Genomic DNA, 72,089 nt, shown 5'->3' with positions numbered 1-72,089 from the left:
CTTATATTGTAAACAATATATACTAGTAATGTGAATATCTGTGCAGACATGTTGACATTGATTGTATGGTAAAGTCTAATTAAATGTAGTCAAATACTGCATAAGTACGAATCAACGTGTGAGTGACACGATTAACCTGCAGTCATATGAAGTCTAAAAAATAAAATATAAATCCATTAAAGTGATATTATGGGCATCTAACAGTTTAAAGGTGTCTATCGCAACCGTTGTTTTGTGTTTTCACTTCATATACACTTATATTTGTTAATGCAGCATCAACATACTAAACAATATCATGGAAAGAGAAAAATAATGCATTTGAATATAAACCGTACTTTCGTTTGACAACTGATCATGCATGTACGATGTGAACCTAAATCTAGATTTAGTGCAGATTCTTTCATACGACACAAAGATACATTTTGTTTACGGATCATTTCGGCTTAGAGGACTGGATGATTCATATAAAATGTCGGATATAAAATATATTTTTGATAAACAACAAGTAGTAAGATGAGTTGTAGATAATTGGTCAGTAACCACATGTTAACTAACTCTTTTGACCTGTTAATTCTTTTCAGCTCAATTCAACAGTGAAAAAGGCTCATAATATCACTTTAAACTAAAACTTGCCTTAAAAGATATTGTGGGCTCTTACAGGTGTCTATCGAAACCGTAGTTTATTTTTGGTGTTTTCAATTCAAATATACACTTATATTTGTTAATGCAGCATCAAACTTCTTATACAATATCCCGGACAGAGAAAAATAATGCATTTGAATATCAACCGTACTTTCGTTTTGACAACTGACGACAGAAATGATTCGATTTACGATGTGAATCAAAATGTAGTTTTGGTGCAGATTCGTTCATACGGAAAAAATACACTATTTTGTTTTACGGATCATTCCGGCTTAGAGGACTCACCAACCATGTAAAATATCGAACATAATATATATTTTTTTAATAAACTAATTATAGCAAGATGGGTTACAGATAATAAGTTAGTAACCACATTTTAACTAACTCTTTTGACCTGTTAATTCTTTTTAGCTCAATTCAACAGTGAAAAATGCCCATAATATCACTTTAAGAAAGCTAACACAAAACAAAAATAGCAATACTGCTTGAGCAAAAGACACGAAGAATACAAAACTAAGCAAACACTTATTGCCGTCGTGGCGTTGTTGATATGCTTTCCGCCTAGTGATGGGAGCGAACGCGATTAGGAGCGTTACTTCGACCTCCCTCATCTACACCAAGTACTGTTTCATGTTCCAGGCAACAGACTCCAGAGAATTTCAATTAGTCTTAGGCTCTTGATGCGATCAACCTTAAAAATAATGGTTAGAAATAATAGGGATCACCATGATGGCATTTCTCTTAAAAGTGCAGACTATCGATGTTTTATTGATGTTTTTATTTTTGCATGTTTTTGTTTATTATCTCTATTTTTTGTGGGTGTGGGGGGAGTTGGGGGTACATTATAGAAGGACTAAAGCAGATCTTAAAGTTATGCCCGTTCTCTCTTGAAGAGAAACATATTTTTATACATTCTTAAGAAAAATAGTACCTCAGAAGTTGTCTAGTTGAAATGGATAAATAAGATAATGCTAGCGTTGTGTTTAACGTTTTAATGGCGTCTTTTCTCCAAGCATATCAATAATAATATAAAAACAACAATAACAAAATTGACGTACATGCATATTACGTTATGCGGCGACGTCACACGACGTCGCATCAAATTCCTAACATTATTCGGGTCGTAAAATGTCTCTATAACGCTCAAAATCAACAAATATTTCGTTAAGTATTATGTAAAATAAAGTTAACACCTTAACAATTCGTGTTCCTTATAGCAATATCCAAAATTTCAACGCAAGATGTGGTATGATAACATAGATTTTTGTAGATACAAAATGCTCGTTTTCATTTATTTGTGGCCACAATTAATTCCCGCGAATATATCTATTCATACGACACTCGAACACCATTTTAGTGTTCATGTGTCGTATGAATAGATATGTAAAACAATTATAAAAACGAACATTTTTATATCTACAAACATCTATTTTATCAGACCACATCTGACGTTGAAATTTCGACAATTGCCATAAGGAACACTGATTTTCAATTGGTTAAGTTTATTTTACGAACAATTGTACGAAATTTTCGTTGATTTTGAATAGTAATGTTACTTTAACTAGCACTAACAACAATGGATGATTATTTAAATAAAATAATAATATATACTGATACTTTTGAAAGTCCAAATGTCAATAACACGGGAAAGAGTTCCAAACATAAATGATATAAGGATTTTTTTGAACCCCGAAGTAATTATATATCGCATTAATATATGTATAACGCATTGTTGTAATGCTATTTTATCTATTTAAATGTGATAAATCACATCAAAATTAATTGTTGAACAGTGATCATTGAGTTAAAGTGTGTTTATATTTATAAAATTGATACCTAGAAATGACAGTTAGTATCATTATACTTATTTTGTGGATTTAAAATAAAAATATCATTGTGTGCAAGCCTTGATGTTAGTCAGCGTGGTGTAGTCGATATCTAGTCCGCCTAGCGAATGTGGGAGCGTTTAAAAAACACAACGTACTTATTATTGTCTCAGGCAACGGACTCGAGAGAGTTTAAAGCTTTCGTTGCAATAGAACTACAATGAATAAGATTTAATCAAGATAAATCATGACACAGATAAAATTTGAAAATAGTTAAAAAACTGCCGAAAGGCGCAAAATCCGATAACACAGTGAAAACAATTTTTGTTTTTATAGAATTTCAAAGTCAACAATTTTTGTTACGATTCTATCTTTTCTCAGAGACATTTACGGTTACCCATGGAGGGGAATTTGATTCACTTTGTATCAGCAAGCAACTAACAAGTTTAAAGAAAGACCTTTTCAGCTTTATCGAGTTTGGATCGCGAGTTTGTTTTAAAGTCACAAAACTCGTATTAAAAGTTATACAAATTAACTTGTTATAAAATAAGAATAGGGACTCAATAAAAACATAAATAAATTAATGTTAATCTTTAATACATTAATGTTAATATAACCGCATATTTACATTCTATTCAGTTATTTATTTAGATTAAATGAAACGTTATGAAATAGGATTTGCATTCGGCAAAATATTTGATAAATCAACACAGATTGGATGTTCGTGTCCATGAATATAACGTCGCTCTACAAACAAGTTTACAAATACTTAAACATTCTGTTAATCCTTGTTGAACTTTTGACCAGAAACCGACAAAAGACATAGCAACATCAAAAAATTAATACTGCTTCAATGATAACATTAAAAGCTTTCCTTTTACACGTAATTTAATGTATACCCCAAATAATTTAACTGACTTAATCCTGAATTACATGTGCGGAAATGGAAATGGGCTAGGTTATGTACCGAAAACAAATTATGGTGTCTAACCGCAAGTTAGGAGTTTTTGTGTGTGTGAAAAGGATTCTAAATTGAATGCATCCCTATAGGGACACTCGGGGGAATTGAAATGATGACCAACAATCGCAATAATGAGAGGAACGAAATAACAAAACACTTGTCGCTGCACTAAGGACGTTCACATTGATTTACAATTTTGCTCTTTGTATTTTTCTTGTGTGTAATGGTCGTCACATTCATCTATCTGCACACAGCTATTAATTCAATTTCAAAACCATGTTTTATCTATGTGCACGGAATGTCTCAATGGCCGTTTGAAACTAAAATATCACATTCAACAAATTTTACATACTTGTGTTGACATTTAATCATATTCAGTGAAGTGTGCGTTTTTGAAAACAGTTCGTATATTTGACATATAAATCTGAAAACTTACATAAGATTTAAATAAAAACGTTTTAATATCTTGATGCAATCAAAATACAATTTAAAAGACCATTATAAAGTACAATATATATAATGTATCTCTAAATAAACACTTTATCAACATGTGCATCTATATGTATCAGTTAGCATATTCGTATGTGTTCATTTTTCCTTCTATGATAACACTTTATTGAACCCTTTACTCATAGGTCATGTTAACCAGAACATGAGTATAAAATACAACATGGAGCGAATATTAATACATTATTCAAGACGTGTTAAGATTTTTGAAAAACATAGATTGTGGATTAAGATAAAGTAGTTTGACTATCCTGGATACTTTTCTTACCTTAACAATGATGTATTAAATAGTTTGACAGAAAACTTTTAAATCACAATTTTTCGTAAAGTATTTGTTTATTAAATTAAACATGTGCCATTTTACACTAAAACATCGAATTCTTGGCGCGATTAAAGTTTACTACGACCTACAAGACCTCTTGCCTAATAAACAATGCACAATGTACAATGATAAAAATGTATGTCACTAACCTTAAACATTTTTAATATTATATCTAGATTTTTGTTTAATACCATTTTTGTTGTGTTGTAACATTTGTTTTGGCAAATTCGACCCCATACTTTATCAGTTATATATTTAAGACGTATGTTCCAATTTCAATCGACAGGAAGACTCCTAGGAATGTAAGGCTACAAACATCATGTATTTGTGTAGCGAGAATTAAAAGTCATATTGATTTGGTTATAGTTTCTTGAGAATTGAAGGCTCGGCATTCTTTTAAATTAGGGTTACTGTATACCGTCAGGTACAGATGATTTGTCAACTGCAAGTTACTTAAGTATATCATGGACATAAGAAGGTATGATTGATAAAGTCTCTAGCGAATTACAAATTGGTGCAAAAGTGAAAACATGAATGTGATTCTGTATAAATGTTCTTCATACTTTTTCTCACATGAAAAACATAGGAACTATTTCTTATATTCACAGACCCCTTTTTCTAGTACAATAAATTGAGCGTTTGCTATTTCGACTTGCATACCATTACATGTGTTAGGTAACAACCTTACTATTAATATATAGATTATTTCAATACGCTCGAACGCAACAATGCGAATAAACGAAAGTTAAGAATTACAATATACTTGATTAATATGCCATTGAAAGAACGCAACGTAAAGGATCTATATGCTTTATATGCAGGGAAAAGAAAGCTTATCAATGAACTAAAACCTGTCAGCAAAATTCACTTAGCTAGCATTATTGTCAAAATATTAAGATATTTATTTTTGTCAGTCCTCGTATGTTGGTTGTCGATTTCGTTTTGAGAATTGAAATAGTTTTCGTTCCTGGCGACATAAATAAACTGATTAATTCTTCCAGACGTCTATTTTATTAAAACAATTTACAGACGTATTGTTGTATATCTGAATCAATCTGCTTACAGTCTTTTGGCTTATCAACGTGATACTGATGTATTTATATGGGATTGTATAGACATTGTATCATCCAATTCAATTTATGCTACTTTTATTCAGGACATAGTTCACTTTTAATAAATGCCGACATATAAGAAAATATTGTAAAAACAACCTCACTCCAGCATTAGTTGGCGAAAATATGAAAAACTAAAAGGCTATACAACTTCCATTTCCCATTAATGCTTTTATATACTGAACCAATAAATAGTCCTCATCCCTGACCCCTCTTAAGCAACAAAGTGGACACATATCTTTATTTGAAATTTTTCTGAGCAAGACTTCCCTTTCAATTGTGCATGTGTATTTGTTCCGAAAGAAATTATCATCGTATCTTGGTGACGTTAGAACACATTCAAATTGCGTGTTACATTTTCTAGTTACATGAATTGTTTAATGTATAATAACGCCCTGCTTGTACAGTGACATTGGTAACTCATTATTGGCAGCTGCGCAATAGTATAGTTTGAGCATAAATAATCACAGTGATTATTTAATAATAATTATAATTCTGGCACATGTGTGAACATTCACGTAAGTACCTGTATTTGTTTCTTTTAAAATTGATTACGGTTATAACGACTATTAAATGCTAATTACAAACTCACAGTATATCTATGACTTCGAAGTTATTTATGATCTTGGAATTTGTTTTATCTGGATTGAGTCATCTTAATTTATCAAAATTAACAAAATAAATCTAAATCGGTATTTAAATTGGACACATGAAATATAATTACAGCGTTTGCTGTTGTCAGATAAATAGATTGCAAGGATATAAATATTGTATGGCTGCTTTGAAGGTATACGCCAATTGATATTTAACCCCAATTTGTACCATTTGTGTCTTTGCTTCTCTTTGGATTGTTTGCAAATAGATTACACTAGCTCTATAGAAATCTATTGCTGGTGCAGTTCACATGGCCAAATATTCATTTATTGGCAAATATACCATACAATTTGTGGAAAACCGATATCGCCTATGAATTTTTGAATATCATGCGTTGTATCGCATGTTTAACAACAAGCAAAGGAATTATAAACTACACACTGCATTGAATGCAAAGTTACACATACAGAATATATATTAATTTAATGCTCTATAACGAGTGTTTAGCAACAAGTAAAGGATATGTATAAATACCATGCGTTATAATACATGTTGATCAACAAGTAAAGACCACATACACTTATACCGTAATTATTCTAAGTTCGGACTAAATTTTCGGTCGCAAAATAATAACTTTATGTGATCTTACATTTTGACATAAATTTTTCGTCAATAATTACTGACTGTAAATTTTCGGACAGTTCTCTTTACAACGCGATTTTACTAGAATTATGTTCTGTTGCGAGTATCTGTTGAAACTTGATCATGCATTGTTATAAAACCTGGCAAACGAATTTGTTAAGGACTACGATTGAAAATCGTGATTCTCGGTGAATCTATTTATAATGTTTAACTAATAGAACGCACTTCCATTTAAAACAGTTACTAAACTCCTACGCTTGAATCTTAAATTAACATTTTTAATGACTTTGTTCGGAAATGCATTTGCTTTATTGAAATGGGTGAGGTGTCTAACTGGAAATAAATTATAGTGTTAAGCTTCTTGTGTGAGAAGATATTTTGTGAAATAGATGCTAAATGAACTGCATTCCTACGGGAACACTCTGATATATTAAAATGCTGATGACATTTAGAGGAATGAAATCACAAAACACTTGTCACAGCATTGAGGATTAATGTAAACTTGATGTTTTATGTTTTCACCATTTTCCAATGCGAATGGAATAATTAGATAGCGGGTTTTCAGTTAAAAACAATCCAATTTTTATATTGTATGTTCATATGACCATAGATACATTTTCACCAAAGTGTTTGAGATATGTGCATGCTTTAAATAAATAAATAAATAAATAATACAAATAAATAATACAAATAAATAAATACACATACGAATAGTATAAAAGCTCCATATTTACAAAAAAGCTAAAACTTTCAAAAAATGTCTCAGTTAGGTATCATGTCATGTGGTAATATAAAAAATAAACATAAACATCTGATATTCCAGAAAATTTAAATTGCATTTTGATTCATTGAGGACACATTTTGATTAAGAAAAAAACATACCATAACTTTACTGTTTATTTCTATCTTCAAAACTCGTGACATTAAAAAAACAAAAACAAAAATACAAACAGATGTCAGTTAACCAGAAAAAACAACACCAATATATTTTATGTTTAATTATGGGTTGTACACACAGGAATAAAGTGTACTAGTCATTGTTGGTCTACATTAAAAAGACTATCGTAGATTAACACGAACATTTTGTCTGGTAATGTTTCTGAAGTTTTATTAATTGTGGTATCGATAAGTTATTGCATGTATGTCTGCTAACATAAATTAACTTCCATTACATTGAACGTATCCACAAATACTACCATTTGTACAAAGTGACTGGCGTGATAAATCGTCTCATACACATAGACAACTGGCGTGTTAAGAATATTATTTGAATGAAATTGTATGATCCATTTTGCTTAATGGTACTTTCTAGGAATCGTTATCATGTGTGAACGCAATCCATTATCAATTTATCGTGATCTCCAGTCAAATAAGTTAATTTATGACGTCTCTTAGTATACCACTTATAAATTTCTAATACAATTGGCTGTAACGCTATTATATTGCCCTCTCTGAATACAGTACATGTAAATAAACAAAATAAAATGATAGCTTGTAATCATGGAATAATTGAAAGAAGGTTTTCGTACGATTACTGACATTGACGCAAAGTGATTATATACTGTAATAAAAACGTTTTATTGTGGTTAAGTGACACGAATAGGTTCTTTGCTATAACAATAATTATAACTTTGGTCTTCTTTACGCGATTATTTCTCTCAGTAGAATTTATTTCCGTTACCGTACTAAGCATTCACGTTTGTTAAGTCTCAGGAAATGAAGTTGGATGTACTACTTACGAATATAAAAGTTGTTGGCATTAACTTTGATGTCTCAGGCGTGAACCCCGTTGTTTCATGTATTGTATCAATATATCGACAGTTTCATTGTATACATTCTCGTCAAATACACCACATGCCCAACTGATTTCTGATTTTATTCCGATTTCAAGTCAAATACCACCTAAATAGACACATTTAACTATTAATTATCCGCGCGGTTAACGGTACGTTGCATTAATACCATATGTGCATTGTTAAAATCATCGAAAACTGCATGATCTTTTTTAAAGATCTCTTCAGATTTCTTGCCGACAAAATCAGTTTTTTTTGTGTTCATCAAACATAAGGTTCGTGAATCTATCTTATCGAGTAATCTTGTAAGTAATCGTGTTATTCTTTTACATTATGAATTTGAGGTCATCGACGGTACGAAATTATTCCCGTCTCCTGATTACTGGTCTGGAAACAAAGTACCAACACTCATTGACCCAATATGTAATCATGTTACAGTGCACATAATGGTAAATGGTAGAGTTCCTACATGACGAAATTCAAGAGAAATTATCAGGATTGACATTTTGTTACAATCAGCTTGTATTTAACTTACGGCAAGTAGCCATTTTCCTTTTCAGTTCAGGACATCAACTTTAACACATCACAGCATAATGATAAAGGCTACAGTCACTGTTTTGGTGCGGAAAATGCAAAAGCATTCATTGTAAAGAGGCGCGTGTGAGCTCACACAAGAAATAAAAACCGAGCACACCTTTGTATAATACACACTTGAACAAGGTTCTTAAACGAGATTTAATTGTTATTTGTATACATACAAACAAAAAAACATTCTTATGCGGCAACATGTCAATTGCAGTAATTGGCAAAAAATTGAGTGTCCGTAAAGATAACAAACAACACGTATATATAGCTTAACGAATTAATAAATATTGTCGACTTGTATAGATCAATTAATTAATTAATATGCACTGAACCAACTAAACATCTTAATCTTCAATCTCGATCTTATAAGTAACACGGCATCCATTGTTGTTATCAATTTGTTGAAGCAAGAATTCTATGACACTTGGATCATCTTTGAAAGGAGTTTATGATTGCGAGTAATGGTTCCATATCTGATGTCTCTGTTTGTGTTCATAATAACGACATCAACTAATTGTTTCATTTTGCCTAGAGCAAGTCGGTATGTACATATTTGGAAAGTTATATCAGCGTGGCCTCGCATCATGGATTATATTTCAGTCTAATTCCATTAAGGAATGTAAACAAAACGTTTTTCTGGCGTTTTAGGAACATGTTTTAAATTAAATTCGATGTATGCTGGTATACCGTTTCAATTTAAACATGTTAACGTTAATTATTCCATTTATTACCTCTTATGGTATAACTTATTCTAATACAAAGAATTCGTTTGCAAAATTATACCAATACACCTATGGCACATTACTTTTTTGAAAACTGTTAATTTGACCCCGATGATATTACATTATTTTTTCTTCACTCCAATTGCTTTGAACTGATGGAATTTTTATACGGATTCTATTTTCAGCGTATCAAATGTTAAGTTTCTTAAGAAAACCATGCATATCCAACGTTATTATTCTTTCTGAGAAGACACATTGTAACACGAAACCATCGTATGAATGTTGTGACTGATTTGTCACAGAAGTTAATACAATCGTCGAACAAGGCATCTCAAGGCAGGGTCTATACTGAGATATTTGGTTTGTATTTTGTTGTTTTTCACTTGCCAACGATGGATTTTCTTCCAATTGTCACAACACATGATGCAAACAATTGCTTGTCATTGGAAAGAGCATACCATCACAAGACCCAGTTTAATGTTCGACTCTGATACTCAAGAAAGGGAATTCCTGACAAGGCAGACACATATCAGTTGCTCATCGTGTAGTATATAATGTGATTTAGTTATAGAAAGAAACAAAACATTATGACATACGGGATAAAACATGGCAGAATGTTACGTCTATATGTATATCAAATAAAAGCGTTTCATTTCATGTCTTAAAATTAATGACCAATATAACATACATCACAATAGTAAAACATACCAAAGTATGTATGCCATTTGCAACACATGCAGATTTTATTTGAAAAGTTATATTGGAAGAAGTTTTATATTTGTTACAAACTGTTCTATATCATCTCGGCAATAAACCTTTCTAACACATGGACATAATACTGCATTTAAAATGCGAATTTTATTTTAATTATCCTGACAAAGCCACGATATTTCACCCCGTGTCATTGAAAACTGGGGCTAACAAATTAGGCGGCCAGCGAAGCTTCAGACTAGCGTGTTCAATCGTGCATTCTGATCTGGAGCTACGCTGTTTGTTATATGGTTTGATGGTCTCGTACGCAGACAGGCTAGTCTGAAGCTACGCTGGTCGCAAATATTATTACCCATTTTCGCATGACGCGGTTCATTTGATGCGCAGTCACCAGTCAATCGTCTTCTCAACATTGAATTTACTGGCTGCTTTGTCTATATGTCCACATGTCCACATGCTCCTCTATCAAAATAATAAAAAAACTACAAGTAGCTAGAAAGAATGGTTTTCATGTGAAATCAAACTTTCGCTTCAAAAATGCTGAAATCATTTTTCATTACGACACGAAATAAGTAAAAAAACTGCGTGTTAAGTAATAATCTATTATCCATTATGATACGTTTTATAGAAGAAATATGTCTGCCTTCCAAATTCAAAATCATGACGAATAGAATATTTTGACGTAGCGTCAGCTCAAATTGTTATTTAAACCGGTTAAATTCACGTTTTGTCGTTTTTGAAGCAATGTCATTCTAAATGGTGATGTTTATATTTTACAAATATTTTTATTCTATATAAATTCCAGTGCATATAGTATTCTGCAATATATTCAAAAGGTATGAGATGTGTTAAATAGTATGCTGAAGTCTGGTTTGGATAAAGAATTAAACACGTTATGGTTTAGGGTTTTTGTGTATGAGTTCGCAATTAGAAGAAAAGTGATTTCTCTATGAAAACGTACAGTCAGCCAGGTAGCATAATAACGCTATTGTGCACGGAAAATCTTCGGAATGTCAAATATGTAGAAAATAATGAACCTAAGTTAACGTCAGCATCTACAACACGCTAATAATACTCTTAAGTAGAAGAAGTCTAAAGTAGATATGTTACAGTAAATGTGTGATATACGCGAACATACGTCGTTTATGTGTATTCCCAGTTACGCGGTAGATTGTTAAAATGTTTCGTTCTTAGTGACATTTATAGCGAAGCGTGTTTATACCACACCGCTATTTTAGGCAATGTTATGCTTAGGCTGCACACCACACTTTTTAGCCACCAACGCGAATTGGCCCCGGTCAAATTTTTAAATAAAGAGAACATTGCTCAAGTAAGCACCATTTCGAGTGTCTAAATAATAATGAATGTCAGGTTTGAGTTGTGGTGATTTTTCTTGGATGTTTGTAAGTTACCAAAACATTGGTATTGTAACTGTAGCTGCATACAGGAAGTAGAATTAATGCAAATCGAAAACAGGTGTAATGCTGGCTCCGGTCAGTATTTCTGTTGGAAATTTGAAAGGGCGTACGGACATTGAACTATTACAAAAAATCTAATCCTTTGACCCCCAATTTTCTCCATTGCTGTTTAGTACTTGGTAAGTTACCGATGTAAAAACATGGTTTCCAGGCACCTTGCTTTTGCAGGAAAGTGGCAGTTTGTTGTTGAAACTGGCTTCAAAAGGCTCGGAAACACACAGAATTCTGATATTTTTATTTGAAATAATCAGTACTAAAACATTTTGCCCCAACTCATTTGATTTGAATGTGATTGATTTTTCAGAAGGCACAACCTCAACCATTCTGCAAATGTGCTTGGTTTATTTTCAGATTTGCGAGGTGACCAGTTTCCAGACATCGGTTCGCTCCTGCTTGTGTACGAGATTGGCCGAGACTAAAAAACTGTAGTGTGCCACCTTAAGGTAAAACGACAAATTACCAAAATGATCAAACACCCATGAAACATGCTTTTGCTTAATTATCTATCCCTAAGGTTTTGTTTTTTAACAGAGTGTTTGCCCATAACACCTTTGTATGACCAATACTGTTCGTAAATCAAGGGAGGTAATTCGGAATCATGTTTACTGGTTTCTGCAATTCTCAAACTGTTCTGTATAGAGAATGTTCAATTTGTAGCCGGGATGGAGCATTTACTACTCTGTGGTGAAGAAGGGCTTTTTTTCAAATAATGTCAAAAATTGTAGCAAACAATATAAGAATCCAATCAAAACAATGATTCAAAATGGCCGTTTGGGCAGAATTTAGTACTGTTAAGGACCTATGGCCGGGTAACAATCTTGTTAATATTGTTTCCATGTTAGCATTGTGCATGCTTTCGCATTGAAATCAGTGTGGAATGTCGTTTATTTCAGGTTTAACATTTTAGTCGTTTGCTTGTAAGGCAAGATTGTCCCTGGAGAAGAACTAAAGTACGTAAACAGCCTTGTCAGCAAAAAGACACGCTGTTGCAGTTACTGAAGGTACAGCGACATCTTCACTGGGGTTAGGTAAATGTTGGCATGTTTGTCGGAATGTGTTTCGTGGTCTATACCGAAATGTCCTGCGTGCTTTGTTTAATCTATAACTGCGCCATAACTTACTTTTGGCCATTGTGCGCAATTCAACTGATGTTATTTATAAGCAAATAAAACGTTATTGTGAAGAAGTGACTCTTGTAAGTGCCTCACATTATTGTATGCCTTTTAACAATGATCTGAGCTTACTTGAAGTTTTCCTTTTTCTGTTTCCAAGAAATATGGATTAATATTTATCTCAGATGTCAATTTTTAGCCAGTCATTAGTGTCATATCAGGGGTATTTCCTCAATATGTCAGCCCCAGTTATTTATGCTATGATTGGGTTATCTCCCTTGCATGGGCATGTTTAAGGGATTACTACACAGGGGCCTTCAATGTTGTGTTTTTACAACAGATTAAAGGTACAAATGCTCAACTTGCCTTTCAAGATCATGCTTAGCATGCAATTTATTTATATTTTTATTCTTTTAAGCAAAAACATGTGCATTTGTTGTGAGAGCTGTAAAAAGCTACGCTAAGCAACGCAAAGTATTTATTGGCCCAAAACTGTGTGTTTTTGTGTTGCTTCTTTCAGAAAGTTATGATTTGAAGGCTGACCAAGTCACCTGCACTACCATTTGTCATCTCAATGTGATTAAGACTTCATTTAATTGTTGCAATATGTTTCTGTGATGTAGCTTTTCACTACCATGACTTCTACAATGACCCTGAAAATGGCATAGAAAAAAAGGGAAAACAGGGGTCGGATTAAATGCTTTATAAATATCAAACAAGCCTTCAGACTTGGTAAAGAATGTATTATATATACTTGTTTTTGTCCAAATATCAAGAAAACAAGTCCATATTCTGCAGTTCTAAGACTTGACTAGCCCTTAAGGCTGCACACCACACTTTTTAGCAACCAACGCGAATTGGCCCCGGTCAAATTTTTAAATAAAGAGAACATTGCTCAAGTAAGCACCATTTTGAGTGTCTAAATAATAATGAATTTCAGGTTTGAGTTGTGGTGATTTTTCTTGGATGTTTGTAAGTTACCAAAATATTGGTATTGTAACTGTAGCTGCATACAGGAAGTAGAATTAATGCAATTCGAAAACAGGTGTAATGCTGGCTCCGGTCAGTATTTCTGTTGGAAATTTGAAAGGGCGTACGGACATTGAACTATTACAAAAAATCTAATCCTTTGACCCCCAATTTTCTCCATTGCTGTTTAGTACTTGGTAAGTTACCAATGTAAAAACATGGTTTCCAGGCACCTTGCTTCTGCAGGAAAGTGGCAGTTTGTTGTTGAAACTGGCTTAAAAAGGCTCGGAAACACACAGAATTCTGATATTTTGATTTGAAATAATCAATACTAAAACATTTTGCCCCAACTCATTTGATTTGAATGTGATTGAATTTTCAGAAGGCACAACCTCAACCATTCTGCAAATGTGCCTGGTCTATTTTCAGATTTTCGAGGTGACCAGTTTCCAGACATCGGTTCGCTCCTGCTTGTGTACGAGATTGGCCGAGACTAAAAAAACTGTAGTGTGCCACCTTAAGGGAAATGTTATTATCAGCAGCTCTATCTTTCATAGGTACAATTTCCCCGCCTGAGGATATGCGCAGCTATGATTAACGTACACCGCTGAGAATGTTTGTGATCGATTGTGCAGACATCATAAATTGATATACAGTTCCATAGTCGCGTATTGGGACATGAAATTAACTAATCAGCACGAAGAATAATACATATTTAAATGTTTAAGAGTAACTATGGGGGCATTATGTCAAACTAGTTTGGTTAACTCAATACACTTACAGTGTTACAGTGTTTAACATATTATCGTTTATACTTCAGCAACACAATGGTAATATCAACATAACGTTTTGTTCGACGGTTCAAAAAGCAAATTGAAAATGAGCTTTATTTTATACGCGTGGTATGCTTACTTATTTACTCCATCTATTGCTAAAACGTGTACGAAACAATATTGAATAGACATTTTGTTAATTCATTAATTTTGATTGATAAGTGTACTTTAAGAATGTGTTTCGGTATACAATTTTTTTAATATACTAGCTTATCTAGGGGACAAGGGAAAAAAGGGTATACTTTACTTTTCTAGGGGACAAGAGGAAAAAGGGTATACATGAGTAAAAGAAAATGATTCACTTTGTATCAGCAAGCAATTGAAACATTAAAAGCAAGATTATTTAGCCGAACTATGTATGTGTCGCAAATTTGTGTGAACACAACTAATAACAACATATATTTTAAGTAATAAAAAAACCCTAATTTCTTGTTATTGTTACAATTATGGCTCCATTATTCGTAATATGTATATTATTAATATTAGTGTATATATAACTGAAAAATATATGTAATGCATTTGAACCTATAAATACTAAGTTATCAACTACAAAATTCATATAGTTGAATATGTTATCCACTGAAAACAGATGGTATTATTTCCGTTTTGCTGCATATGTCGTCTGTCAACAAATGCTTTTGAAACTACGTACATGTGTAACAATCTCTAAATTATTGGGTTGAATTGCAAAGCAGACGCTGTCTAAGAGAAGACACTACTTCAACGTTAAAGCCTTTTCCAGTGTAATACACACTTTCCTTTAACTATTCTATTTAAAAGCTTTACTTTTACAGATAAACCAATAACTTCCCTAAATGACCGGACTGTCTTTGTCCTGAAATAGCATTTGCGGTAATGGAAATATTTAAGGTTTATATTATTGTAGTGCAAACAAATTATTGTGTTTAACTTCGTCTAGCTAAACGATATATTCGTGAATACGATGCTAAATGGAGTGCATCCCAGTTATAACACTCTGATAATTTAAATGGTGAACAACAAACGCCGTCATTAGAGAAACGAAATAACATAACACTTTTCTCAGCACTAAGGATTCGTCCAATTTAAAGTTTTAATATGAACTTTTGCCATTTGCATGTTCATTGTTTGTTAGGATTGAAATCGTTATATTTCGGTACATTTACATATTCGTATTTAATCACATTCAACAAAATATTCGATTTCGGAAACCATTTGTATGTTTTTAATACATCAATATGAACATGCTCAGACTCATACAATATCCCAGCTCAAAGAACTAATCGGAAGCAAAAATGAATATATAAAGACCATTCTTATGTTGAACATGTAACAAATCTAACTATACACACTCCATCAACTCTTATATGTTCACGAACCATACTCAGTAAGCATGTGCATAGCTATGTTTGCTTATTTCTGTAAGGAGGAAAACCTTATTTAACACCGTGCTCAGATTCAAAGTTAAAATAGTATTGAGCTGAAATGATCTCAGAGCAAATACCAGCACATTAATTAAGACGTAATTTTTCCATTTAAATATGTTTATACGGAAAACGCCATGAGAGAAAACTGTTTACTCAGTAGTAGTTTGTGAAGTGCGGAGACTGTGTGACAACTTACACGTAACACTAAATTGTTAAATAATTCGAGAGAATGTAACAACATCTAGTATTTATTTAAATTCATTTATCGTCATTCATTGTTTTTTTTCATTTGTGTCCATTCATTTTAAAACATGCGATACTGATGAAATTATAAGATATCACAAACAACGCTTACCCCCCTGGTACTAAAATTTAACAACCGTACTGAAATAGTTCTACACACGGAGCAAACTATACTTGAAATAAGTAGATAACTCGGAATAAACGTATGCGACTAAAATGTATGTAAAGCCCCTAGGGTTTCTGATTTGTTTCCACCACAAATGTCGTTTTTTTCACGTGATACGTATACACATGTCAATAAAACCTCATTACCATCAAAATCACTTTAAATTTATGTCATTGTCAGATAATACATAAAGTATACGTATAAAAGCGCTATCAATGTGCGTCATATGACATTGCCTACCATTCATAAACGGTGCTACAGGCCAGCATGCTTTATTCAATCAGTGTGATCGAACCATTGTAATATGTAAATAAATGTATAAATATATAAATATATATAATTATCTGGGTTGGGAGGCTTTGCACTATACTCTCTTATTGCACTCCTGTAAATAAGCACATATCTAAGATTTTTTTAATTATGGTCTTATCTGGTTTGGCCTTAAAAGTAAAAGTCCCTGGCCGAAAATAGAAATCGCTGACCTGTCAGCCCTGTTTCTTAATGAATAATCTATAGTCCAGTCAATCTAGCCCCAAAACAGGCTTAACCTCAAACAAATTGCAACAGAAAGTATGATGACTGATTTTCATACTTCAACCCTCACTCTTAAACATATCAAAAGTCTAGAAGAATCTAATGAGGGAAAAACTAAAAAAAAAATCCGTTGTAGTTAGTGTCTGTTCGGGAGAAAAAAAAAAAAAAATACTCAATCACATAGTTGATGATTGTGTTTGGTCTGTTTTTATGTTTTCAAATCTGCAATTGAAGGTGTCCTATGTTTTGAATTAATAAACTAAACAATAATTATGCGTTTATAAGTTTAATAAGCAAACTTAAAATTGTCAAATTATTAGTTATTGACCAAACAATAGTTAATAAGTGGGTGGGGTATTTCAGTATCTACAAATTAGACAATGCCCGGTGAACGTAAAAAGAAATGTCTTTTTTTATTAAATAAGTTTTATTTATCCAAATGATTCGCTACGGTGTGGACAAGAAATCGTATGCTTTTACTATATTTTGCTTATTATGCCCCCCCCCCCCTTCGAAGAAGAGAGGGTATATTGTTTTGCACATGTCGGTCGGTCTGTCGGTCCGTCTGTCGGTCCGTCCACCAAATGATTTCCGGATGATAACTCAAGAACGCTTAGGCCTAGGATCATGAAACTTCCTAGGTATATTGATCATGCCTGGCAGAGGACCCCTATTGATTTGCAGGCCACTAGGTAAAAGATCACGGTCAAGGCCATGTTTTGGGGGGGGGCATATGTCCGACCGCGGAACACTTGTATAAATAAATGTTAGATCATTTCTTTAACTCATTATTACGTGCTGCAAATTTTGGGAGACGATTTATTTAATTAAGCAAATATCTGCCTTTTGTGGGCATGAACTTTAAGTCTATTGTCCATGTAGCACCTACATTGTTACAAAAGGATTATTGACTTATTATAAGTAATGTCTCATTTTATAACAATACTTTGATTGTCTGCATTAAGTCATTATTGTTTTCAGGAACGTATAAGATAAATCCATTGACAAAAATATTTGAAAAAAAATGAAATAAAACAAGACTTTGTAATTTAAGATAATTCGTTTTCCAGTTTACCTTATTTGGGGTGGATAGAAATGAGGTACTCAATTACGCAAAATAAAACCTCAGTCTTTTTTAATATCAAGTCAGTGCAGTTCATGCAGTCTAACTTGGAATATTGTTACATTCCTGAATGTATTATCCGTTTGAAAGGTATCATACTATTTTATAGCGTACAACTCTAAATAGTACATGACCCAAAATAATATATCTACAAGAGCACATTGCAACATGCACATAATACATAATTTACAAGAACACAGCACAAAAGCGTAAACAAAAATGATCAACCATATAAAAAAGAATTTGAACACCATAGATCCGAACTAATAGTCGTCGGAGAAATTGTATATGCCGTTCAGGTCATTCTTGAAAATGACCCAATTGTTTGGCATGTTTTCTTCAAAACTGATCCTGAGTTTGAACAAAAGTGCCAATGCTTTAGTCATGTAGTTTAGTAATCTAGTATATATTTCTTTCAACAAAAACTATTCCGAATCCGAGTTTATGAATTATGTGCTGTTCGAACAACTTGTACCCTTACATTCACCGCAAGCAGTGGAGCATTCGAGTCCAGTTTTCATACATGTGCACCTTTTCAAGTCACAATTCTGCTTACATTAACACCAGATTATGTTGAAAAGTTTTCAGGAGCAACCTGGATATCGGTCTTTATAGGTACGAGATTGTCCTATACATTTGCCCGACCCAAATATGATGGGTCAAAAATTGATTCCTTACTAATCCACTCCAACATCTGCTGTGCTAAATGTTTGTACTTAAAAGGTTTACCATTTCAAAATATTGTAACCAAAGTGCAGCTGTTGGAGTTTTTGAAATTGCTAGTATATATTTTTGGATGGGTGTGTACATTTCATCTAAAAACCTATTGCTGTAGACGTATCAAAGTCAATTTGACCAGAAACAAGCTTCTCGTACAAATCAACAAGTTTGTCTTTTGATTCATTACAAGCAGAATACTGTCTCCAATAACTAATTTCAATCTGAGCCTGACATAATTAAGCTGACCGATACAAAAATGTCAGTCATAATACAATAAAAACCACCAAATCACACGAGAATACCTTTGTGGAGACTTGTGTCATTTTCATTGCATATTAGTTGGACCTCTTTTGAATACAAACGCTGATCAAAGGTAACGATAGCAGGTTGTTCATTCTCGCATGCATGCGTGCTGACAAAGGATAATGTAGTGTAAATACATAACATATCACCTCATTCACCTGGGTCCATGTCTATCATTGGTAAAAACACACCAGAGGATTTTCTGGAAAATCTCCCTTTCTCACCATTTGCATTAAACCTGCTACTAACAGCGGTCAAGTACCGGTATTCGTGAAGGAAACAAAATCTTAGAACCAGTGTCAGTCACCTTAAATGTTGTAAAATCTGCGAATGTAACAGGTGGTTTTTGACCTTCTGGCTGTCTGTAAAAATAAACATCAATTTTCCGGAAGCAATAGGTTCCTCAGCTGAGACTGCGATCTGTTTGATAGGTGTGTAACCAAAGTTTCCACAGGGAAACGCATGCTACCAGACCCATACCATGAAAGGTATTATGACCATCAAGTGTTCTAAGGCTATGATTTACATTGTCTGCTATAAACTGTATATACATGTCCGTTAGGAAACTGTTTATATGTGTGTTATTAGCATTTGCAGCACTTGCTTCAAACTTCTGAGTAAGAAAAACAGAAGCACACACTATTCAAAATATCAATTACCGGTAGATACTTTGAAGCATAGTGATAGAGCAACTGAACACTTAGTCCTAAATGCAAAGGGCAAAGAACCGACCTTTGACGGGCTGCCTGCATGATAGCTTGTCCTATTGAACATACTTTTGTATAACAATCCTTTGCGCTTAATACATCGTGTAAAAATTGCACAATTCTTATGACATAAACTGTGTATTCATACCAACAGATTAAATTACATCTGGATTTGGATACACAAAATAGTTTTGTCTGTATAAGCAGTCTTTAAATCATTACTGAAAAGCTTTGCTGCTGCTTTCAAAAAGTTTCATTTGGTTTCTTTATAAGGATCGTTATATCTCTTTGCACAATACAAATCATGAAGTATTAATGCTGCAGTATTTTTCGATGTTTTGTTTGCCATTTATGTCTGTTATAATCGCAGATTCCTCAAAATATTCGTCCGATCTATGTTCATTGTATTGAGCTCTGTAAGCTTTATAACCACACATTTTCTTTATTTTGACTGTAAAGTCATAAATAGTTATTTGTTTATCCCCATTTCCATTTAAAAAGTCAACTGTTTTCATGCGTCTCCTGCATCAGCGTCTCTTGGTCTTCAGGTGTTCTTGTTGGAAGTAGACAGGAATTACCTTATCGGTTCTGAAATTGATATTGCACATTTGACGGTACACGGCATCTGCAGCTGCTGCTGGCAAGTCGGACACAATTTCCAAACGTGAACGAAAGGCAATAGCCCAATCATCTTTATTTGTTTCACAGATGTCTTGAAATGTTCTTTGAAAGTCCAGAGCCCAAACAGCCAATACAGCATGACCTCTTTTTTCTTAATACATTTTGCCGGTTAAACAAAACAAGCAGTGTTCTTTAAAAAAATAAATGCATCAAGTTTGGATCTTGATGCCCTACATTCAGATTTTTGGTTCTTTTGTTATTCATCCTGGAAAATTATATTTTGATTACATTACTATTTTCTACAATCCACATGAACGACCTACCGGGTCTGTCAAATATGGTATAACTTTTTTTTCTTGCTCCGTTTATCGAACTGCACCATTTCCCTGTAAGCTTTGCTGCTTTTTTTGCATCGTCTATACAGATGTTGCAAATTATGCACAGTTCCTTGTTACTGGACATTCTGAAATGAGACAAAAACGTGTATACATATAATACAAAACCCCTAAAACTTTAAATTATACTAGTTTTGAGCCAGTTTTGTCAAATGTATTCTAGCGAAAGTTAAATAACGAAAATAGTGTATGGTTTAATAGGCTTCCGTAGTTTTTTGTTTTTCTCGCCACCGCTTTAAATCGATTTTTTAATAGAGGAAAATAGCTTAATCAATCAAAAACATAATATAATGATACGTGAAGAAAATATGACACAAAACACAAAAGGAGTGATTGAAGCTTCTTTTTTGAAACGATACATGTTTTTTATTTAGATTATCGTTTTTTTAAATTGTCACCAATGTGAAAACTCGAAAACACATTACATTTTTCACGTACGGACATTCTGCACCGTTAAAACCTGTTTGCGCTATAATATAAATTATTTTATAAAATATATTTATTGACTCACCTTTCTCATTCGAATTAGTCTGTTATATACAATTTCCGGCTTTTAAGAAATTATCGAAACCCACAGCGTATCGATCAAATGCAGACGATGCTATTTGTGTGTAAATCTACGGTAGTCGGGACGGTTCACAAAATATCCTTTAAAATCATTAAAATAAAATCATAAATTTTACAACTTTCCCCTACATGGATTTTTCTAGACTTTCTATATGATTAATATAATGCTTTAATCAACATATTTACGCACTCAGAAATTCTGTTGCAATTAGTTCGAGGTCAAAGTGTAGATTGACTGGACTACTACAATGATAAAACGTTTTTCACTTGTGATAATTGCTGCAACAGTATATTCTCGAGATGTTTGATAAATGATGACATTTGTCGCTTTATTATCGATATTTCATTTATGTACTATAGCTCTTAATAATGTTTATTTGCTTAAGAATAAACTATCTTATTCAACGCAAGGGCTATTTTCCACTCTAACTCTAAAAACCCCTCTTTATGTAATGCTATAGTCCATTGTATAACTTAGACTCGTCCAATTATATAAACCGCTTCGTTTCCTCGCAGTCATTCCTTTTCGAGCTGACCAGTAAACCGAGTAAGTCACTGCTTTACGAATTTTACATTTAATTTCGTGGTTGCACGTGGTTGAAAATATGTCTGAAGTTCTTTTTAAATGAGAACTTGTTTTTAATTTGTACAGTTTTATCTTGTTATTCGTATGTAAATGTAGTATAATAAATTCAGTATCTTTATGCTAGGGTAATGTATTTAATAGTTTGCGTTTTTATATTCAAGATAAACCGACCACGTGTACGGTTCTCGAAATTGTGTTTGGTGATCAGCTTTATCTTGTCAGTCGTTGTACATTTAGTATACAGTATATAATTTGAGTTTTTAGATTCAAGATACACCAACCACGTGTTTGTATGATTATAGAAATGGTGTTTCCTGAATAACATAACTATAAAATATTAAAAGTGAACTATTTAACAAAGCTTAAATTCTAGAATAATTGTATTTTTGCTTTTAATTGGAATTATTGTCTATATCATTGTTTGCTTTCCGTTTTTATTAACAAGACTATTTTTATGGTTTTATAATGCTACCACGTCTAAAAGACGTCGTGCAGAAGTCGCACAAGCGCTTCAAGCCATGGGCGCGGAACCGAGACAGAGGGCCGTTCACGTGGAACCCATAATGACGACACCGGAAATTGACCCAGAGGAATCGTCCGAGCCGGGAACAAGCGAGCAAGAAAGCGAGAAAGGTTTGTTAAATATGTACGCACATGTACCTTTACAGACAAGGCAAAAAACCTGGAAAGTTGAATTTATTGATTTGAGGTCCCTTATGCCTAAATTCCGAGAATCAACCCAGCAATAAGTCCAAATAAGAAATGGCGAGATAACTGTCTCTGATTCAGGCGTTATTAAAAATATCGAACGCATTGAAGTTTGGTCAGACGCCTTCTTAATATACATGGCTATATTTTTGTCGAGGCACGGAAACAAACATTTAGAACTTATTCAGTACATGAATAACATTCGTACGACAGCGTCCCGTTTCGCCGGTTGGGCCGACTACGATAATCAATTTAGATTGAAAATCGCACAAAATCCGAGCAGTCGTTGGGACATAATCGACCCTGAAATGTGGATGCTACCTATGCATTCAATTTCACCTATGGCCACTGTCGAGGCTAAGCAATGTTTCGCATATAATAATAAAGGTTTCTGCTCTTATACCAATTGCTCATTCGCCTACACATGCCTAAAATGTGGCTCCCGGTATCCATCTATGCATTGCTTCTCTCAAGCGCCTCACGGTATCCAACGACCGGTTAGACCCACGTTAATGCAACAACCATTTCGTTTCCGGCCTCATGGTTCATATGCTCTACACGATATCAGATCCTTTAATCCAGCTCAGCGATCCGTGGAATCTAGAATGTATATGGGAGCTCGCCCGAACGCCTATTAATATTCAAAAGTTGGCCTTACACTTGACTGAATATCCCAACCATCCTGATGCGTTATAAATTTTAAACGGGTTCAGTAATAGATTTTCGTTACATTATGAAGGACCCCGATTACCAATTAATTCTACTAACTTTGTATCAGCCCGCGTGCACAGGGATGTTTTACATGAAAAGTTAACTAGTTTAAAACGCAGAGGTCTATTAATTGGGCCTTTTGAAGTACCGCCTATTTCAAATTTACGTATAAATCCTGTTGGTCTTGTTCCAAAATCATCTGGCGGCTGGAGACAAATCACAAATTTATCCTTTCAATCAGGCGCAAGTGCAAATGACTTCATTAAGCCGGCTTTCAGCAGTGTAAAGTACGCAAAATTTGACAGTGCCATAGATAAAGTGCGAAATTTTGGTAACGGTGCCTTCATGGCCAAGGCGGACATTGCATCGGCGTTTGATTTATGTCCACTGAAACCATCGGATTTAGATATTTTGGGTATAAAAACTGATATCGGTTATTGGATTCAGAAATCTCTTCCAATGGATGTTTCGTCGGCTTGTTTGATATTTGAGAAAGTATCTACATGTTTGCATTGGTTAGTTGCAACTAAAGCCTGCACCATTAACATTGAACATCTCCTTGACGATTTTCTTATGGTAGGGAAAACAAAGCACGAGTGTTTCCTCATAATGGAAAAATTCAAATTAATAATGCGCGATTCAAACATACCATTCAATACAGAAAAATATCTCGGCCCCGAACAAGTATTAACTTACCTCGGCTTAGAAATTGACGCGCGTAATCAGTAAATTCGAATCCCAAAAGATAAGATTGAAAAGTCTCTTCAATCATTAGATTTACTTCTAAACACTAAGAAAATGAAACTCCGATCGCTACAGTCGATAGTGGGGCTACTTAACTTTATCGCCCGTGCTATTCCTGCTGGGCGTGCATTCAACAGAAGATTCTATGATGCGCTGTCACATGCAAAAAAGGCACACCTTCGTATTCGTATTTCCAACGGTTTAAAGGATGACGCTCGAGTTTGGATACGATTTCTTTGCGAGTTTAATGGCACGTGTTTATTCAATGAAGCCAATTGGCTCCATAGTGACCTCATGGAACTCTTTACCGACGCGAGTTGAAATAAAGTCTTGGGATGCGGCTGTTACTTTCACGGCGAATGGGCCTTTTTCCCGTGGCCAGTCACATTTGGTATTGCGCTATTTAAAAACGTTACATTTTTGGAATTAGTACAATTTATTGTATCTCTACATCTATGGGGTGCAAAACTAAGAAATAAAAAAGATTAATTTCAGGTCGGATAACAAGGCTCTAGTTGAGATAATAAATAAAAAAACATCCAAAAATAAAAGTGTTATGTACTTGATAAGACACCTTGTATTATTAACTCTTGAATTAAATATAATGGTAAAATGCACCCATATCAATGGAATCAAAAACGAAATTGCTGACGCGATCAGTCGTTTTCAGTGGGATCGGCTGCTTCTCCTTGTTCCGGCAAACGCCTCAAGGACGCCGCTCGATATTCTGGAGTCGTTTCCACAGATATTAAATCCGAAATTAATAAATTAATTAATGCCGGTCTAACCAAGAGAACACACAAAGCCTATCAATGTGCTTTATCAATGTTTGAAGAATTATGTCTTATCACCAATAAGTTTCCAACATGGCCTACGTCTGTGGAGACTGTAACCGAATATATAGCATTCTTATCTCTCCGTCAATACGCGAGTTCAACAGTCAGCCAACATGTGTCTGCAATAAGCTTCATCAACAAAATAAATGACTTAGATGACTGCACGCGGAAATACAAAGTGCGTAAAATGCTGGAAGGTTTAAGGCCTACCCATGTGAGAAACGATTCCCGGTTACCCATTTTTCAGTCCGTTCTCCGAATGCTGCTAAACAAATAAGAGTTCACTTGTTGGTCACAATACGAAGTAAAACTGTTTAGCGCTGCATTTTCGTTGGCTTACATAGCACTTCTACGCGTAAGCGAGCTTGCCTTGCCCAGCGCAAAGTCAACGGGGCAGGTCATAATGGCGGAAGATATCATAATGGGGGATAGTTGTATAACATTATGCATCAGGGCTTCGAAAACAGGTCAACGCCGAATTGGCTCGTGCGTTTGCATTCAGATCGACCCCACTGACCTGAATTGTTATAGTGCTATTATAGACTTTTTGAAGTACCGTCCAGGCATATAGGGTCCGCTATTCTGTCACTTTGATGGCAGCCCACTTACAATTTATCAAGTCAATGCAGTTTTAAAGAAAACTGTGTGCGCAACGGGCCTAGACGATAGCCGATATAAATCTCACTCATTTCGGATAGGGGGCGCATCAGGCTTGTTCAACCAGGGCGCTTCAGTACAAGAGATTTAAGCCACGGGCAGATGGAAATCTGACGCATACAAGTCTTACATTCGTTAGAGGATATTTTTTATTATAATATACCAACATTGTATAAGTATTTTGCTCTGATATGTTTTGATTGGTTTAATTATATCAAATTTCGAGAGGTAAAATTATACACATATGAAAGCATGCTGGCTTTACACTTGAGTCTTTCGATTAAAGTAAATAGTCTAAGATGGGAAAACATGTAATCATATTATACCTTGGTAGTAACGCCGTTTCCGGGTTTCTACTGCAACCGAAACTTAATCCAAGAATAACAGATAGGATCATAGTCTTAAAAAGAAAATCAAACAAATGTGGTTATAATGGTGAATATGTGGTATATGGTTGGTTGATGGTGCACTAATTGTGCTTATGTATTTTCAAAATTATGGTGTTGATTCGATCGCCCAAATTGGCATATGGTGAAAAGCCCGGTGATCATTTTTGGCTATAAGTAAATATTAAATAAATATCAAGTTCTTGGTAGATAACGCCGTTCCCGGGTCTCTACCGGAACCGGGACTTAATCCCGGAAGAACATTGTGGTGTTTATATATATAATGATATATGGTTGGTTGATGGTGCACTTAATGTGCTTATTCATTTTCAAAATTATGGTGTTGAAACGATCGCCCAAATTGGCTTATGGTGAAAAGCCCGGTGATCATTTTTGGCTATAAGTAAATATTAAATAAATATCAAGTTCTTGGTAGTTAACGCCGTTCCCGGGTTTCTACCGGAACAGGGACTTAATTCCGGAAGAACATTGTGGTGGTTATATATATAATGATATATGGTTGGTTGATGGTGCACTAAATGTGCTTATTCATTTTCAAAATTATGGTGTTGAAACGATCGCGCAAATTGGCTTATGGTGAAAAGCCCGGTGATCATTTTTGGCTGTAAGTAAATATTAAATAAATATCAAGTTCTTGGTAGAAAACGCCGTTCTCGGGTCTCTACCGGAACCGGGACTTAATCCCGGAAGAACATTGTGGTGGTTATATATATATATATATATATATATATATATATATATATATATAAATATATATATTTGTTACATGTTTGGTTGATAGTGCACTAAATGTGCTTATTCATTTACAAATTATATTGCTCATAGTACAAATGTTTGGTGATCAATGTAGGCTATGTATAAAATTAAATACAAGATCTTTTATTTATCTACTAGAACCGGAAACTTATCTTGGAAGAACCAAGTTGGTTATATAAAGGTATACTGTTGGCTGGCACAGGTAAACGTTTAACGTTTTGAGCATCTGATATTAACTTCATATTTATCGGGTATTTAAGGTCGCATAAGGAACGTCTGGATGGTTGGTTCATCGATAATAAGGGATGCTTATCATAGGGCAGTAGGCAGTGCAGTCGGTAGTGATCTGGGCTTAAAGGTCTCGGGGATCAACATCACCTGGGACTTTAAAGGCGGCATGCGTCTGGAAGACTTACAAGAATCCATTAATTCTATATTGCTATTTAATCAGCAACCTTAACTTTTGATCATCCATTGTGGTGGTAATGAGATCGGTCTCCGTTCAATACTAGCTATCTATAATCATTAAGTCTGCATAGTAGGCTACCTTCAGCAGCTTCTTCCTGGTACGACCCTAGTTTTTTTGCAATTCTCCCGCGCATAAGCTGGCGCTACATTGATAATAACAAAACAGCTAACAAATGTAGACATCGTCTAAATTCTCGTATAGCGGCACTGTTCTTAGAAAAAGGGGGCTGCTATATCAAAAACCCTGACATTGTCGAATCGCCTACCCTTTTTAAATCCGATGACACTCATCTGTCCGAGTTGGGATCATGTTGAAAACTTTGTCCGGGGCAATTTATAGCTTTCTGTTTGAGCAAAGTTAGGTTTTCCCAGACCGATTTTAATTCATTGCTATTTGCGTGTCAGGGCTGGCGTGTGTTCATAGCCGCTGTGTGGCGGAAGGACCACTTCCTGTGGCAGGGGTCCTTTTTGGCATAGTTTCCATGAACACACTTCCCTTCTTGTCACAGGGATTTGACACTATATACTGCTTTTCCCCGCCGTTCTCGGGGGAATCTGTTTATACAAATCGTCCCAGCCTTGACATTTAAATACCAAACCTTTTTAGTGAATAAATTGTGTTTAAATATTTTCTTGGTATTAGTCGTTGAATAATAATGTTTATTCGCTTAAGAATAAACTTATTCAACGCAAAGGCTATTTTCCACTCTAACTCTAAAAACCCATCTTTATGAAATGCTATAGTCTATTGTATCACTTAGACTCGTCCAATAATATAAACCGCTTGTTTTCCTCGCAGTCATTCATTTTCGAGCTGACCAGTAAACCGAGTGAGTCACTGCTTTACGAATTTTACATTTAACCACCCTCCCTCCCCCTTTATTACTTATTGTTACGCGATGTAACCAGATTTTGTTAAATTTCAGTATTGGCGAGTTTTTCAACCTCCCTTAGAAACATACATCGTCAAGGCTGGGACTTCCATGAACACACTTCCCTTCTTGTCACAGGGATTTGACACTATATACTGCTTTTTCCCGCCGTTCTCGGGGGAATCTGTTTATCAAGGTGCCTGAACCACGTGACTTTTTCGGCTATGTGTGGGACAATCGGATGTAAACAAAACGTCGCTTCAGGTAACGTTTTTGATAATTTCTTCATTATTTCAAAACCATTTTCAAAAAAAAAGACGAGTGCCCGGTCATTGTAAAAAGACACACTTTTGGTAAGTTTGCGCAAAATTAATTAAGTATTTTTTCCAAAAAGTGCAACCGCGTGTTTGAAAACACATGAAGTTAAATGCTATTTGTGGTATATTTTTTGTTCAATCGACAAAAAACATTGATTTTAATATTGTCGAGGGTTTAAAAAATAGGGCGGATATTGTTATTCTTCATAGATAAGCTACTTACATTGTATGTTTGCGCAAGTACATCTAATTCGGAGTGTGTGTATATAAATGTTATACTGCTATGTGTGGGACACATTTTTTAAATGCTATGTGTGGTATACAAGAATTTGCCCGTCAGTTCTGCATTTAATCTGAATACAGTTTTGTAAGAATATAGAACATATACTTTAGTCTGTTCTGAAAATATATCAAATTAACCAAATGTTACATAATGGAATACTGAAGAAATTGTGTAATGATTAAACAATTTATGTTTAACTGAACATAATTCTTATATAATAGCATATATGTTATGTTGAAATATAATATTTCTTTGTTTTACTTATTGTCTTTAAATAAATATAATGATTGATATTTCTGCCTGATTATTGAATTTGGTCCATTTTTTAATGAATGGCAAAGAAAATAAGAGCACATGCTTTAAAATGGGTTTTACTTCTATTGTTTTTCAGACTTGAAAAGGATTAGTCGAAAGATCTGTAACGCTTTTAAAGTTCGAAGGTGTGTAAGAACTACATGAACACCATCAAACCACACGGAAGGTGATATGCGGCAAGTCAATTATCAAAACCACAGTGACAGAGACAGGGACCCAGCTCCATTCTGTGATGTTTATGGAAAGCTATTTCAACTAACTATGCAAACATACGATTTAACATGTATTTTTGCATAAGCAAAACAAAGTGTGTGTATTGATATGTGTGAATATTTATGGGTTTTGTATCTATGTTATTACTAAAATTGATTAGATGAATATAAAATCTGATTATGTGTGTTCATAAAACAGGTGTTTCATAACAAATAACAATTTAAATCCAATGATGCTTGTTTGTGGTCTATTCCAATATCATCTCCATATGAACATCTTCGAATCCAATAATGCTTGTTTGTGGTCTATTCCAATATTATCTCATATGAATATCTTCAGTATATCAAAATAACACGTCATTAATAATAACATTACTTTATAACTAGCATGCACATGTAACAATAGAAATTAAAGCACCAAATACATACAGAAGTACATTAGTATTCACAAAAAAATTGTAATCAGTAAATTTATGAATTGGCAAATCTTGCTATTCAAACATATGAATGCTCCAATAAAGTCATAACAAATGATCATCGCCAAAACGTCTTGACTTGTGGGGGTTATTATACCAACAAACATATTGAATTGCATCAATACTTCATTTACTCAAATTCAAATGAAATCTGAATAACTGAAAATAGTTTGAGATGTTTAATGAAAATACTCATTCGCCCCGGTCATGAAAGGGCGCTGCAAGATCGTGTTACCACTGCATCAAGTAATAAACATTAAATCATATAATGTTGTTCAATTTGTTGGAATGTCAATTTTTTATGTAATGTTTACTTTGATTGTTTTCTTTCTCTGCAATACTTGCACCATCTGGTAATAAAACAAACAGTCATTTAAACTTTGGAACATTTACTATACATGTTTGTATATGACAACTTTTCATTGATCAAGATATCAGTACGTCTCTTGAAGGTGCTTCCAAAAATACTTTAATCTCCCTGAAGAGAACAAAATACAAATGAAATAAACTGTTAAACTTAAAAAAAAGCATGCGTGATATATCAGATAGCTCAATAGGATTTAGATACGAATACAAGATTTTCCAGAAAAAAAATGTTATTGATCCTAGTGTCTATTTGTTTAAAAATGCTGTATGATCTCTTTATGCTTATTTAATAACTATCGTTACAGTCAAAAATGCCTACACATTCCTGCTTAAAAATACACAACTAACACTTTTTGTAGTTTTGTTGCAATTATATTCCCATGACATCTTGCACAAACAATCCTTACGATTTTGTGTATTAAACAAGTGCATTAGTTGGCAGTAACAATTCACTGAAAATTCAACATTTTGTAACAATCAATTTTATAGAAACAAACAAGAAAAAGTTTGCCCAACGGAACTATTTTCCTGTCCGTGCGTGGGTGGCTTTGTGTTAGGAGATCCCCGACCGTGTTTTGACCTCTCTGCCACACTGTTCGCAAACAAATGGCATTCTAAAAGTAAACAAAGTATGAATATAAGTTATCGACAATCATGATAATTTTGAGTAACATGAACGTCGTGATTATCATATTTAAGGCGCGCAAAACAATACCAATAATGTTTATTGTTATTCAGACAGACTTTAAATATTATTGACGTTAATGTCAATTTTTCGATTCTCTAGTTTAGTTTGTATACCACACATAGCATTTAAAAAATTTGTCCCACACATAGCATCATTACATTTTAATACACACACTCCGAATCAGATGTATGTGCGCAAACATACAATGTATGTAGCTTCTCTATGAAGAATTACAATGTCCGCCCTACTTTTTAAACCCTTGACAACATTGTAATCAACGTTTTTGTTGATCTAATAGAAAAATATACCATACATAGCATTTCACTTCGTGTGTTTTCAAGCACGCGGTTGCACTTTTTGGAAAAATTACTTAATTAATTTAGCGCAATCTTACCAAAGTTGTGTCTTTTGACAATGACCGGGCACTCGTCTTTGTTTTTTTGAAAATGGTTTTGAAATAATGAAGAAATTATCAAAAATGTTACCTGAAGCGACGTTTTGTTTACATCCGATTGTCCCACACATAGCCGAAAAAGTCACGTGGTTCTGGCACCTTGTTAATACAAATCGTCCCAGCCTTGACATTTAAATGCCAAACCTTTTTAGTGAATAAATTGTGTTTAAATATTTTCTTGGTGTTTGTCGTTGAATAATAAATTCTGTGTTTTTAGAATGAGTATTCATAAGAACCATTTCATATATGACGTAATTTAAAGTCTCTTTTTTTGCACAATAAATGGAGCAGATTCATATTTAAAACGGCATACTCTCATATAGTTTATATTTTAATATCAACGCAAGAACGCACGAAACATAAATAAAACAATAAGATACATGATGTATGCGTGTTTAGAACTATATTCCAAGAACACAATGCAATGTATCTACATGTTTTATACGCATGGATTTCAGAGAAACTCAATAATCTAATATTCAGGCAATATTTGATTATATATTTATTTTGTCTACTTTTTCATGTTGGGTCTCAATTAAGTTTCTGAGAATTTAAATTGTGTTATCCTCGGAGATATAAATACATTGATTTATATATCTCAATGTTTTTTTTTTAAATAAAACAGTTCATACACCAAATTTTGCACATTTTTGTTATCTAAAAAAATCGAGTGCCAAATGCTGCGTCGTTTTAGTTGTGTTTCGTTTTATTTTTAAAAACAATAAGTAACACACGATAAATATTTCGTTGTCGGTACATTATAAGAGGAATATTGTATTTGAACGTGGGTTCTGTAGATGCCTTAAGAAGGACCTTACTTATTTTGACAAAATATTTTATAATTAAAGCAGATCAAACAATATCAAATACAGTTTTAATTGCATTTGATTATTACATTTAATTATATTGAAATATCATTTTTAATTGATTTTCAAACCATTAAATTAATTAAAAAAATAGCAATCTGGTTTAAGTCTAATATCTTCCTATTGCTTTACAACGTGATGCTGACGTATAAAGAAGTGATTGTATGTACATTGTATCATTTCGTCTCAGATGTCATGTGGAAGCATTGTCAGGAACAATTTACAGAGGAAATTTCGATCTTGTCAAGCTTAAGTCAGAGCCAGCCTAAGTAACCTTCGACCTAAGAGCAACGGATCTAAGTATGATAAACTTGTCTTTCGACTTTGTCCATGCGCATGAAATAAAACTCATTTCAAGAATGTAATATTGTTTCGAGTATGAACGTTTTATCATATTAAATCATGGATCACATATTTTCATCTTTGATAAGTTGAGGTCAGGGAGTCGTCTATTTGTGAAGTGCTTGTTGTCCTAAAAATGGATTGTTTCTCATAAAAGCAATTCTGTAAGGCGTCAGTATGAAACTTAAAAAGGGATAATTGAATTCTTAAAACACGCATTGTGTGACTTTATTACAGTTCGAGTTACAGTGAATTCGAATATAACAGAACAGAACAGATAGTTTATTTGCGACTTAAGCATATACAGCTCATCGTCAAAAACAATAAATCAATCATAAATACATATACATACACATGCGTCAAACTAACAACAAATGTTTATGCATTTTTACACATAGATGATTTTTGTGAGAATGCAATATGAAAGAGAAAGAGAAGGCTCTTAATTGTTAAACAAAGTTAAGTAAATGATTATGATCCGTTAGTGATTGAGCAAAAATAAAATATAGACATTATGCAGTTATAAATTATTTACAAAATCACAATTTTGGGGAAAAAACTATTCTCTCATAAGACTATAAATTTTCGGCTCTAAGTTTAAATGCTTTTATACAAAAATTAGCTAGACGTATCAATACAGATTTTCTAGTCTCATTCAACAATTGTACAAATTTAAACATACTTGGTCTTCTTTTGTAAAAAACAGGTATACATGTATTTCTAATATTATCATATAAAGGACATATAAGAACAAAATGGTACTCATCTTCAATTTCATTCATTGAACAAAATGTACATGTTCTTTCATTTCTTTGAATATTTTGGTGCCTACCAGTTTCTATAAATAGAACATGGGAAGATAATCTCAATGGGAATATAACTCAGATTGCTTTCGTGGATTTAAAAACGGGTTCGAAGTTTTCCACATATGATGAGCCATCAGTGCCGAATTATGCAGATGCTAAGCAATTAGCTGGCATCTAAGTTAATGCTTATTGTAACATGTCTGTAAATGGTGGCATTGTGGATAGTGTCTCCATTACAACATGTATTTCATGCTATTTAAGATTACAATACCTTGACATTTTGTGGTGATTTGTAGCTGTATGCATGGGTTGCCTTTGGACTTTGGATGCCCTTACGATTTAATGATTTATGTTTTATTATATCAATATAAAGAAAAATTGTATAATAAATCAGTGTGTTTAACTGTCGCTTTTGAACAGAAACTAGAAAACCCCAAAATAGATGTAATATACTCATTTATACTGAAATCCATTGCGTGATAATGAATGGGGGTAGGCATAATCAAAGTGTAATTTATTGAGATAGAAACAGTAAAACTTCCTGAAATTCATGTATTGTGTATAAAATATATTGTGTTAAATTAATATGTACATTATATGGATTTCATCTCACTAAATATGACATAAATCGTAAGTAAAGCTTCTTGTCACTGAACGATTTGTTTTCGTGTTTGCCATTTATCCAGATTTTTGCACATATTATTGGAGATAAAAGGCACAATTCGCTTTCTATGACACTTTGTTCATGCTGTGTCTACTAGCACAATCCTTTTGAGTATGTTATATAGTTAAATTGTCTTAATAAATGTATATCCCATTTACAAAAACTAAACATTTTGGATATAGGGTCATTCCATGAACAACAAGGATATGAGGACATGCGCAAGCTATGATTTACGTATTCCACGGAGAATATGTTTGTGATCGATTGTGCAGAAATCATAGACTGACATAAAGTTTTGTAGTCGCGTATTGGGACATGACATTCACTAATCTGCACGAAGAATCATACAGATGAAAAATTTTAAGAGTCAATATGCTTGCATTATGTCAAACTATTTATGTTGTTAAGACCTTAGAACATTTATATTGTATAAAATGTCAACCGTTTGGTTTCTAATTTGTTTAGAAACTAATTAAAGCACGTACAAAAACTAGACCATATATAAGTGTGATCCATGGAAAACCTTGTCTGTCTCATGTTATCTATTGATATATCGGTTGTTTCATTAAAATAATGTGTGTTTAAATCATATGATACGTGCTCATTATAGTATGCTGTGTGGTTACCGTATTATGCTGTGTGTTTGTGATGGTATGCCGTGTGTGTGTGATGGTATGCTTCGTGTTTGTGATTATATGATGTGTGTTTGTGATGATATGATGTGTGTTTGTGATGATAGTCTGTGTGTTTGTCATGGTATGCTGTGTATTTGTCATGGTATATTGTGTGTTTGTCACGGTTTGCTGTGGGTTTGTGATGGTATGCTGTGTGTTTCATTTAAATGATGTAGGATTAAATCATATGATATAATATTATGCTTATAATAATATGCTGTGTGTTTGCAATATTATGCGGTGTGCGTTTGTGATGGTATACTGTGTCTTGTGATGGTATCCTGTTTTTCTGTCATGGTATGTGGTGTGTGTGTGTAGTGATGATATGCTGCGTGTTTGTGATGGTTTGCTTTATGTGTCATTTAATGCTGAGTGTTTGTCATGGTATGTGGTGTGTTTGTGTTGATATGCTGTGTATTTGTCATGGTTAGCTGTGTATGTGTCATGGTATGCTGCTGTTTGTTTGCCATGCTACGCTATTTTACATTATGGAGAATGCAAACTACACACTGTTAGATAATCTTGCAGGATAGTAAAACAAATGCACGGCATTCCATGAGAAACACACAGCATAGCATGACAAACACAAAATATCACAATTTATTCTTTGAAAACATAAATTCAAGTACAACTACCCTCTGTATAGATCAATTGTTATTTATTTATTACATGCATGACCCTTATTAAGAGATGGCCAGTTGTTATCGGCATGGCTAATGGTTGTCGGAGAGCAATAAGGGTAATCTATGATAATAGATGTTGATCACAATCCTTTTTGACCGACGATTAAGATAAAATAAAATAAAGAAAGAAAGTCGTCCGATTATATATATGTTAATACTGCTGTCATAAGTCAAATTTAAGGTACCGGTATATATATATATATATATATATATATATATATATATATATATATATATATATATATATATATATATATATATATATATATATATATATATTAGGGTGGGCTTATTTTTTAACTTTTGAAATATGATCTTCTCATCCTCTTATTTTGTTCATATGTATGAAAAAACAAATCTGTTAAAATATGACCACACAAGAACAATATTTAGAGGTAGCTCTATGGTTGTGAAGTTTCTAGAAATCTTAACATGCAGTGTTGTACGATCATTTTTGTACGCTAAATGCCAATATAATTATTCTTGCAATAAATTAAAAGGCCTTTCTTAAAACGCCAATAAAATTGGTATTTTCATATTGACATCACAACTATCCATCATTAAAGTTTATTATTCTATATCCAATAAATTCATCCAATCGGCATTCTTCATATGTACCATGTGGCCGTCCAATATATTCCGGTATTGGATCCAAAAAGTGTGTATTTTTTCCATATTGGACATTTGAGTACAAGTGCACTAAGCAATTGTTTTATAATGATAAAAGCCGTTACCGAGAAAAAGTATCCGAATGTACTATAATCGACGTACACGGGCGCTTGTCTTGAAAATAGCATAGATGCAATTAAAGCATTTTAAAATCAAAATTAAAATGAAACAAAGAGCTGAAGAAAGGGATATAGAATAAAAAGGTTATTAGACGTTTAAACTGTACAATACGGGATATATTTGGACTCGCACACAGTTTGAAGTCATATTGGTCTCGCCTAACGGCTCGTCCAATATGACGTCAAACTGTATGCTCGTCCAAATATATCGCCGTATTGTACAGTGAAACGTCTAATAACCTATAAATACCAAGGATCAATAATCTAGATGTTTATATATTATTGTTTTTTCCAGACTTGTATGCTGACTTACAGTGTTAGAGTGGTTACTGCAGCATAGTTGCTTGAATCATTGATGTGACATGTTGTTATTTTAATTCATCTGCATGAAATGTTTTTAAGTTGATTTATGTTATGTTGGTGCTTGACAATTGATTTGTCACCTGGTGTCCAGCCTAACCTCAGTTATGACATTTTGGTAAGTAAATAATTAAAATAATTTTCGTTTGAAATGCTTTATATCAGACATATTAATATGAGATAAACAACATTCTACACCCCAAATTAATCAGTAACTAAAGCTAATTTATTACATGTAAATGGTAAGATTTGCAAATAGAAGTGAGGCAAGGTCCTGTCTAGTGTGAACAAAGGAATACAGAAGCCAAAGAGCTGCAAACATTAAGGTCAAGTTTCAGGGTAACACTCCTCTTGTTGTTCAAGATGGATAAGAAACTGATTCCTGATCTAATTGGGAAGGAGAAGGTTGATTGTCTCCCTATATTGGTTTCAGGAAAAGGCGTGTCTCAGCTACTTAAAGTTGCCAAGCTTCCATCTGGATCAGGTGGGGCTCAGGCATCTGCTGTATTTGGAGCCATACAAGAATGGGGCATAGCGGATAAGATCCGGGCTATGTGCTTTGACACCACCAGCTCAAATACAGGTCGAATTGCTGGAGCATGTGTCCTTAAGCAGAAGCTTGAAATGGATCTCCTATTGCTGGCTTGTAGGCACCACATTATGGAACTGATAATTGGTGCAGAGTTCAAAGTATGTATGGGAGCCACAGCTTCTGCAGAAGTTCCACTTTTCAAACGGTTCCAGGAATACTGGGTATTCATTGACACAGCAAAGTTTGAACCGGGAATCGCAGATGATCATGTGGCTGGTCTTGTTGAGACGTGCGAGAAAACATCATTGAATATGCCAACAAACAGAGTCTGCCAAGAGATGACTACAAATAATTCTTGAAACTTGTGATTGTGTTTCTGGGTGCTGCTCCTGTGGGAGGAGTGCGTGTCATGTAAACTGGTGCCATGCACCATGCCCGCTGGATGTCCAAAGTCCTATACAGTCTCAAGATCTGGATTTTCAAGTCTCCGTTCAAACTGACTCTAGCAGAGGAAAGAGGATTGTGTGATGTGTGTGTGTTTGCAGTGTGTGTCTACTGCAGGCCTGGATCTCTGCCCCTCTAGCGCCATGCGCTCCATACAGTGACCTGCTGCTTCTGAAGTCATTACTTGCATACTCATCAATCCATTCATTTATTGCAAAGTCAACTGCACAAAAGTTTTCCAAACACTTGTGGTACTTTCACAGGAACTTGTTGGCTTGGCCTTCTTTGATTGTCGTGTCAGTTCTTCTACAAAGAGACTGATGGTAAGTTCCATCCAGAATGAGGTCCATGAGTTTGATAATTCCAAGGGACTAACTGTTTATCTGACTTCATTCAAAAGGACAAAAACTTGGAAAACTTTGTCACTGCAAAGTCAATTAAACTGATACAATTGCTGGAACTTCCACATGGATTTTTCGCAGTTTATCAACACTTGTGGCAGGACAGAAATGATTTCAGGCAGACCTGTGATGCAGTAGTCCCTTAAAGTTGTCAATGACCAAGCTTAGCGTGGGGTGGCTCTCATTCAAGAGTACAGTGGGTCTTTAACATGTGCAATTCCTTCTTCAAGTTGATGAGGACCATCGTAGGTTGTATCCCGATAGCAGAAAGCAAACTCTGTCCGGGCAGCCATTAATACAACAAAATCTAGATTTCCCTGGATGTTGTTAGACTGAGATCATCATTTGTTGTCAAAACTGAAGAAGATTGTTATGTTGAAAGTATAAATTTTGTTATTTAAAATAAATCCAGAGAGAAACTCATAAACGTTGGGAAATTTGTTGCTTTTTTTACCATTTTGATAAATTTTGAGGCACTTGAGCTTCCCCTAAACACAATTATTTATTGCTCAAACTTTGAATAAAGTGTTTTTATATGATATCGAACAGACTAGGGGGGTGAGATGAGCAAAAATATGTCTTTAATTTTTTTTATGCTTTTTAAGCTCCGACCTAATATATATATATATATATATATATATATATATATATATATATATATATATATATATATATATATATAATGTAATATTAGTAGATTTAAATGCAATTTTAATTTCATTTTAAAGTTTTTGATCTGCTTTAATTGTAATAGGTTTTGTTCAAATAATGAAGGTTTTTGTGAAAGCATCGTCCGAACCCACGTTTATTCAAATACAATATGCTTCTTATAATGCACTGACAACGGAATATTTACCGCGAGTTACTGATCATCTTTGCACATAACACGCATTACACTAAAACGCCGAGGCATTTGGCACTCGAAATTATCAGATAGCAAAAATGTGATGTATACACTTACTGACATACCACGTAACAAGTGTATGAAATGTACGAATTGAATAAGCATTTAGATGTATACATCAATTTTTGTATATCTCTAGGGATAACACAATTTAAATTCTAATGTAATTGACAAACATCATGAAAAAGCCGCAAAAATAAATATCTAATCAAATATTGCCTAAATATTCAATTATTGGGATTTCTCTAAAATATATTTGTTAATCAATCAGTTTTTGTTTCCATGCATACTTCATGCATTGATCCATACAATTCTGTTCTTGGAATGTAATACTAACCACGCATATTTTATTGTTTAATTTGTATTGTGCGTGTTTGCGTTGTTATTTAAATATATTGTGCATGCCATTCCAAATATAAAACTGCTCCATTAAGTGTGCAACAAGAAAGACATTATTATTACGTCATACATGAAATGATTCTTACGGAAACCCATTTGAGAAAAAGGTATTTATTAAGAGCAATAGTACACAAGTAAAATATCGAAGATAAAGCGACCCACACGCCATCATTTAACAAAAATATTATATACTGCTATAGAAATTTATCGCAACTTATCGTTATAGGTTATTCATTATGGCTTGCGGGCATGGGAATTGTTTAGAAAAACCATATCAAATCATGTTTCCATGTTGTTTTTTTTACCCAGGTATGTGCTTATTTACATGAGTACAATAAATGATAACATTTCAAAGCCTCACCGACCCGACCATAATATATTGCAATTGTTGGACTGATTTAATAAAGCATGCTGGCCTGTAGCACCGCTTATGAATGATAGGCAAGGTCAGGTTGACAGTACATGTAAACACATACTTTACGTATTATCTGACATTTTCACAAGATAAGTATTGATGCAAAGCATCAAAGGGCGTCGGGAATTTCAGTGTAAAAGGCACGCAATGAAGTTACATGGAACGATTTTTTTCTACTGTAAATATTAATATATTGGCCGATTATTTTAAAGAAAATAGAAAAAGATACTGGTATAACCATTTTCTATGATTTTGTGTTATAACCCCCAAATAACCATTATCTATGATGTTGTGTTATAACCTCCAAATTACCATTATCTATGATTCTGTGTTGTAACCCCCAAATATTTCATAGTTCATTTTATTAACATTGGTTTCCTTTTTTTACTGGCATCCGTGTGCAGTTGTTATGAATGGAACAGAACTGTGTAGGTTTTAAAAAATCTGCTTCATCTTGAAAGCGTAATTTCATATTTTCTCAACTTGAAGGGGAGATGATTCTGAACTTATTCTAACGTTTCTCATTTACGATAGGGGTTGAGTACTCATTGATATGAAAACACTGTAAAAGTTTTAATGTGTTTACGAACCCCTCCACCCTCTCACACATATATTTCATGGGCATAATAAAAACAAAAAATGGTTACAATAAAACAGCATATTTATTTAAACTAAAATGTCTACATCAAAACAAAAGGTTAACATAGAACACAAATAAAATAATTTGATTCTACTGGGGCTCGAACCTTGGGCCTCTCACATGTGAAGCGAGCGTGTAACCACTACACTACGGAACCGCTTGAAAAATCACCTTCTAACTGACATTAATAAGTGACTGTAGTGTAACGGTTATCAATAAAGCAATAAACCGTGTAATCGATGTCGTCTTGTAAAATTGAAGAAAATACGCGTTAACCAAAACTCGAACAGCAAAAGTCTGCGCTATTGTTAGAAAAACCACAAAATAAATATAGTTTGACTATGTTTTGTTTTTATACAAAACCAGAAAGTTCACCGGTTCGCGTATTTGCCCAGTCCCTGTGATCTTTTATTATTGCCCAGTCCCTGTGATCGGTTATTTATTAAAAGAATTAGCTTTGCATTATTGGCAATAAATGTTGTAGCAAATGTAATATGCACAAATGCAGTACTTATTTACACTAATTTACACAAAAAATCACCACTATGCAAGATATTCTGACAACAAAAATATATACATTGATCCGTAAAATAACTTCTCCTCTCACAAGCGAAAAAAAAACACAACGTATTACAAACTTGTCGCCGCACTTCAATGCGACGCCAATAAATTTAAAGTGAACTTGAAGGTTATAATGTTTTATCAATATGCATGTACGTATGAAGGGATAAAACGACATTGGTGACACTGACTCACGCCAATCCTAGCGGTCGGAAACAAACTGTAAAATCCGAAAACCTGTATGAATACATGTTTAGTCGCACACTTTTATTCCGACGTATTGTCATGTTATAAGTATAGATTGCATATCGTGGAGAACTATCAAAGTCCGATTTGTTAAATTTAAGTACCAGGGGGTAAAACGTTGTTTTCGATATCTTATCATTTAATCAGTGCCCAATGTTTTACTATGAATGGACACACGTTCAAGTAAATATAAGAATAAACAATGAATGACGATAAATGAATTTAAATAAATACTAGATGTTGTTACAGTCTCTCGCATTCTTTTACACTTAAATTGTTACGTGTAATATGTCAGAACAGTCTCCGCACTACAAACACAACTGTAGACTAAACTTGCCCCTAATTTTATCTATCAATTGAAAAATCTAATCAAGTCTTAAATAGTGTGCTAGTATTTACTGTCTGATCAATTTTATCTTAATATTTTTTTAACTTAAAATCTGAGCATATTTTTAATACAACATCCACTTTTAAGTTACAGAAACAAGCAAACATGGCTATGCTCATGCTAACTGAGTATGGCCCATGTACATGTAAGAGTTGATTGCGTGTTTATAGTTAGATGTTCTACCTGTGTAACATAAGAATGGTCTTAATATTTTTATTTTGCTTTCTGTTAGTTTGTTGAACTATGATATTGTATAAGTCTGAACATTTACATTGATATATTAAACATACAAACTGTTTCCAAAATCGATTTTTTGTTGAATGTGTTTAAATACGAATATGTAAATGTACTGAACTATACATATTTTAATCCTATCGAACAATGAAAATGCAAATGGCAAAATTTTAAATTAAAGCTCTTAGTTGGACGAATCCTTAGTGCTAAGACACGTGTTTTTTGTAATTTCGCTTCTCTAATGACGGCGCTTGTTGTTCACCATTTTGATTATACGAGTGGTCTTTCTTGGATACACTCCATTTAGCATCTTACAAATATATCTCTTAGCTAGGAGAAGTCAAACACAATAAACTGTTTGTATATCAACACTATCAACCTTAAATGTTTCCATTACCGCAAATGTAATTTCAGGAAAAAGTCAGTCCGGTCATTAAGAGAAGATATTTGTTTATTTGTAAAAGTAATGCAAGTTAAATATACTATTTAGAGGAAAGTGTGCGTTATACTGAACATTCTTGAACATTTTAGTAATGTCGTTTCTATACAGTGTCGTTTCTTAGACAGTTTCTGACCCGATAATTAAGGGATTGTTAAGTTGTTGCAAAAGCAATTGCTGCCAAACGACATATGCAGCAAACCAGAAATCATACCATCTTATGTTAGTGGGTCACTTATTTAAGTGTATGAAAATTGTATTTGATAATTAAGTATTCATATGTCCAAATGCATTAAATATAGTGTTGCGTTTTTATAAACACTAATACAAGTGATATACATATTAAGACAAGACGGAGCCATAAATGTAACCATTACAAGAAATTTGTTTATTTTAATTACTTGAAATACTTGTTTTTATAGTTGGGTTCACACAAGTTTGGGACCAATGCATAGTAAGAATATTGCTTTAAATCTTTCAATTGCTTGCTGATACAAAATGAATCATTGTCGTTTACTTAAATATACCATATTGTCTCTTTTCCTTCTGAAAAGCTAATATCGTAAAATGGTATACCGAAAAAAAATCTTAAAGTAAACTTATCAATAAAAATGAATGAAATCATAACACGTTTGGTTAATATTGTTTCGTACACGTCTTAACAATTGATCGAGTAGATGGAGATAGCTTTCCCGAAGTGAAAAAAGACAATTTTCGATTTGCTTTTTTGCGCTGTCGAACAAAACGTTATGGTGATTTTACCATTTTGTTGCTTAGTATAAACAATAATCGATAAAACACTGTAACACTATAAATATGCTGAGTTTACATAAATAGTTTGACAAAATGCCCCCATTTTTACTCTTAAACATTTTAATCTGTATTATTTTTTATGCTGATTTAATTTACTTAATTTCATGTCCCGATACGCGACTACGGAACTGATTTTCAATCTATGATTTCTGCACAATAAATACCACACACATTCTCCGCGGAATACATTATTCATAGCTTGCGCATAGCCTCTGGCGGGGTAATCGTAGAGCGGAAAGATAGTGCTGCTAATAATAACGTTTCCCTTAGGCATAAAATTGCCTTAAAAAGCGGCGTGGTATGAACCCGGGTCGTCATTATTGTCGCTGAGAACGAAACGTCTTACAAATCTACCATGTAACTGGGAATACAACTAAACGAATTATGTCCGCGTATGTCACTAATTTAATTTAACATATCTACTTACGCCTTTTTCTACATAAGCGTTTCATACGCGTGTTGTTGTTGCTGACGTAACATGTGGTTCATTACTTTTGTACTGGTGCGATTTATTAATATGTTTGTGCAGAACATATTTTGGTCGCGGAAAAGCCTGTGCAAACTTCCCTTTGTAGTCTAGGACGACATTTTACGCAGATGCATTCCAACCGATTTGTTCAGAGCTTGTCGCATATGTATCTTTGACCAAAAATATTTTATTTTACACCAATTTAACAAAAAAAGTGAACGGAATGCAAACGATTAAAAAATGCATGCTACTGTGTTCCAATTCGGAATATCTATTCAAACCTGTATTGTCGACTTTCCGAAGATAACTTGTGCACAAAAGCGTGACTCTGGTACCTGGCTGATAATGCGTTGTCATATCAATTTTCTTCCTATTCCTAACTCATACATAGAAAACATATTCAAATTCATAACACAAAAACCATAAAACATAACGTGTTAAATTGTGTATGCAAGCCAGACTTCAGCATACTATGTAACATATAACATATCGTTTGAATACAGTGCAGAATACTATATGCACTGAAATATAAATAGAACACATATATTTGTTTAAAAAAACTCAATATAAACATTACCGTTTAGAATAATAGTGTTTCAAAAACGAAAACAGATGATTCAACTGAATCGAACCGGTTTAAATATCGTTGATTTGACGTTCCATGGAAACATTCGCTTTGTATTCGTCATCATTCTGAATTAAGAAAAGCAGACAATTTTCTCCTATAAAAATAATTATATGGGGTAGTAGATCATGACTTGACACAAAGTTTTGGACCGAACTTATTTGTAGTCGTCGTGAAATATGATTTTAGGATTTTCAGAAGCGAAACAGTTTGATTTGACAGGAAACCCATAGTTTTATAGCTACTTACAGTTGTTTAATTGTTTGGATATAGAAGCATGTTGGCATGTGGACATATTGGCATAGCAACCAGTTAATTCAATGTTAAGAAGATTGACTTGTAACTGAAAATCAAATGAGCCACGTCATGCGTTTTTTTAAATTTTCGACCAGCGTAGCTTCAGACTAGAATTAGTATTTACACAGTCTCGTCACGAGATACTCTGTTCGCGTGCGAAGCCATGAAACCGTATTGTACTTTATAACATCCAGTGTAGCTTCTGATCAGAAAGCTCAATTGTGCATGCTAGAATGAAGCTTCGCTGGCCGCTAAATTGACAAGCCTCCGTTGTCTTTGACTCTGATAAAATATCGATAGTGAAACGAAAATGCTCATTTGAAAAGAAGTATAATGTCTATGTCTGAGAAGAATGTAATGCCGAGATGATATAGAACAGTATGTTACAGATTTATAACTTTAACTAATATTTTTGTATTAATATCACAATTCATTCAAGTATAACTTTTCAAATAAATTGTGCATGCGTTGCAAATTACATAAGAACTTTATAATATTTTATTCTTGTAATGTATGCTATAGTTTTCATATATATCGAGGCACTGACATGTCACGCTTTTATATGCTATACATATGGACGTAACATTCTGCCATGTTCTATTCGTATATCATCATATCTTTGTTTCATTCTGTACCTAAATGTACACATGCTATTAGAAGGCATCTCTCATGCTGGTGCTGCTAAGATTGTCTGTGCCCCTATTTTATTTGGTGACACAAGCATGCGTTTTTATAATTTTGTGTTTGTTATATAGTGCAGATGTAGTTCAGGAAATTCAAGTAAGTTTTAAGTCTCAACAAAATTCTCAAAGTGGTTAATACAAATTAAACAGATATATTGCGCTGCTCTTGAAAAAATTACTTTAAAGCACTTACAATGAATATTTAAAATACGGGTGAACTAGGTACACATGCAATTTGTTGTTTGATTATGGTTTTATTAAACTCGAATACCTGTCTCTAAACTATGTTTGACTATTACAATGGACAATAACGATTATTAAATAAAAGTTCAACCATTTTGCATAAATACATTTAATTCAATACTTAATGATAAGCAATTAATGTGTTTCTGTCGTTTAAGGCATTGTCTTTTAAAGGGTCAGGGTCGAACATTGAACAAGGTATTTTAATGGTTTACTCTTTCCAATTACAAGCAATTGTTTGCATCATGTGTTGTGACAATTTCAAGACAATTCATCGTTGCCGAGTGAAAAACAACACAACGCAAACCAAATATCTCCGGACAGACACAACCTTGAGATGCCTTGTTCGAAAACTGTATTAACTTCTGTGACAAATATGTAACAACATACAATTGACGGTTTCGTGTTACAATTTGTCTTCTGAGAAAGAATAATAACGGTAGACATGTCTGTATTTCGTAAGACCTTAACATTTAATACGCTGATAATATATTTCTATATTGGAATTTCATCGGCTAAACGCAATGAGAGTGAAGAAATACTAATGTACTATCATCGGGGTCAAAATAAAAGTTTTCATAAAAAGTGATATCCCATAGAGGTATTGCGAATTTCAATTTGAAAAACATATATCGGTTCTTACATCAAACGCTATTTGTCAATTACATTGTTATATAATACGAGGTAATGAATGGAATAATGAACGTTCACATGTTTCCATTAAAACATTATATCAGCAAACATCGAACATAACAGGTAAGTTATATATAATCATGTACAGAAAACCGAAATGTATTCAATACATACTTCTACAAACGCCAGAAAAACGTTTTGTTATCGACCCTTAATAAAATTACACTGTAAAATCACCCATAATGCAAGGCGTAGCGGACATAACTTTCAAAATATGTAACTATCGACTTGCTCTAGGCAAAAATGAAACACTTATTTGGTGTCGAAATTTAGAGGGACCACAAACAGAACAGAGACGCCCGATATGAAACCATACCTCCCAATCATAGAGCCCTGTCAATAGTGATTCAAGGGTCATCGAATTACTGCTTCAACAAATTGAAAACAGCTATGGATGCCGTGGTTGTTATAATAGAGATTGGAGATGAAGACGTTCAGTTGGTTCGGTGCATATTGATTTATTGTTAAGCTATAAACGTAAAGAATAGTTTTTAATTCGTTAACCTATATACGTGTTATTTGTTATATTCACTGATACTCCATATTTGTGCCGATTACTGCACATGACATTTTGCCGCATAACAATGTTTTCTGTTTATCTGTATAAAAACTCAAATTAAAATATCTTCAAAATTGTTCAAGTGTTTATTATAGAAATGTAAACTCGGTTGAAATTTTTAGTGTGAGGTTACACGCGCCTTTTAACCCGAACCATGTTTTTGCATTCTGCGCTCTAAAAAGTAACTGTAGCTATAATCATTATGTTGTGATGTGTTTAAGTCAATGTCCTGAACTGAATATGAAAATGGCCACTTGCCGTAACTTAAATACAAGCTGATTGTAACAAAATATCAATTCTGATGATATGTCTGGAGTTTCGTCATGTATGAACTCGATCATTTACCATAATGTGCACGGTAACTTTATTACATGTTGTGTCAATGATTGTTGGTACTTTTTTTCAAGACTAGTAATCTGGAGACGGTAATAATTTAGTACGGTCGATGACCTCTATAACATAAGGTAAAAGAATAACACGATTACTAACAAGATTACTCGATAAGATAGATTCACTTATTTTCCGAATCTTCTGTTTGATGAATACAAATAAGCAACTGATTGTGCTTGCGAGAAATATGAAGTGATCTTAAGAAAAGATAATGCAGTGTTCGATGTTTTTAATAATGAACATATTGTATCAATGCAACGTACTGTTAACCGTGCGGATAATTAATAGTTAAATGTGTGTATTTACGTGGTATTTTACTTAAAAAATCAGTTGGGAATGTGGTGTATTTGACGATAAAATGCAATTGTCGATATGTTGATACAATACATCAAACAACGAGGTTCATACCTAAAACATCAAAGTGAATGCCAACAACTTTTATGTTCGTCAGTATTTCCTATTTAAAAATACAAACAGGTGTCATTCTTTACCAACATAAACTGAGACTAAGCAAACGTGAACGTTAAGAACGGTCACGGAAATAAATTCTAATGAGAAAAATGATCGCGTAAAGAAGACCAAATTTATAATTATCGTTATAGCAAAGAACCTATTCGTGTCACTTAACCACACTAAAACGTTTGTTTTGCGGTATATAATCACTTGTGTCAATAATGTCAGTAATCGTACAAAAACCTTTCAATTATTCCATGATTACAAGTTATTGTCTTATTTTGTTTATTGATATGTATTATATTCAGAGAGGGCCATACCATAACGTTGCAGCTAATTGTATCAGAACTTTATAAGCATTATGCTTAGAGACGTCAATAATAACCTTATTTGACTGGAGATCACGATAAATTGCATTCACACATGAAAACGATTCCTAGAAAGTACCATTAAGCAAAATGTATGATACAATTTCATTAAAATAATATTCTTAATACGCCAGTTGTCCGTGTGCATGAGACGAGTTATCACGCAAGTCACTTTTGTGTTTCATGTGATAAACATACAAATGGATGTATTTTTTGATACGTTTAATGTAATGCAAGTTAATTAATGTTAGCAGACATACATTCAGCTTATTGATACCACAAATGTTAAAACATCAGAAACATTACCAGACAAAATGTTCTTGTTAACCTACGCTAGTCTTATTGTAGACCAGCTCTTACTAGTACACTTTAATCCAGAGTTTACAACCCAATATTAAACATCAATAATTGTTGTTATTTTCTGGTTAACGTACTTCTGTTTGTTTTTATGTTTTTGTTTTTAATGTAACGAGGTTTGAAGATAGAAATAAACTGTACAATTATGGCGTTATTTTCCACAAAATATGTCTTCCATGAATCAACATGCGATCTAAATTTTCTGCAATATTTGTGCATATCTTTATTTTACATTACCACATAACATGATACCTTACTGGAACATATTTTTAAAAGTTTTAGCTTAATTGTGAATATGGAGCTTATTCTATACTATTCTTATCACAACATCGTATGTGTATTTATTTATTGCTATTATTTATTAATTAATTAATTTATTTAAAGCATGTACACATCCCAAACACTTTGGTGAAAATAATTCTATGGTCATATGGCCATACAATATAAGAATGGGATTGTTTTTTAACTGAAAATTATGCCATTCGCATTGGAAAATGATGAAAGCATAATTACACAAAAAACATCAAGTTTACATTTATCCTCAATGCTTTGACAAGTGTTTTGTGATTTCACTCCTCTAAATGTCATCAGCATTTTAATATGTCAGAGCGTTCCCATAGGAATGCAGTTCATTTAGCATCTATTTCACAAAATATCTTCTCACACGAGAAGCTTAGCACTATAATTTATTTCCAGTGAGACACCTCACCCATTTCAAATAAAGCAAATGCATTTCCGAGCAAAGTCATTACAATTGTAAATGTTATATTTCAGCGTAGGATTTAAGTAACAGTTTTAATTGGAAGAGCGTTCTATTATTTTTACTATGTAAATAGATTCACCGAGAACCAAGATTTTCAATCGTAGTCCTTAGGACATTCATTTGCCAGGTTTTAAAACCTTGAAAATAGCATTATCGAAGTTTCAAGATAAACGCGATACAGAGCAGAATTGTAATAAAATAGCATTGTAAAGTGAACTGTCCGAACATTTACTGTCAGTAATTATTGACGAAATATGTATGTCCGAAAACGTAAGGTCACAAAAAAAATAATTTTGTCAAACAATGGGGCGTCCAAAAATTTAGAGAGCCCGAACTTAGAGCAATTACGTTATGTGTTACTTGTGTTGTACAAGAGATTCATTTTCCTTTTCTTGTTAATAAACATGTAATATAGCGTATGTTATTCATACATGTCGTTTCCTTGTTGCTAAATACTCGATGCAGAGCATTTAATTTATATATTGTCTGTATTTGTTACTTAACATTCGATACAGTGTATAGTATTTAATTCAGACATTGCCTTTGCTTGTTGCTAAACATACGATGCAGCTCGTGATATTCATAAATTCATAGTCTATATCTGTTTTCCTCAAAATGTATGGTATATTTGCCAATAAATTATATTTAGCCATGCGATTTGCAGCAGAAATAGATTTCTATAGAGCTAGTGTATTTGCCAACAATCCGAAGGGAATCAGGGACAAACAAGAACACGTTGGGGTTAAAAATTATTCTGCTTTATACCTTCAAAGAAGGTATTTTTCTTCTTGCAGTCTACTTATTTAACAACAGCAAACGTCGTAATTAGATTTCATTTGTTCATTTTTTTGTAACAAATAAATGCTGATTAAGATTGGTTAATTTTGATAAATTAAGATGCTGACTCAATCCAGGTATAAACAATTACCAATACCACAAACAATTTCGACGTCATAAACATACATGTGAGTGTGTGATTAATATTTCGTCGTAATTATTACCGTTAGCAATTTTAAAAGAAACCAAAAAAGTACTTCAGTGCATTTTCACACATTTGCTACAATGATACGTTATTTCAATAATAACTGTAATAAAACTATTTATGCTCAAACTATACTTTTTGCAGCTGCCAATAATGAGTTACTACTGTCACTGTAAAATCAGGTCGTGCTTACTATAACAATTTAGACATGCATCAAAACATGTAACTAAAAAGTGCAACATTCTAATGTGATCTAACGTCACATAGATATGTAATATTTATTTTCCGAAGCAAATGCATGGGCACAAATGACGCTAAAAATATTTCAAGTAACAATATGTTTGTTGTTAATTGGGGATCAAGGATGATGATAATTTATTGGTTCAGTATACGTACTTATTAATGAGTAATATTATATCCATCGCCATTTTGTTTTTTATATTTACGCTGGAGTGAAGTACTTTTGACAATATTTTCTTTTAGGTCGTCATATATTTAAAGCACAGTATGTCTTGAAGAAAGTAGCATAAATTGCATTGGAATGATACGATGTCTATACAATTCAATATAAATAAATCAATAACACGTTGTTAAGCCGAAGGACTTTAAGCAGATTGATACAGCTATACAGCAATACGTCTGTAAATTGTTTAAATAATATAGACATCCGACAGATTTAATCAGTTTATTTATGTCGCCAGGGAATAAAAATATTAAAATTTCTCAAAACGAAATTGACAACTAGCATGCGAGGACTGATTAAATAAATATATCAATACTTTGACTATAAAGTTAGGTTACGGTATGACATGTTTTATTTAAAAAAAAAGCTTTCTTTGCACTGCATATAAAGCATGTAAATCATTTGCATTGCGTTCTTGCAATGTCTCTATAACGCTCAAAATCAACGAAAATTTCGTAAAGTATTTCGTAAAATAAAGTTTACACCTAAACAATCAGTGTTCCTTATAGCAATAGCCACAATTTCAACGCTAGATGTGGTATGATTATATAGATTTTTTGTAGATAAAAAATGCTCGTTTTTATTTATTTGTGACCACAATAAATTCCATGCTAAATTCCTGCGAAGATTCATACGACACACGAACGATAAAATGGTACCTTGTCAAAACCATAATAAAAACGAGCATTTTTTATCCACAAACATCTATTTTACCAGACCACATCTGGTGTTAAAATTTCGGCAATTGCCATAAGGAACAATGATTTTTAATTGTTTAGCTTTATTTTACGAAATAGTGTACGAAATTTTCGTTGATTTTGAGTAGTAATGTTACTTTAACTTTCTTTTATTCGCATGTTCGAGCGTTTTGAAATTAGCTGTTGATGATATGGTTGTCGCCTTTAAGATATTTATTGTATGCAAGTCCAAATAGTAAAAACTTTATTCTACTTGAAAAAGAGACTGTGAATGACCTTATTTATGAAATTGTTCTGATGTTTATTCATCTGAGAAAATGTATGCAGAACTATAGTGCATTTATATAGTACATGTATATTATTTATGATTTCATTTTTGCACCAATTGCTAACTCGCTAGACACATTCATTATCACACCTTCTTATGTCAATGATATACTAAAATACCTTGCAGTTGACACATAATCAGAACCTTTCGGTATAAATAACCCCATTTAAAAATAATGTCGAGCCGAACTATACACTCCGTTATGTCACTTTCTTAATTTCTTACTTAACAAATGTATAATACCCAGCTGTTGGAAAAAGTAAATGTCCAATGCAGTTTATAAAAATGATCATTCAAAAGTAGTGAGTAATTACCGAGCAATTTCATTAGTATTTAACACGATGGAAAAGGTATTGACAAAATCGTTTAAAACATATGTACATTCACCTTGTTCGTAACAAAATAGTGACCGAAATTCGGTCAGGCTTTTTACAAGACATATCAACCACCAACCAATTTACCAGTCCACCAATCGTCGCTAGGCGGACACCATATCCAATACGCCACGGCGACGAACAACAAGGCTCGCACATAATGATCCATTTAAATTGAATTCACACAATACTTAGCTTATAGGTTAATCATATTAACTGGCATCCCTTGGAATCGATTGCACAAATATAAACACATTTTATACTCTAGGACCACTCATTTTAATCAATATACTAGCATTGAACAATTGTTTATCACACACATTTTAGTGCGATTAATACTTTACTTGTCGGTTTGAAGAATCCTTTTCACACTTTTTTGGTTCAATTTTTCGTAAGAATGTGTCAAAATAAGTTTCTCCATTAAAATATTGGGACATAACTTACAGATCTAGTTTAATCCTTCTTTAATTTACCACCTCCCAACCAAATATAAAATAGATGAGAAACAAAAAACTTACTTAAAGAAAAACAACAAACAATAAAACAGTGATAGTCCACACTTTGTAATATGACATGCCATGGTTATCCATATCCTATCTAATATATTTATTTGAGCTCATGCATTGAACGCCTGAGGCTTGTTGAAACGGTACCGAGTCTTTTTTTGGGACTAGAACCAGTATTTGGTGTACTTGAGGGAGATGAAAGGAACGCTCCTAATCGCGCTTGCTCCCGGCCGCTAGGCGTTCAGCGTATCCTCTACGACACGGCGACAGAACTAATTGTTTGCTATTCTTGAATAGTTAGTTTCAATTGCAAATGCAGCACTTCTCGTTTTGTTTTGCGTTAGATTTCTTAAGATAAGTTTTAGTTTTAATGGATTAGTATTTTATTTGTAGAACTATAAATGTTTGCACGTAAATCTTGTGACTCAAAAGTTCATTCTTACTCATGCAGTATTTGACAGCACTATATTAGACTTTACCATAAAATCAATGCAAACATGTCTGCACAGATATCCACATTTCTACTATGTATTCTTAAAGGGATCTTTTCACGCTTTGGTAAATTGACAAAATTGAAAAAAGTTGTTTCAGATTCGCAAATTTTCGTTTTAGTTATGATATTTGTGAGGAAACAGTAATACTGAACATCTACCATGGTCTAATATAGCCATTATATGCATCTTTTGACGATTTTAAAACCTAAAAATTATAAAGCGTTGCAACGCGAAACGATTGAATAATTTGGAGAGTTCTGTTTTTGTCGTTAAATTTTGTGAAACTACGAAGATTGCTTATATAAGGTATAAAATACGTCAAGTACGTGTACTCGGCGGAATAGCTCAGTAGGCTAAGGCGTTTTTACTTCAGGACTCTGGCAGGACTCCAGGGGTCACTGGTTCGAAACCTGGACCGGGCAATGTTCTTTTCCTTTTTTAAATTTTATTCTTGATTTTTTACTGGAGCTGTTACGATCCAATGCTTACATTTATCGATATAAAGCATTTAATGAATAAGTTAAAAAAAAATGCCAAAATATGTGAAAAGGCCCCTTTAACATGAAAAGCAAAAACTAACCAATAACGAAAACAGATTAACTATAGTGATTACATACAATATTCCAGAAAAGCAAACATAAATACACCTTATACACTAATTAAACAATTTGTAAATGTTCAATAAACACAAGTAACGAAGCAACATAAACATGAATCATACAAATCCACATCTTGAAATATGAACTGCTTAAAAAACAAATTATGTGTACATAAGCATATTAAACGGATCAACAATCAACTTGAAAACCATCCAAGTTACCACCCGTTTATTTTGACGGTGCAAAAGCGGTGAAACACATTATCTTAATCCTTTTGGGTTTTCTATTTACGTGTTTGTCTTGTTTATTACTTTTTGTGTATCACTGTTTGACACTTGGTTCCTTGCCATAAACAAAGGACGGATTGTATAATAAAGGTTCTGATTTGTGAAGCTGAAGTTTAACATTGTGTGAATCTAAACTCTTACAGTGGTGGAACCGAATTTTGAAAGCCTTTGCAAACAGTTTGGATCCAGATGAGATGCCGCAGAACGTGGCGTCTCTTCAATCAGGATCCAAACTGTTTGCTATTCTGATAGTATTCTTTGAAAAAATCGAAGAAAATGCTTTTTTTAATTCAGCAGACGACATTTTTATCAGACGACAAATTTCCCAGCATGCAAAGGGTTAACTTGTATAACATGAGAATATTGTTGAACGTTTAACCAGCAGCAAGTATTATGCACGTAACATGTTCAGACAAAAACAACGTTATAATTCTAAGAAACTATATTCTCGCCAAGCATGATACATTTGTAAGTTTTACGTGTAATTGTGATCGGTCAAAATCCCCTCTTTGTTGGAACAAGTTGTATTTTCCACGGGGATAAAAAGTCAATTTAATTTCGTTGCATGTGATGAGAATCTGGAAAAAAGTAAAAGTGAGCCATTCAAACATGTATGTGTAATCGGTGCAAATTTAAATCTGCCGTGTGAGAACACTTACGTGACAAATATGGCATTTCTTAGCTGCGAGATGGACTTATTATTATGATGTTCCTAAAAGTTGATTGTCGAAATGGTGCATATGCTTTACTTTACAGTCATTTAAGTTGATCATAAAGAAATTTAATAAATTTATTTTACTTTAATTTCCATAGTTTGCAACACAGCCATTCATTCTTTTGTATATTTAAGTAACAAAAACTAAAGTTGTACACACATCAATATGTGACCCATTTTAGTTACAACTAACGTGGCGTTATAGATTTGTGTGGTTAATTTTGCATAACATATATGACAGCTGATTCCTCATGGGTCATACAAATAATCGCCAGGTTCAATTAAAGAATCCGAAAGCCATTACATTCACGTGTAGACTGCTGCTGTGATTAATATATATTGATATTTATGGTCACGATGTGTACTTTATTCTGACGCAATATAAACTAGTACATTTGATATGATGCTAACAACAATGCGTCTAAACTTTAAACATTCATGTTTATATCGATTACAACCAAGCTTAATTGAAGCAAACATACGCAATGTGTTCGAATGGATAATACAGACATCCATAACAACATGCATGCATGCATGGTGGAACAAAAATATACAGTAAAAACTGACCTAACGGCCACCTGAGAATAACGGTCAACTGTAGACAACGGTCAATCTGGAATCCCCCCGACGAAAATCACTCAATTACACTTGAGAGTAACGCCCAATTGTCCATTACGGCCAATGGCAAGTATATTTCACTCCGAAAGTCGTGTTTGAACTGAAAACAACGGTCACGCGTCAGTCGTTTTGAGTCGTGAAAATTAAAAACACAGCACATCATTTGTCCGTATATTTTGCGGAGTAAGCATCTGATAGAAGTATTTGCCTTTGATATTATAAAAGCGGTCCGCTGCGAGTTAACAAATAATAGGGGGTTGGGTAGAATTTTCCGGGGATAATTATGGGAGGTATCTTCAAAATAAAATATGTTTTTTACAATCCACTAATTAAATGACCGCTACTTAGTCCTTTGTACTTAAAACCTTATATATGGATTTGAAAATACCGAATCATTCTTTAAACGGGCTTTCTAGAGTACACACCATTTTTACAAGCCATAGAATAATAAATCACGGAATAACATTGAGTGGTAACTGTGAGTTCCTCACATTAGAGGAGCGAGTCAAGTGTTTTAAACAGTTAAAATCTGGAAAACAGCTCACGTGTAATAGCAATTGAGCTATATGTTGGACGTATGCACGTGAAGAGTTGTTCGGACGTGACGTAAATGGCACGGGACAAGCTTTATTTACTGAATTAACGAGATGCATGAGTAAACAAGTATACTAGCGTTGATAAAGTCTTTGGTTTATTTTAACAATATGAAATTAAATCAATTTATATGATATTATTATGTATTATTGAATGTAAGTTAAATATGTTATAATGCTTAGTTATCGGCAATGAGCCTTTGTTTTACACTGTATGCAAACGGCTTGGTGGGGTAACGACGTAACAATACTACTAACTGACCAACCATCTGTTATTGAGTTATGATTATATTTGCGTAATATTAAATATCTGATATCAATTATTTTTTGTTTTGTTATTAAGATTGGGTATCCAGTTTCAATCAACCCTTGATTGCATTTATTACATAACCTTTATTGTCTACGCCTATTAGAAATTAGTCAGAGCCGTACCATTACTTATTAGAAAATTGATGCAATACAAACTAAAACAAACAAGTCATATGACTCCTCCACCCTTGACTTGAAATGAATCGCGATTGATGCATGTGCGTACAGCTTATGTCCTAGATATGTATGTGAAGTGTACTCAGACTGATCAAGAACGACAATCGCCACATAAACAGGAGTTATAAGAAGCGATTCATTTTCAAGGTTATATTATATGTAAGCGGAACGTTTTTATCCCGATAAGCTTGTGTGAACTGCAAAGGCTAATATGGTATGAAACTTTGCACACCGATGGTGTCATGGGTGTATAAATTATTTTAATGTTTCTGTTTGGTTCACAATTCGGTACTATACATGCTTCTGCCACGGTGGAACCTGACATTGACAAAACTCTCCCACATCTGCCTGAATTACAGGCGTCATTGTCGTATGATAAGATCCACTGATATAATGTTATAAAAAGATTGTTGTTAAATACTATTAGAGTAATGTTATTATACGTCAAAAATACATTTTTCTCACAAAGCTCTAAATTATATTAAATGCAAACATTGAGAAAACGGATGCAAGCTGTCATATCAAATAGTGCAGGCATTGACAAATTAAAGCTTTCGGTCTAGCCTTACGTGCCAATCGAAAATTGTTCCTTGGAGTTTCAACTGAATAACCTTCTTTATTTGGATACACAAATGAAATCAATACATTGATGTAACGACTGTTAAAGAAATCAAAGAACGAGTACATGTATTTTCATTTTGACAAGGTATAAAAAAGACACTCAATTTAAACTGGATTTATAAATAGTTTGTTTGAATAGTGTTAACACGTAATGTTACAAATAATGTTTATATGATCTATGGTCTAATCATTGCGTTTTAGAAAGTGTTTATGTCATAGCACATTATATTATTGTAATACATTAGTATACTATACGTCATATTTAAATAAATGTGTTCTGATTGGATACATTTAAGTATTGAGTTTTGAAATAAACGGAATAATTTTATAGAATGTACATGTTTTGTTTTATTTTTTTTTACTCCAAGCCGACTTTTTTCCCATTAAAACCGAATTTCGAATACGGCTTTTTCATCGGAGATTCGATAGAGCACTGTCATAAAAAACATCTTCGAAATTTTTCGGAGTCACATACTTTTCTTTAAATGACACTGTCGAAATGTCATAAAAGCATGTTCTGTATTATAAGATCATGATTGACGATGATGGTTGCATGTTTGCGGATTGATGAACTCAGCTGAAGGCACAACATTTCATAAACCGTATCATATATAAAGTGATACCACACGGCATGGCAAAAATCCAAATATGGCTAATTATTATGAAACAATTTTCGCGAAGGCCAATTCGAACAAGTACACATTTATTTGAAATATTTATTTTAAAAAACTTTTATATATTTAAATATCTATCTATCTACCTACCTACCTATCTACCTACCTACCTACCTACCTACCTACCTACCTACCTACCTGCCTGCCCGCCCACCCTCCCGCTCGCTGAAGCACAGAAGTTGTTCACTATTGCATAATATTAGACGCAACTCAGTTTTCAAAATTAATTTATAGCTTTTTATATCGCAAGTTTGAAATGGACACAACCCATTCAAATTTATAAAACGTGTGTCATAGCACAGGTCGAGATGTGTGTGCACTGTTTATCTTCATATTTATGTAATAGATATAACTTAGACAAAATAACAACTATATGTCTCTTTTTTCGCAATTGGTTGCTGCACTGGCAACCATCTTTTGAATTTTGGTCGCCTTGCTAAAGAATAACAAGCCTTGAATCATGTACATGTCGTGTTTTGTGTATTTAATACTTTATCTATTTTCTTAAAATTATTGAGCAACATATTTGCCGACATGACAGACTTTTAATGCATCATGTTTTCTTGAGATCCGGAATTGAATCATTTCCTAGGCCTAATTGATCCACTGACGCCAATTTGTATTCTATGTTTAATTGGATTGAGTTGTTCAAGCTTTGAAAAAGCTAGTTGCCCTGCTTTTTAGCCCGACTGTAACTTTTTAAATTGAGTTTCCTGGCCTTAAATCTACTGGCTAACAGGCAACCACTGAACCTGTAAGTTATTCATGATGTAAGATCTGACACTGTATTGAACTCATTCAGTTTGCAAGTCTGAAAACGTTAAAGGGACCTTTTCACGTTTTGGTAAATTGACAAAATTAAATGATTTAATAATTTGGAGAGTTCTGTTGTTGTTGTTATATTTTTCATACTACGAGGATTGCTTATATAAAGTATAAAATACATCTCTCATTGTATGAGCACGGATGGCCGAAAGGTCTAAACGATAGACTTTTATTCCAGGGGTCAGTGGTTCGAGCCCAGTTGAGGGTAACCTTTTTGTATCTTTAATTGTATTATTTGTTTTAATACAGCTTTTAAGATCCAATGTGTACATTTATCAATATTAAGCATTTAATGACAAACTGTGAACAGATCCATTTTAGATGTTTACTCAGAAATGCCACAAGGTATAATTTATTGGTTGTCTATTTAATGTAAAAGTAATTTTGTTTATTTGCATTGTCAGCGAGGTAACTTTGAAGTAATTAACATTTTTATCTTTTTTTTCAAATCATACATATAAAAGATAATTTAAGCTTCATTTTGGAAAAAAACATGGCTTAATGCATATGCATTAATTGCCATCCCAGTACTAGAGACTCTCTTTAAACGAAAAACCCCATGAAATCAGAAAGTGTCGTCCTTGATTAGCTTGTGCGCATTGCACAGGCTAATCAGTGTGCACAGGCTAATCTGGGACACCACTTGTTTGACATGCATTAAGCCCCGTTTTACCTGAAAGCAGCCAATATGTACATATTTCAATGACAAACTGGCCAATGTCGTCGAACAAGCTGTTAAACACTATTGATTACATACAAACACTCACTGTCTGCAGTGTACCAGTTGTGAAGTATAAACAGGCAGATCCAGTGGTTATCGTTGTTAGCGTAGTTAAGAACAGACTGACTTGCAACGCATATCACTAACTTTAGTTGTCCGCAAGCGAACAACTAAAAACGATCCATCAATTGTAAACTGCACTCGGTTGTAAAAACGCTGGTTAAAGTTGCCGCTCGGTAACTTTTAAACCTTGGTAAGTTCGCGGTTATTCAGGTTAAGTAAATACGTTTCGTGAATTTCTCGTAATGGCGATTAATTGCGTTAAATATTGTGGATCTTGATCAAATCTATCACTCTGATTAATTGTTCGGGATCCTAACTATATGACGATAAAGTAGGTGTTTCCATAATATTTGTGTTAATAAACAAATAATTACAGTTGATATATATTTTGATCCGTTATTTCAACGATAATAGTAATGTATTACTGAAATTGTTTATTAATTGAAATAATTCATAATGAGGTGCAAAGCTATATAGTTTGACGGTGTGACATGCATTCATGTGATGCACGAGACTTATATGAGCAAAATTACCAAACCGCGAATAGTGGAATTTAACCGCCGGTAATTTTAACAAAAAACACCATAATTCACTTTATAATGACGTATATTTCGCGCCAAGTGTCCAACTACGATTTCGTAAATCAACAAATTGGGTCAGTTCAGGTAAAAGCGAACCAATATGGTTAAGAACCTTTCAATTCAATTAATGGCGCTATTGTCCCTATTTTCAAAAAGGAGATAAACATGCTGTATCAAACTATCGAGGTATTACATTAATACATGTTATAGCTAAAATATTTTCTTATACATTGCGCAATCGAATTACTCTTGGTGCGAGAATGGTTATATATTTAATACATTGCAATTCTGATTTATAGATAATCGTAGTACGACTTATTGCATTTTATTCTGCACACAACGATCCAGAACTTAAGTAATAACAAAGCGAAATTAAGTGCGTTTTAATGGATTATGAGAAGGCATTTGATACTGTTATACACGATTCTTTATGGATTAAAGTACACGCAGGAATAAGTTGTAAATTGTTAAAGCTTATCAAGCCAATTTATCAGAATATTAAATCATGCGTTAAAAAATATAAAGATATGTTATATTCAGAGTTGTTTTTTATGTGAGTGAAAGGAGTGAAACAGGGTGAGCAATTATTACCTTTATTATTTATTTTATTTCTAAATGACATAACTGATTGATATGTATTGATATTACTAGTTTAGCTGAAAAGATTTACGTTTATTATCAATATTTCTGTTGCTATTTGCAGATGACATTGCATTATTCTAACTATCTATAATCCTATCTGTCAATACCCATGTAAATGGGGATTCAACATAATTATACACAAAACTAAATTTGTATATTCGAAAAAGGAAAAGCAATTGTACATGTATGTGGAAGATTAACTAACAGGGTATTGAAATGGTTGATGAATTTTGCTACTTAGTCATAAAGCTACACTACTAAATAATGAACATGCCTTAATAGCTTACGAAAATTTAGTGTCAACCTTTAACAAAGTGAAGGTGAATTCAAAAACAATACGTTCTCTGTTTAACTACGTAGTGGTACCAATTATTTTTTATGCATCTGAAATATGGGGGAATTATAATATTGATGAAGTTGAGAAACTTCATTTTAAATTTTGTAAGACTATTCTTGCAATGCCGCTGTCTTAGGCGAACTAGGCAGATTTCCACTTTCTACTATATGTAAAACAACGGGCAGTTAGCTATTGGGTTAAAATCAAACAAAATCCTGAATCTCTTATGAGCACTGTTTATAACGAACAATTTAATCTCAACAACGATTGTATTTGGAATAATAATATCAATAACTCATCTCTGTGGTGTGCATTTGTAAAAAAACCAAAAACAATAAGAACAACTTGGACACGAAATTGTATTCAATAATTTTAATTAGTCTAATGAAAAAAAAAGATTAAAAGACCAACGGATTCAAAAGTGGCACGATACAATTTATAACCTACCGAAACTAGAATACTATTGAATGAATTTGCGTATGAAAAATATTTAGTTAACATTACTACCTTAAAAGCACACACAGCATTTATCAAGAGTCAGAATAAGCGCCCATAAATTGGATAGAGAGATTTGTAGATAATAATATACAGAGATCAACGCACACGTAGAATATGTAATGCAAATGCTGTTGAATCCGATGATCATTTCTTTCTTACTTGCTCAATCTATAAAGATCTCCGAACAAAATATTGTATTCGATTAAACTGGCCATATGAAGTGAAATTTAAAAACATACTCTCTTGTCAAAGTCATATAGTCATTAACAATGTTGCCCGATTAATTAGCGATGCCATAAAACTCCGCGAGGAAAAATTTCGAGCATTTGGTGCTTCTAAAATACTTATTATATAACCCCGTTAACACAGGTCTTCAATATATCTGGTTTCAACATCAGTTTTTGTTTACTAGCCGCGACTTGTAACAATAGCAAGGAAAACTGCGAAATTGCAAAGTGTTGCAAGACCAAACAACCAGAAAGCAATAACGTCGACCATGTAGCTTATTTTCTTCCACGTTATTTGTTCTTCATCAATTAATTCTGATAGTCTTTTATTAACATTATTCTTATTTTCAGCTTCAGAGATTGTTTTCACCGTTTGTATTCTGGTCGCTTTTGATGTTTCCCTCAATAACTTTCTCATCCCAAAGGGCTCTTTTTTTCGCTTTCGATAATCGGCGCATGTCCACAAGCGGTAAATACCAATAAGCCATTTCGGAACGGGAATTTCCGGATCCCTGCTGTAGGTACGAAGGTTAAAAATGACCACAACAGTAATCGCCGCACTAATAACCATATCTACGATAAGTTTGTATGAAACTATCGGAACGGGTTTCGATGTCCTGGGTAACATAGCGCTCACTATGGTCATGATGACCGCGATAGAAAGAAGAACGGTAATACAGTATGCAACCCGCTCTCCAGACTCCGGTACCAAAAGGAAAACCAACAGATTCAGGACGCTCAGGAACATAATAGGTAATACCACATTCACAAAAACATATGCCGGTCTTCTCCTGAGTTTGAAACTAAAACTCACTTGCGAATAATGCCCAAGCGGTTCTGACTTTGCTTTGGTGTCGAATAGCTCCCACATAGGGTTCTCTGAAAACGTAGTGTCAACTTCTACTTCTTTCGTCGCTGGTTGAATGAATACTTCACTAAGCGCGTACCCCGTTGCAGTATATGAGAGCGTGCATGTCTGTGTATCAAAGAGGTAGATTTCGACGTCGACACTGCACGTAGACTTCACTAATGCTACCGGGATCCAAATAGCGGTTCCATCGGCATAATACCTTATGCGATTCCATGCCGCCCCAAGGCTCCCGACGTCGTCGGACGGCGACGTCAGGATAAGTTCTGAAAGCGTTTTATGAACATATCTTATCTTAGCGGATCTTATCTTAGATCCTTCACTTACGATTTCATTTACGATCCGCTAATACCCGTTTTATGAACGCTGTCGTAAGTATCGAGTCGCAGCTAAGATTTTAGCTAAGCGTACGATCTGGAATATCGCGAACCAGTCGAAAAACTTCATCTTATATCACACGATTTCCCGCGTTTATGTCAAAAAAGCAAGATGGCCGACAAAGCAAACGGAGGCAAGTAGCAAATGATAGTGATGATTTACTTATGATAGTAGTAAATATATCCACTCATGTCTTCAAATATTTTAGCGTTTGTGTCTGTCAATTTGTCTCGTAATTGATACTGATTTTTTATTTAAATTCATAGTGTTAATTTACACCAAAGAACAAAAATGTTTGTATGCATTTATGCATTTATTTTCTTGTTATAACGAAATCATATTTTCGCGCGTATGGCACTGTCAGTGTCAGCCTTTTAATTGACAAATCTTTAGTGTGTGTTTATATCATAATGTTTTATTTTTGTGGTAGAAGAATATTCGAGAACATTCGAGTTTTTTAATCAATACATTATTCATATGCCTTAAATGTGAAGAAAAGATTTTATTTTCATAATTTAGTGTTTGTTTTTAGAGTACATTTATCTCCCTTTTCAAGTTGTATTTTTATCTTATGAATTTCCACTTCTTTCCTTATATATTTATCTATTCTGAGTATATAAGGATGAGTACTGTGTATTTATTTTCGGCATAAAATTTACTTTATTACCCAGTGTAAATAGCGTTAGAATAAATTTTTAATTGTAAACATGAATCTGAAAACTATCTCTCAATTTCAGAGTGAACTACAATGGCTTGTGTAGCCGCAAGATATTCAAAGCTATCAAGAAATGGACGGACATTATTCATTAAGGTATATTAACTAATTAAATTTCATGACTCTTACCTTACTCTTTTAACAAAATTATAGAAAAATTCACAATGTCAGTCACATGTAAGATTTAAAAATGAAAGTCAGTCTGGAAGTAAAAGGTTAAATTTGTACTTTGAATTATACATTCAAACTTAATGTAATGAAACTATCGAATTTGCACCGAATAATCGTTGTCGTTTATTGTTTGTTTGCTGTTTTCTATTGAAGATAGTAGTCATTCTCCCAGCGGAGGTACTGGTTGGGATAGATGGTGGTTTTGGCACATTTCAGTCCAGTTCATGTATATATATATATATATATATATATATATATATATATATATATATATATATATATATATATTATTACTTATATTAATGTATTTGGTATCTATTCATCGCTTATTTCTTCATCTTTGGAATTTGAATTTGAACACTATGTACTTTTTTTTCAGGCGCACAGCAACAAGCAAGTGTGAATAATGAGAGCTCATCCATCACATCAGTTGAACAGGAATTGGTAAAATAATAAAACAAGTACACAGTATAAAGTTAGCACATTTATTTTAGTAGGTGTGTCAATGTTACAAAAAACATAAAACAATGTGTATCATAATCATAAATTAATTATGTGACATAAAGTTCGTTATTTATAAAGTTACTTGGTGACAGATACATTTCACAGTTTTAATAAATGCATTTTATCAAAATGTCTTGTCATTGAAGTAACATGTTTGCATGTTCGACAGCTCATATAGATTGATTTCCATATTTAGTAATGCATATTAATCGTTAGATACAAGTAACTTCACAAAATACCAAAATTAAAAAATGTGTACACTAACATACATAAAGTTATTATGGTGATGTATTAATTAATATATATGTTATTTAACCAATTTTTGCCTAGCGTCTAGAAAAAAGGCCTTGGCAAACAGCGTAGACCCAGATGAGATGCCGCATGATGCGGCGTCTCATCAGGGTCAGCGCTGTTTGCTTAAAAGAATTTTTGTAAGAAATATTTTAAATATAGAAATAAATATACTAGACACCCCTAATTGTGGAAATAAATTGATCCAATTTAGAAGTATGGGAAAGTCCACTAGGCATAAATGGGTTAAAAAGGTTCATCAAATTTCACAATACCAACTGTACACATCAACTGAATATTCTTTTCTTTTTTCAGAAAATCCAGTGAAGACAAAAAAAGATGTAAGTTCCATAAAAAATATAGATTAACTAATTAAGTTGCTTGATCATGAATTTGTAATATTGTATAAAAATAGATTTTATGCAAATAATTTTTATTTTAACATAAATTTTACAACATATTAGAAATAATGACATCAGAATACATTTTACTGGCCAAGGGCTCGTGGTCTAATGCTAATTTGTATCCCTTTTATATTTACAAAAATGTATGTTAAACATGTTAAAAACAAGGGCTGTTTTTAAAACATGCATGCCCATCATATGGGCTGTCAGTTGTAGTGGCAGCCGTGTGTGAGTACGTTTTACCATGTTTCAAAGAAAAAAAAACTTTTTGGGTTGGGGGGTGGGGGGGTATAATGTGGGGGTGTGGTCATTTATTAGTTGATCTTTCAAAAATAAAAACAAGGAAAAAAATAAAAAATAAAATTTTGGAGGGGGGGATTCTAGGGTGGGGCGTTGGGGATGGTATGGGTGGAGTCCATTGTGGTATGTCAGGTAAGTGTAAAGGTAAGTTTTCCAAGTCTGAAAGCAATAGCTTTACTTTACGGGTAAAATGGACCAAAACACAAAAACTTAACCAAATGTCAAAATGCCAGTCAGAGTCAAAGAACTTTGCTTGCATAGTCCCTTCATGATAGTTAGTAATTGTTGCAAGTACAAAAGCAATAGCTTTGATACTTTAGGAAAAAAGACTTTAGGAATAAAGTGAACCTAAACACAAAACTTAAAAAAAAAAAAATTCAAAGTATAAAAAGGGAACATAATTCTTACAAAATGCTTGATACAGTTGTATGCTCTTGTTAACAGATTTGGGTCATGTTGGTAAAGAAGTATGCAAAATATAAAAGCAATATGACAAGGTACATAGAAAATATTTGAGGTGGTACGCACACTTTAACATAGATTTATCAATAATATGCATATTCTAAGTGGAAAGAGGGCCATAATTCTTACAAAATGCTTGTTACAGTTGTCTGCTCTTGTTTATAGATTGGGGTCATGTGTGTAAAGAAGTATGCAAAATATGAAAGCAATATGTCAAGGGACATTGAAAATATTTGAAGTGGTACGCAAACATAGAATAGATTTATCAATAATATGCATATTCTAAGTGAAAAAAGGGCCATAATTCTTACAAAATGCTTGATACAGTTGTCTGCTCTTGTTTATAGGTTAGGGTAATGTTGGTTAAGAAGTATGCAAAACATAAAAGCAATATGTCAAGGGACATAGGAAATATTTGAGGTGGTACGCAAACTTTAACATTCCAACGCTAATGCAGACGCGGGGGTGAGTAGGATAGCTCCACTATATATATTTCATATATAATAGTCGAGCTAAAAATCAACAAAAAATAATGACATAGAACTTGTCAATATTAACACTCTTACAAAGACTTTGACCACACTTGAGGATAGCCTAGATATTATTAATAAAAACATAATGACCAACTTTCATCAACATAGCATCAAATGTGGATAATGCATGAAGCCGGGCATAGACAGACCACAATGGCTGACCTATAGCACTTCATGCATAAGTGAGCATGACACAAGACCTACATAAATAAGTTAATCATGTCTATAAGTGCTGCATTTAATCCTATTGTGGGGCACCGTGCACAACATAATCCACTTCCTGTGCCTCAATAAGTTGTTCAGGCAGTGGTACATGCTGATCTATGCATAAGTTGTGTAGGCGCATTCATGCATCCTTTGCTTGGCAGCACTCATCGAGTCTCATGAATAAACATCCTCCAGTTTTATGTAGACACCTGTCGATAGAGAAAAACAAAAAAATATTACCTTTGAGATTAAATTACAATATCAAATTTATTATCAATGATGTTTATTATGCATTTTATTTAATTGATATCTTCAGTTATTAATTGTATTTAAGACTAATATGGGTAAATAAATAAAGCAAAATTTGCAATAATCTACGGAATCCATTTTTATCAACATATGCACGTGCATATATAAAAGCAACTCTAAAATCTGTTTCAAATGTGTTTTTTACTAGATGTGTCTCCTCACTGATGCCCCCACTTCAGGTAGAGATACACAAACAAGTCCATCAGTCATTAAAAGAGACAAGAGTTTTCAGAACAAACAACATACGTATATACGATTAAAACTTGAAAAAAAATACACATTACTTTTACAGCTACAATTCCTTTTTTAGGTCATTCTTTTATGCAAAACCCATCCACAGATATACGGACAGACAAGAGTGGACATTCCGGTGCAATGCTTAAGGCTTCCCTCTTTTTGCATTCACTTAATTGTTAAGATTGTGATGTAGATGTGATAATTACAATGTTGCTCTAAAGATAAAGATATTAAGCATTGCACTTGTCAATCCATATATTTTGTGGGTTAATAAATGGTAAATGGTGCCATATGTTGATTAAAATCAGAGCTCCAGATAAGGATTTGTGAAATTAGTAACGGTACTGCCACTGACAGAAAGAAAATGAGTAACGCTTAAAATCACTTAGTACCTGCACTACCATATCCAAAAATACAGGTAGTACTGTACTACCCGTGTTCTTGGATATTGAAGGGTGTATAACTGACTTTACAGAAACATTTGCAGCAGTTATAATAAATATATGTAGCTTCTTAAACAGTTACTGTATTAATAGGTTTTCCATTCTGAATTATGATGCAAATACAACTACACATTAAAACTCATGACTAATATTATTTCTTCATTTTTCTTGACAAAAAAAAACAAGCCAACTAGTAAGCTAAGTAAATGAACACTTATTTCACTGTCTCATCCGTTTCCCATCGTGTTTTCTAACGTTTTAAGCCACCGATGCAATCAAATCGTTTAATATCGGGGCGAAAATGTCATTTTCTGGGTTTAAAGATTTAATGTCAGGATGGTTAGACGACACCGTATGTAGTCATTATATGACAACAAAGTGTTGTTTTGAACCGCTTTCGGTTAAGCCGGCATTCCATTGCGCGCAGGCATATTGTTTTTGACGGATTTACAAGTTACAGGAAATCACGCGACAGAATAGACATTAATATATGAACCCAGTCTACAACTTTTCGGTAATTTAAATTAACGAAAAGCGCCGTTAGGTTAGAGACCAACAAATCACGCCTCGCTGACGCAGACGTATCGGTACGGCCATATTTTTTTTCGTAAATGCGTAAAATGGATATTAATGTCGTAATTGTACGTCCAGTTTATAAAAATAAATGCGTAAATCTTCATGAAAAAGGCGTATTTACGGCTGTACGGCCCTTATCTGGAGCTCTGTTAAAATAACTGAATGTTTTTAACTGTTATAATATGACCAAAATAAACATAGATGTTGTAAATGTAAATACCTTAATCTACTATCAGCAGTCCAAAAGCCCTCTCAAGCACAATCCAACAACTTGACTGGGCATGGTTGTACCTCACCACTGCATCTGTTGTTGGCCTAAGCAAGGGCGTTTATACATATTTGTTTTAACGAATAGCCGGAGTCGCCAAGTAGGTATCCCAGGTGGTTTTCTTCCAGGAAAGGTCTAATGAAAAAATAAAAAAAGCTAGGTTTAAGTTGGCACAAAGACAGAGGCGTCATATGTGTTGACCCAGGCCATTTTGACACAATGTCAATCAACCTGCAAATAAACTACACTTTAATATGTGAAAATGCAATTCAATTAAATTTGTTGAATGATTGGGGCATCTATTTTATTCAAATGTTTTATGATGTTAAACTATTAGTTAAGCCACTTCTGACTCTGACTGATATTGTACAGTGTGATTCAGTGTCATTAAAATAACATTGGGCAAGAGCGCAACTCGATCAGAATATAACTTTGCTACCCTGTATCTAACCGTGCAGTGTTAGATTGATGTTGCTCAGCTGTTCATATGTATATTTGACTGTAAAATTCATAAATCTATTTTTGACAGAACATTGGTAATTTTGGGTTTGCAAAGTTTACTACTTATAATCGGTGGGGCAGATATTGCAGACACCATACAGTGCATTATAAGATAGACGAAAACTTCAAAACTTTATGCGAAAAAGGTATATCAGTAAATTGCGTCTATAACTTACTTGTATAGCAACGTCCGAAATATCGCAATATCCGAATTATAATTCAACCTTTAAAATTCAAGATATAATGACAAATGAACTGTTTTACTTAAAAAGAAACCATAAAACATTTGTTTTGATACAAATTGAACAAATATGACTAAATACTTACCTATTTAACGAATTAATTATCCCTTAATGCAGAGAATGATATAGCGAATATATTTAACGTTATCAAACATAAATACGTCCAATAGTATCAATATTTCACCATCACGGAGATCGCAAAATCCTTTCCTTCTCGAAGCATTCTCAACTCTCTTGGTTTACCAACGTCTAAAGCTCGTGCGGCCGCCATGTTTACGAACGCTAAGAGTGGTCTTACCTAGTCGTAGCTTTAAGCACAAATCTTACGACATCTTAGCTGCGATTTCTTTGATAAAACGGTTCGCAGTACTTACGATAAGCGTACGACAAAATTCTACGAATCTTACATAAGATATGTTGATAAAACGGCCTCCTGGCACCCACACGTCATCATACGAAGTCATTATTTGAAACGCACAGCCGTAATTCGCTGGGTTCCATGTCATACTTTCATCCTTCCATCTTATTGCAAAACCAGCCATAACGGAGAACACTTCGCTGACTTCATTGAACTCCTGAATTGACTTGACATAGCTGAACAGTGACGTTGACAATTTCACTCTTATTGTGTACAGGTCGCACGTTTTTGTTGTAATTGCTAATCAAGTCCCGTAACAAAGTCTTCGTGTCATTTAAACTCGCCCCATTAACACAGCACAGAAATGTAACACATAAAAACGGAGCAATACCTATTTTACTCATCATTCTGATGTTTTATGATATATTTTCAGTACATAGACCGCGTGCTTTAATTCAGTTTTTCTGGCGATAGTTTAAAGCAACGTTATAACATTCTGGTTATAAAGTCCTTTTCACACAAGAAAACGTTTATTGCAATACATCTTTTATAATTACAAATTACTATAAATCTGATTACTAATTACTTCTCATGTGTCAGTTTATTTGACATTAACTTTTAAAAACCAGACGACCCATTTACCCTCGATTCATATAATAGACCACAAGCATAAGTATTTGGAAAGATTACCCCAATACAACTCTCAAATGTTAAATACAGTTTCGGGAAGTCACGCGAGTATGTGATTGTATTGCGTCTGTGGTGTTTTGAAATGATCGCCACCCGCGTATTTAAAAATATCGCGGATAGCGATAAATTTTCGATGACTTGAATAGTTTGTTATTTCATAAGAGCTTTACTTAATATCTTATCGATTCAGTTGAAAAACATTTTAGACCGCTTACAGCTGCAATAAATTTAATTCGGAACTCGATCGCGCGCTGTGGGTTTTTCCGATCTAAGCGCGCGCGGAAGGTACAAACATTGTCATTAATACAGTAATGACCAGTAACGTCAATATCCAATTTGCTTCCCATTCAGTAGTGGATAATAAGTATTTAAACGACAGTAGTGTTTCTTTTAGGAAATGTCAAAATTCAAGTCGTATGTTGTTATTACTTTTACTATTATTATTAATAATTTATTACACATAACAAATGTAAAACTGATATACATGTTTGTTAGACGTTTAATGCAGGATTAAATTCTAAATACCCCGTTCAGATGTACAGCCGCCAATACGAATGGGTCCAGTTGCTAACATCCTTAAAAGACATGTAAAACAGACTTTGTCAGCTGTATGGTAATGAAGGAACGTATACAAACGGCTTGACATATGCAATATTTCTTCTGAAAAACATTATTCGTGTTCTTGTTTTTTCGGCATGCTTTGAAAGATATAGCAAATAAAAGTAATGTATGGTAAAGCTCGTTAGTGATGTGCCTTCTAATCTTAAGGTCTTAGTCTTAAGCGAATAATTTTCTTTACTTTTCAGATCAGATTAAAGAAAAGCATCACAATAGAGCTTAGTATAGACATATAGATATCCAACTGTTATGGATCGATATATTATTTTTAGTACTACGAGTGGACTGAGGATACTAAGGTTTTTGTTGTTTGGTACTTGTCTATATGATTTTAAATATATTTGAATAGTATAATATATATACGATGGAGACAATGTCTTGGTAGTTTCGTTGACAAACTTCCATTAAAACTGTATGCCCAGGCCTACGCACAGTATATGCAATGCCATAGTTACGTGACCGAAGCTGTTTACATGTACATGCAGCATTATATCGTATTACATAGTATTCTTACAAATTAAACACGATCGAGATTAGTTCATTTAATGACAAATTAATAAATCATGTTTTTTTTTATCAACTATAACGAACGTTTGAGCAGAAAAAGTGGTGTTTACGATAAGATAAATTATTGATTCACTCTCTTTTAAAATATACTAGTCAGCTTTTGTTTGTACCTACCGCGCGTGCTCAAATATCGGAAAAACCCAAACTGCAGAGTTCCGAATAACAACTTTTTATAGGCAGACGGTAATTTAAAAGAACAGTCGGTAATTTAAAATACAGATGGCTACTAGTATTTAAAATAGAAGGTAATTTAAAAAACACGGGCTTACATGAAAATAATACTAAATTTAAAACGTTATACACGTGCTTTGACGATATATGATGATTTTTTTTTTATCATAAACGTTATTATGATACGCAATGCCATTTATAACAAAGCACTGCGACCATTAAGACGAAACGTTTTTTTTTTCACGAACAACTAAAAATGAATAACGGTTCCGTTGGGTAAGCATTTTTTACGCCTTTCCACGATTTGCCAACACGGACCTGGTGCAAGGCAGCGCAACTTTCCATGTTGACATGCTGTATTCATCCAAAATGCCATTATACAACCGACTTATTCAAAATAAACATCCGGTTTACGACGTTCACTAAATACCGAATGTGTCTGGGGTTCAGGATTCGATTAAATGTTGCCAACCAATGACAACGAGTATGTTTGATTCATTAATATCATACAGATTAGTCAAATACCTGCACGGATGCGCATCATTGAACGAATTCTTAAAGTTGCAATGTCGCAGATTCAACTGTGCAAATATTATATTCAAAAACGAATTGAACCTGTGGTATAATACCGTTTTGTTCTTTTAAAAGGTTTGAAAAGTTTATTTTTTCCGCAGAGTTAGAATGTTTGAAGAATATGTTATTTTTCCAGCTGCATGGAGGCCAAAGCGATACATGAAATAAAAATATAAAATGTAGTCATCTGTTAACCATACGCCATAAAAGACTCACCCATTTTGGCTAATTTAATACCAAAACGTTGTCTCTATTTAAAGAGGAATAATTTTTCTCGCAGCAAACTACCAACAAGTCACTTTAAACGCCCCCGTCGGATCGTAGTAACACTGCGATATTTGTTTGCTTTCCGGATTTCATAAGATTATACCATTCAGTTCCGTACTATGACAGAAATACCACGCAGAGGTTTGCTGAAGCTT

At 33.5% G+C, this 72,089-nt stretch overlaps 1 protein-coding gene and 2 long non-coding RNA genes across 3 annotated transcripts; 1 reads left to right on the top strand and 2 right to left on the bottom strand.

The window, feature by feature from the left end:
• Positions 1–22,232: 22,232 nt before the first annotated feature.
• LOC127866161 (uncharacterized) lies at positions 22,233–29,685 on the top strand. The gene is made up of 3 exons (XR_008042876.1): positions 22,233–22,813; positions 28,394–28,603; positions 29,331–29,685. It is a non-coding gene; the product is annotated as an uncharacterized LOC127866161 (long non-coding RNA).
• A 629-nt stretch (positions 29,686–30,314) lies between these two features.
• LOC127870352 (uncharacterized) lies at positions 30,315–31,554 on the bottom strand. The gene is made up of 3 exons (XR_008044772.1): positions 31,482–31,554; positions 30,830–30,922; positions 30,315–30,420 (listed from the first exon to the last, which is right to left on the bottom strand). It is a non-coding gene; the product is annotated as an uncharacterized LOC127870352 (long non-coding RNA).
• A 6,102-nt stretch (positions 31,555–37,656) lies between these two features.
• Positions 37,657–69,455, bottom strand: LOC127869897 (neuronal acetylcholine receptor subunit alpha-6-like). The gene is made up of 3 exons (XM_052412555.1): positions 69,281–69,455; positions 61,759–62,196; positions 37,657–37,832 (listed from the first exon to the last, which is right to left on the bottom strand). The coding sequence occupies exons 1-3, from the start codon at positions 69,453–69,455 to the stop codon at positions 37,657–37,659; spliced, it is 789 nt and encodes a 262-aa protein (XP_052268515.1).
• Positions 69,456–72,089: the final 2,634 nt, after the last annotated feature.

The sequence above is a fragment of the Dreissena polymorpha genome, chromosome 2 (assembly GCF_020536995.1).
Source record: "Dreissena polymorpha isolate Duluth1 chromosome 2, UMN_Dpol_1.0, whole genome shotgun sequence".
In the NCBI taxonomy this organism is placed as follows: Eukaryota; Metazoa; Mollusca; class Bivalvia; order Myida; family Dreissenidae; genus Dreissena; species Dreissena polymorpha.
Note: the sequence above shows the minus strand (reverse complement) of the source record. Positions and strands in the feature narration are given on the sequence as shown.

Coding starts and splice junctions, on each gene's coding strand:
- LOC127869897 (XM_052412555.1), bottom strand. CDS start 69,455: ATGATGAGTAAAATAGGTATTGCTCCGTTTTTATGTGTTACATTTCTG. Junction 62,197..69,280: donor CAACGTCACTGTTCAGCTAT/GTCAAGTCAATT, acceptor TCATTCAACCAG/CGACGAAAGAAGTAGAAGTT. Junction 37,833..61,758: donor CGTTCCGAAATGGCTTATTG/GTATTTACCGCT, acceptor ACTTTTGTGCAG/TTGACTTTGCAATAAATGAA.